A 71,873-nucleotide genomic window follows, 5' to 3' on the forward strand; every position below is an offset into this window, starting at 1 on the left:
CAGCAAACTAGTATGTGTATTTGAACTTAGGTGTGTGAGTTAAACTATTTGCTTCCGCATGTTTACAAGACTTGTTTTGTAATAACAATGACTCTGTGATGATGTAATCTATTTGTGAACGTCTGTGAAATGTTGTAATGTATGATATGTTATGTTGAATTACTGTGATCTTGGTTGTATGCAAGTTGGTTTGAAATCCTTCGAGATTTCGGTTGACTACCGGGTTTATATGGGCTCAAGTTCGAGAATTTGATCGTTTCGGCGATTGTTTTTGTACTTGTGCTCTTATAAATTGGTCGGTTCTGTGACAGAGGTTGTTGTATCCAAGATGGATGATGATCATGTGATATTCAAAGGATTTAGATACAACAACATATATCTAGTGGACTTCACCTCCGAAGATACAAACTTGAAGATGTGCCTATTCACCAAAACAACACTTGGGTGGCTATGGCATAGAAGACTTGCTCATGTTGAGATAAGCTCACTCAAGAAGCTAATGAAGAATGATATGGTGAGAGGGTTGAAGGATGTGAAGTTTGAGAAGGACAAGCTTTGTAGTGCATGTCAAGCCAGCAAGCAAGTTGCAAATACCCATCCAACAAAAGCTTTCATGTCAACCGCAAGAGTGCTAGAACTTCTTTATATGGATTTATTTGGACCAACAACATACAAGAGTTTGGGAGAAAATCTCAATTGTCTTGTGATTATTGATGACTATTCAAGGTATACATGGGTATTCTTCCTTCATGACAAATCCAAAGTTGCATCTTGTTTCAAGAAGTTTGCTAAGAGAGCACAAAATGAATTTGAAGTGAAGCTTAAGAAGATAAGAAGTGACAATGGGAAGGAATTTGACAACACAAACATAGAAGCTTATTGTGATGAAGTTGGGATCAAGCATGAGGTCTTCGCAACATATACTCCTCAACAAAATGGTGTAGTTGAGAGGAAGAACCGGACATTGATCACTCTTGCAAGAACAATGCTTGATGAGTACAACACCCCTAAAGCTCTATGGGCGGAAGCTATCAACACCACATGCTATGCATCAAACCGCCTATTCCTTCAAAAGTTTCTTGGCAAGACACCTTATGAGTTGCTCAATGGGAAGAAGCCGGACGTCTCCTTCTTTAGGGTGTTTGGTTGCAAATGCTACATCTACAAGAAGCGCCAACACCTAGGGAAGTTTCAAAGATGTTGTGATATTGGTTTTCTTGTTGGTTACTCATCAAAGTCCAAAGCATATAGAGTATTTAATCATGCCACCGGCTTGGTTGAAGAAACATATGATGTGGAATTTGATGAATCTAACGGCTCCCAAGGAGCACATGAAAATCTTGATGATGTAGGTGATGAACCATTGAGGGAGGCTATGAAGAACATTCCGGTTGGAGACATCAAGCCTAAAGATGATGAAGATGATGTATAAGTGATTGATCCACCTTCTTCATCAAGTGTGCCACAAGATGGTGATAAAGATAGGAAAGTGGAAAATAAAGACACTCATGTCTCCCATGATCAAATGGTGGTACAAGCATAAGATGTTGATGCTCCACAACCTCCTCCTCAAGTGGTCAATAGAAGAAATACACCTCTACTACAAGATCATCCACAAGATCTCATCATAGGGAGTCCATCAAAGGGTGTAATGACTCGCTCACAAAAACTTGCTTCATTTATTGCTCATCACTCTTTTGTCTCTGGCTTTGAGCCTACTAAGGTAGAAGATGCTCTTCAAAATCCAGATTGGATAAATGCAATGCATGAAGATTTGAACAACTTCACCCATAATGAAGTTTGGACTCTTGAAGAGCGGCCAAAAGGTGCAAGAGTCATTGGAACAAAGTGGGTGTTCTGAAACAAGCAATATAATCAAGGCATTGTTGTGAGGAATAAGGCAAGACTAGTGGCAAATGGGTTCTCTCAAGTTGAAGGTTTGGATTTTGGAGAGACCTTTGCACTGGTTGCAAGATTAGAAGCCATCCATATCCTCCTTGCATATGCATCACATCATGAAATAAAACTTTATCAAATGGATGTAAAAAAGTGCATTTTTAAATGGCTTTATTAATGAACTAGTCTATTTTGATCAAACTCCTAGGTTTGAAGATCCTAGATATCCTAATCATGTTTATAGGTTGTCCAAGGCATTATATGGGCTTAAGCAAGCCCCAAGAGCTTGGTATGAGCGCCTTCGGGACTTCCTCATTGAGAAGGGCTTCACCATTGGGAAGGTCGACACCACACTATTCACCAAGAAGCTTGATGGGCATATCTTCATTTGTCAAGTGTATGTTGATGATATCATCTTTGGATCATCAAATGAAGATTCTTGCAAAGAGTTTGGTGAATTGATGTCGAAGGAGTTCGAGATGTCAATGATTGGAGAGCTTACATTCTTTCTTGGTTTTCAAGTCAAGCAAATGAGAGAAGGGATTTTCATCTCTCAAGAGAAATATACTAATGATCTTCTCAAGAGATTCAAGATGGATGAATGTAAGCCAATCAAGATACCATTGCCAACTAATGGACATCTCGACCTAGATGAGGGAGGTAACCCAGTTGATCAAACTCTCTACCGCTCTATGATTGGTAGCTTGTTATATTTGACTGCATCTAGGCCCGACATCATGTTTAGTGTGTGTATGTGTGCTAGATTTCAAGCTAATCCTAAGGAAACTCATTTGATTGCCGTAAAAAGAATCCTTAGGTATCTTAAGCACACACCAAGCATTGGCCTTTGGTATCTCAAAGGAGCTATATTTAAATTAGTTGGCTATTTCGATTCGGATTATGCCGGTTGCAAAGTTGATAGAAAAAGCACATCCGGAGGGTGCCATTTGCTTGGTAGATCACTTGTGTCTTGGTCCTCCAAGAAACAAAATAGTGTGGCTTTGTCCACCGCCGAAGCGAAATACATTGTCGCGGGTGCTTGTTGTGCACAAATACTTTATATGAAACAAACTTTGCTAGACTATGGAGTAGTTCTAGAAAAGGTACCTCTTTTGTGCGACAATGAAAGTGCGGTAAAACTTGCAAATAATTCGGTTCAACACTCTCGCACCAAGCACATAGATATCCGTCATCACTTTCTTAGAGATCATGTTGCTAAAAATGATATATCACTAGAAGGTGTAAGGACTGAGGATCAATTGGTGGATATCTTCACTAAACCGCTAGATGAGACAACATTTTGTAGATTGCGGAATGAGCTCAATGTGCTTGATTTTAGTAACTTCACTAAAAAATGAGCTTGTGTTGTCCCTTGCATTGCATTGTAATATACAACGTGTTTAATATTTTGTAATGCATATGGGGCTTGTCTAACATGGTTAAGATAACCACCGAAAAGCATGTGAAGAAGCTTAACCTTGGATCAAACTTGACAAGCAACTAGATTTACTTACAAATATTGCATTGCATATGCATGAATGTTGTTTTGTCGTTTCTCTTCAAATTGCCCTCTTATTGCCTATTTTCTTAAAAAGAATTATAGCCTAAGGCAAAATATTTTGAAAAACTTGAGGGTTTAAGAGAGGTCATGTAACACCCTAGGTGTTTATCACCAGTTAAGCAATGGGTTTGAGCTCAAACATGACATGTCAAGTGGTAATCAAGGTGTCAAGATCAAATCTACATGATGGAGCTCCAACTTAAACTTGGGCCACGCACAATTGCTCACATATGGACCCTTGTTAAGATTATGCAAGAGTAATTCTAAACATACTTCTTCCATGTACATTACATCCATATGCATCCATCTAGACCTGTGGAAAAGTTTCATGAAGTTTGGAATAAAAAAGTCACATGAAATGATAAGTCATATCTTTGCATGAATTGCTTTATCAAGTGGATGGAAACCTATGAAGTCAACCAAACCTTGGTACTTTGCTCAAACAACTCTACTTGCACTCATGAACAAAAGTTATGAAGGGTTCATGTTGAGCAGGTGGCCAAAAAATGCCTCAATCGGTAAATAACTCTAATTTAAGCTTTACAGTGACGATACTTTGACCTATGTGGACCAACCACTTACAGTTCTTGCATGGAGTTGTACTTTAAATAAAAGTTGAAGATTGAGTAGAGTAGAACAAACTTTGTTTTTGGAACAAGAGCCAGATCAACTTGGAACTAAGTCAAACAGAGGCTCGAAGATTGAATCATCAGCTGTTTTCAGGTACTTAGAATTTTTCTAAGTCTGGAATTCATCGTCGTCGACGTTGGCATGTCACGTTCTCATGTTTTTGTTAAGCAACTCGACTTGACCCCAAAATAAAGGTTGGAGCTAAGTTCATGGAGAAGAGCATATAAAAAGATGGCACTCGTTGGACTTCGTTTTGAACATCAATTTTGGACTTTTGTTCATCGCTGTTAACGCGCTGACACTATCACTTTGGAGCCTAATTAACTGCTAATCCATTGCTTGAATGACCAGAGTGCCTTAATGAAAAATGTAGAGCATGTCGAGGTGAACAAACTTCGTTTTGGGCCCATGAACCAAATTGGCCCGTAGCTGGCCCAAACCTGCGCTCCACCATGCCCACACCGATACCCGCCACCTGCTCGATGGAATGCCTCAAAGGGGCGACGCGTGCCCTGTGCGTGGCAGCCATGCAAGGGCAGCGCCCCCACCTCCAGGCCGCGTGCCCCCTTGCGCCCGATGCGGATGAGGAGAGCCCCGGCCGAGCTCTCCACTTGCTTCCTCACTCGCATGCACTCCTCTTTCGCCTCTCCCTCGCTCTACAGCGCCCGCGCGTGCGTGCTGGAGCACGGCCGCCATGGCCAGCTGGCCAAGCTTGCCGCCACCGCGTTCCCGTCGCCCTGAGCTCCCTCGAGTCCTACCGTGTGTGCCAACACCTTCCCCGTCGTGCGCTGCCCCTTCGGCTCCCCTTTTCCGGCCACCGCAGCCGCCGTAGCGCCGTCGCCGCCGGAGCAGCCGCCGATGCTCCGCTGCTCGCGCGGCCGGTAGGCCACAAGCCGCCTCGGGCCGAGCTGGGAAGCCCAGAGGGTGCGCACGAGCCCTTGGTCCCTCCCCGCCACTTCTCCCGCCGGCGATGAGGCTCCTCCGACCGGCAAACAGCGAGCTCCTGCGCGGCTCCTTCAAAAATCGCGAGCAGGGACCTTGTCTTAAAATTCGAGAAAAGGGAAGGTCCTAACTGCGAAGTCAGTGACTCATGTGAATAGTGCCATAAGGACTGGTTTGTAATTATTTTGCAGGAACTTTGGAAATTCATAGTAAATCGTAGAAAATTCGTAAAATAGTAAATGTGGACTTTTTGGAATCCTTGTGAAATTATCTATGTACTAGATCTATAATATTACATGTTTTAGTTTAAAGGTTTAGCTGTAAAAATAGATTTATGCAGTTAGGTTTTTAATGCTAGTTGTATTTGTCTTTTTTTCATAACTGTAGTTATTTTGCTCAAATAAATGTGAAATTTTTATGGAGTTCTCATAAGGTTATTGTTGTTGTCTGGTAAAAATTTCAGAAGTGTAGGATTTATATTTTAAGAGTTATAAAAATAACAAATGTACTGTATTGCTTTGCTCCAACCCTGAATAGTCCTGCATGCTTGAATTAATTGGCTTAGTTAAGTTATGAATCATGACTTCATGATAATACATGAGTTGTAGTACTTTTATTAAGCTTTTCAAAAAGCTAAATATCATGATTTTTGGTTAAGTAGATCTTGAGTTATACTTGCTTAAATATCAGTGGCTGTTTCTGCCCAAACTCTGATAGGGTTACCTTGTTGGTATTGTGGGGCCTTCTTAATAGTAGAATTAGCTTTAGGTGTTTACAACAAAGTTGTTTAGAATTTTATAAGCTTTCTAAAAAGTCTAGAACCACATTTATTGGACATGTATAACTCCATTTATAGCTGTTTAAATTGGCATGTCAGTTTCTGTCTATGTTTTGGACAGAGATTCAATTATTGGATTAATTGACCTTTCTAACTATAGAATCATCTTAATATGAGAATAAGAAAGTTGTAGGTAACTTCCTAGGCTTTTCAAAAAGTTATGGTTCATATTTGTTGGAGGTCTAGAACTCCAGTTGTGCTTCTCTGAAGTTCTTATCAGTTTTCTGTACCACTGCTGTTGGGTTGCAATTGCAGTTTTGCTTGTGCAATTATATTCGTGGTGTAAATGATGTTTACTATGGTTGTAGTGAATACAAAAGTTGTAGAAAATTTCATGATCTTGCTTGTGTTCAAATTGTGAGGTCATAGGCCAGATAGTGTAGGAGTTACATGACTTTTAAGTATTTGGTCAGGTTTTAATTGTATTCTGAGCAGATCTGAAAGATGCTAGTGTTTGATCTAGTTATGATTTGAATGAGCTTTTGGTGATAATAACAAAGTTGGAGATAATTCATGTATCTATCTGCTGTTAAAATTTGGTGGCATTTGGTTTTGTGGTTTGTGAGTTATGCCTGTTTAAAGTTGGGTTACAGAATTGATTGCTCTCTGTCAATTGTGGACCAGTTTCTGTAAATGGGTATATTTGACTTAGTTAACTTGAGAATCATGCTAAGATGATTAAAAATGAATTGTAGAAAATTTCATAATCTTTCCAAAATGTCTTCTTGTAAGTCATTTGGATTTGTGTAACTCTAGTTATAGCCAAATCTTGTAGCTGCTGTTTGCATGTCCAGAAATTGGCAGATTCCAATTATAGTGTTTGCTTTATATTGCTAAGTGTGACTTATGCCTTGAATGATGACTGAGTTAGAGCATCTGAGATCTTGGGAAACTTGTGTCATGCTTGGTGTTTTTGTCTTCTTTGCCATCTTAGCATGATAGATTGTGTGATGTTTAAGTTAAGCATCGCAAAGTACTTAAGTGTGTTAGTGTAAACTATGCTTGTCTTGCTTGCTATTTTGTGATGCGTCTCATGGTACTCTTCTTCATATTTATGCACTTGTATATTGTATCTCATCTAGGTACGCTAGATGCACCACGTGAAGGATGCGATGTTGGAGCCAAACCCGAAGATTTGGTTTGGTGGATATATCCCGAAGATGGAAGGACTAAGCAAGTGCTAGGACCGGGGATGTCACCATGACGGTGCAAGCTAACTGAACTGACTTGTGTCGGATCCCAGGCAAGCCCCGGAGCATATTAAGCCTCCTAATTTCTGAAATGCAGTTATAGTATTATTGTTACATATATATATTGTTGCATTAAGTTTAGGTGTTGGATGCAAACACTTGCTGCATTGGTTACCCAATCCTTGTCCAGATATTGTTACCCTGAATCCTATATAGCTCAGGCTCGTGTGTGCTTAGCCCTGCTTAAACACGGTAGAAGTCAGGTGATTTCCTGTCACCTGCGAGATATAGGAAGATACATGTGGCACGGTTGGCTATATTTGCTATCGTGGAAAAGAACCAGTCTTAATTTGAAATGAAGACCGGACGGAGGCTTGCCGGTTTGCAGTGACTCCATCTGTGTCGATTAAGGACTGAATCTTGGAGCCTTTCCTGTTCATGTTGAACGCATGCCTCTCTCTTAGTTGGCCGGGTCTGGAGACCGACCGCGAAGCCGAGTAGCTCAACTCAGGTCGGGAGTCGATAAGTATAAAGTACGCCTCGGAAGGGAGCCGTAGGCGTGAGTCCAGGGGCAGGTGATTTAAAAGTCCTGATCGTCTTGGCAGAAGGGTAATCCCTAAGAGTGCTGGCGCTGATCGAACCCGCGAATTTGGCTCCTGAGTTGTACCAAAGGTGACCCATGGCTACCCTTGCAAAGTATGCCAGGGTGAGAGTTAGGAATACCCCCTCAGCTGAGTTGTAATTCGATTCGAGTCGCCGTCTCTCCCGGTTAGTGAGAACTTGACAGGCTTATCTCCAAAGTAGATACACTAAATAACATAATGGTTCAGAAATGATGATATGATGATGATAGCCTTATTATACCTGCTATGGTTAATATTGATTGCTCCTAATAAGTGAGTGCTCTAGTACAGGTGCTAATCTAGTGAACAGGTAAATGATGATAAACTTGATGCTAAGTTTAAATTGGTCACTATATTCATAAGCTCTTTTATGCAACTGTGTCAAGCTAGCCCACCTCATAAGCCTTGCATGACCCTTGGTGTCCGTTATTTCTGGTTTTGACGGGTAAGTCTAGCTGAGTACCTTCTCGTACTCAGGGTTTATCCCACCATGTTGTAGGTGAAGTTCTCGGCCTGTTGATGATGGTGGCTAACCGCTGGTGGGCTCGATGATTCTATAGTTACTTCTTATCTATATGCTTTTGTCGGATGATGTCACTTATGCTAGCAATGTATTTGGAACATATATTAATGTAATCTTTTGAAAGCTATGTTGTTTTCACTAATCGGTTTTGAAACCCAAACTTGTACTATTATTTGTGAATTCATTTATAATATTATTTTCCGCTGCAACCCTACGTATGTGATGTGTATTTGCTTAATCACGCGATCTTGGTTGTGATGTTGATTTTTACCGAGGTCTTTCGGGACACTCGGCGGACTACCGGGTTTATATGAGTGAAGGTATGTGTGTGTCAACGTGCTAGCGGGGACATCCATACTTGATCTTGTATAAATTGGGCGGTTCTATTACAGGTCACTCACATCAGTCCCAATTGATGTTTATTTGGATCTTATTCAAGTTGGGACTTGATTGGGAATAGGCAGCATGAAGAACTTTAAAGATTTGCTGGAAAAAGAGTGACCGGACGCTGCACCGGACTCTAATGTCCAGCGTCCGGTCAGTTCACAGGAGGTGAACTTGCTACGAAGGAGTGACCGGACTCTGCCTTTCAGCGTTCGGTCAAAAGGCATTCTAGAGTTCGATCGTGTGGAGAAGACTAAGGCTGTATGATCGGACTCTGGCTGTGTCCGGTCGGTGTCCACCGGACTCGTCCGGTCGTGATTCCAAAGGTTTTGGACCTCTCTGGAATCGACCGGACGCTAGGTGGCAGCGTCCGGTCGCTGCCTCCAGAGCGTCTGGTCAATAGGAGTCGTGCGGATTTCAATCTCCTTTTCTTGTTTCCTTATCCAACTCCATCGGGGGGCCCTTATAACCATCGCGCCATCGTGCCTAGCTCTGCATCCGTGCCTAACCCTAGCCGCCAACTTCACCGCACTGCCCCGAGTCGCCGTCTTCAGCATCGAGCATCCACCGCACCACAGCACCCTGCCTGCGCTGTGCTGTTCCTGTACGCCGCCCGTGCCGCCTCCACCACGCCAAGCCGCCACGCCACCGTTCTCGTGCACCACCGCATCGCCGCTCGCCGTCGCGCCCTACCTGCACTGCCGCGCCCACGCCGAGCCACCACGCCACCGTTCTCGTGCACCATCGTAGTGCCGCTGTGCTGCCTCCCTACGCCAGCCGCCACCTAGCGCCAACCCTAGCTGCAGTGCCGACTGATCCATCGCTAGAGAGCCTCCAGTGCCCACTCTGAACCCTTGCCATCAATTCACTGTGCATCGCGTAACCCTAGCCGATCCGGTGGTTCCCCATTCGTACCTCTTCTCGTCGATTCGCCGGTTCGTCAGGTAGCAAGCCCACATTTCTATTTTGTACCTAATTGCTTGCTTTCATAGGTTTTTCGTATCTCTAGATGCATAATTAAAATTATTTGTATTTCTCGATCTATTCCATCGTGCATGAAAGCATCTAGGCCCCTAGTTGGATTTTGGTGATTAATGACAATACAAGATTACTATAACTAACGTGTGTTTTGCAGAGACAAATAAAGTTAGGTCATGGTAATGGAGATCGATTGGGCAATCGAGGTTGTCATGCCCCTACGATGGAAATCGTTTCGGTTTTCAAAGGATTGACGACAAGGTTAAGGATGACTAGTTCTAAGTGTCGATTGGAGTTGGAGAGACACTTAGAATAGTTTAGGACTTTGTTTTTCCTTTGGTCGTACTATTAAGGGGGGTATGAACGGGTAGCTTGACCTAGTTGAGTCTAGTGAGTTAGGTGTGGTGCACACTTGTTAAAACTAGCTCTAGGTAGCTCCTATGAATGCCTAAGATCCTTTGGAGCAAACTTCATTCACATATGATCGAGAGTTGGAAGTGAATGGAGGGTCAAATACTGACCGGACGCTGGCTCCGGTGCGACCGGACGCTGGCCGTAGGGTCCGGTCAGTTTATTTGAACGAGGAGAACAAGTCTGGTGTGACCGGACGCTGGAAGGTCAATGTGACCGGACACTGAGGGCCAGCGTCCGGTCGACTCTAGTAAGGGTCCAAACTTGAGAAAGTGTGACCGGACGCGTCCGGTCAGTGGTGACCGGACCCTGAGTATCCAGCGTCTGGTCGATTACAGTAAGCATCCAAGAGCAACCGGACGCATCCGGTCAGTACTGACCGGACCCTGACAGCGTCCGGTCATCACTTGAAAACTGTTGCGTGGGTTGAACTGACCGGAGCGTCTGGTCAAAACGATCGGAGCGTCCGGTCATCCCGCAGAAGCTCATAACGGTTTGTTTTCCAGGCTGCCTTATAAATAGAAGCTCCACTCGTGTGTGGAGTTACTTTTGCTCATTCCAATAGCTAAGAAACACATTTGTGAGTGCCAAGAAGAGCAAGGTCCTAGTGAGGTGTTTGTGATTTGAGAATCCAAGAGTGAAACCTTATTAGTGAATCAAGAGTAGACAAGTGTGCATCCATCTTCTCATTAGGCTTCGCGTGGTCAAGTGAGAGTTCATGCTTGTTACTCTTGGTGATCGCCATCACCTAGACGGCTTGGTGGTGATTGGGAGCTTGGTGATCACCCGGCGGAGCTTATGGGTGACCCAACTCATGTTGTGAGCGGCTTTGGGTGATTCGCCACGATGGAGTGTCAAAGAATCAACCCATAGAGAGCACTTGATCCTTGCACGGATCAAGGGGGAGCTACACCCTTGCGCGGGTGCTCCAACGAGGACTAGTGGAGAGTGGCGACTCTCCGATACCTCGGCAAAACATCGCCGCGTTCCTCTCTCTATTTACTTTGAGCATTTACTTTGAGCAATTCAATACTTGTCTTTACATTCATAGAATTGCTATGCTAAAGTAAGTTTGGAACATAGGTTGCAAGTCTATTGTGTGTTAATTTGATAGAAACACTTTTCTAGGCACAAGAGGTTAATTGGGCTATCCGTAGGATTTGATTATTGCAAGAAAATTTAGAATTAGCCCAATTCACCCCCCCCTCTTGGGCATCTTGATCCTTTCAATTGGTATTAGAGCCTCGTGCTCACGTTTTTAAGCTTAACTGCTTAGAGCAAGATGTCTCACGGGGATGGACCTCCTCCTATCTTCGAGGGGGATGATTTTCCATATTGGAAAATTTGCATGGAGGCATACCTAGAAGCTCTAGATGTTGGAATTCTTAGAGCCACCTCTCAAGGGTTCCCAACACCTAAGAATGCCGCACAACTTCAAGGCGATGAAGTAAACTATGAAAAATGGAATGCAAAGGCTTGCAACACCATCTTTAGAGGCCTTTGCAAAGATGTGTTCAATCATGTAAGGAACCACAAAGACACCCATGCACTATGGTTGGACGTTTGTGCGCTCCATGAGGGAACCAAGAGTGAGCGTGAGGAACGCTATCATCTTGTGATTAAAAAGCTAAATTCTTTTGAGATGCTTCCCAAAGAAAGTGCTAATGAAATGTATTCTCGTTTAAATGTTCTTGTAGAGGAAGTCAATGGGCTTGGACTTACTCAAATGTCACCATCCGACATTGTGAGAAAGATCTTGAGTGTCCTCCCCATTGACAAATATGGGCACATTGTGACCGTGCTACATCAAGGTGATCTTTCTGCCGCTACACCGACACAAATCTTGGGAAAGATCAATGCTCATGAGATGTATATGCACATCACACCACAAGATGGCTCATCCTCTACAAAGAAGAAAGAGAAAGACTTAGCATTCAAAGCTAGCCAAGATAAGGGCAAGGCAAGACTTGAGTATGAGAGCTCAAGTGATGAAGATGATGAAGAAAGTCTTGCTCTCATGGTGAAGAAGACCGCCAAGATGCTAAAGAAGCTAAACAAGAGTGGCATCAAGTTTGACGGCAAGAAGAAGAAGTTCTTCACTAGCTCAAGAAGAAAGCCAATCTCCAAGATGGATTGCTACAATTGTGGTGAACTTGGCCACCTAGCTCATCAATGCACAAAGCCCAAGAAAGACAAGTTCAAGAACAAGGGCAAGAAAGATGATTCAAGCGATGAAGATGAAAAGAAAAAGAACAAGCCATACAAGAAGAGAGATGGCAAAAAGAGGGACTTCTACAAGAAGAAGAAGAGTGGCAAGGCCTACATTGTCGGTGATTGGCTCACGGACATTGATTCATCAAGTGGATCATCCGATGATGAGAGTGACAATAAGAAGGTGGCCGCCATTGCTATTGATCTTGCATCCTCACCGCCACCATCACCATCATCCTCTACACACCTATGCCTTATGGCCAAGGGTGAACGCAAGGTAACTAAGAGTGATGATAGTAGTGATGATGAGCAAGCTAGTGATGATGATAGCGATAGCGATGATGATTCACCTACATATGATGATCTTGTCAAAATACTAAGAAAATACACTAAGATCATTAGAAAGAGTAGAGCTACAAATGAAAAACTTGATGCTAAAAATGATTCACTCTTAGCTAAGTGTGATACATTGGAAAAGGCTAATGATGAGCTCAAAGAAACAAATGATTCTATATCATCCAAACTCAAGGAGCTCAAATCTTCTAAGAAAGAGCTTAAAGATAAATATGATAAACTTGAGTGGGTGCACAATGAGCTTATCACTAGTCACAACAAGCTAAAAGATGAATACACTACTCTTAAGATTAATCATGATACTCTTGTTATTGCTCAAGAATTTCTACCAAATGAGCCACATGATGCTACTAACCATGTTGTCAAAATTGATATAGCTACATCATGTGATGATTTAATTGATGAGAGCATTGAGCATGGATCTAGTAGCAAAGGCAAGCAAGTGGTTGAGTGCAATGACTATGATGAGTATGTCAAGCTCAAGAGTGACAATGAGAAGCTCATGAAAGATCTTGAAGAGATGAAAAGTCACAACACCATTGTGCTAGAAACTCTTGATCATGACAAAGAGTTGATCCTTGAGAATGAGAAGCTCAAAGAAGAAAACAAGAAACTCAAGGAAGAGAAGAACAATGATATTCTCAAGGAAGAGAACAAGAAGCTCAAGATGGAGAAAGAGCATCTCAAGGTGGGATTGAGCAAGTTTGCTAGAGGCAAGCATCTCCAAAGTGAGCTACTCATGAATACCGTCATGAAGATGGATAGAAGTGGCATTGGATATATGGCAAGTGTAGAGAAGAAGAAGGCTCAAGCTCAACACCAACAATCAAAGCCAAAGCTAAAGCCAAAGGGATGTTTTGAGTGTGGACAAGAAGGCCATTTTGCTCATGAGTGTCAAACTCCACCTTCATAACCCTTTCCCAAGCATGCTAGACCCTTTGCTTTCAATGCTCACTACATGCTTAGAAAAGATTCTAGTGAAAAGATGAAAGTCATGTTCTTAGGACCCCCCAACAAGAGTAGGCCTAAGAAGATTTGGGTGGCTAAGTCACTTGTTGAGAAGGTGAAGGGCCCTCAACAAGTTTGGATCCCTAAAGCTTGAATCTCTTATGTGTAGGTGAACTACAAGACCAGTGGAAGTCATTGGGTTATTGATAGTGGTTGCACTCAACATATGACCGGTGATCCTCGTATGTTCACCTCACTAGATGAAGAGGTAGATGGACAAGAGAAAATAACATTTGGAGATAATTCAAAGGGCAAGGTTAAAGGATTGGGCAAAGTGGCAATATCAAATGATCATTCCATCTCCAATGTACTCTATGTTGCTTCATTGAGCTTCAACTTGCTATCCGTTGGGCAATTGTGTGATCTTGGCTTTCAATGCTTATTCATCGAGAAGGAGGTTGTTGTATCCAAGGTAGATGACAATCAAGTGATATTCAATGGATTTAGATACAACTTATATCTAGTTGACTTCACCTCCGAAGATGCAAACTTGAAGACTTGCCTATTCACCAAAACAACACTTGGGTGGCTATGGCATAGAAGACTTGCTCATGTTGGGATGAGCTCACTCAAGAAGCTTATGAAGAATGATTTGGTGAGAGGGTTGAAGGATGTGAAGTTTGAGAAGGACAAGCTTTGTAGTGCATGTCAAGCCGGCAAGCAAGTTGCAAACACTCATCCAACCAAAGCTTTCATGTCAACCACAAGAGTGCTAGAACTCCTACACATGGATTTATTTGGACCAACAACATACAAGAGTTTGGGAGGAAATCTCTATTGTCTTGTGATTGTGGATGACTATTCAAGGTATACATGGGTGTTCTTCCTTCATGACAAATCCGAAGTTGCATCTTGTTTCAAGAAGTTTGCCAAGAGAGCTCAAAATGAATTTGAAGTGAAGCTCAAGAAGATAAGAAGTGACAATGGTAAAGAGTTTGACAACACAAACATAGAAGCTTATTGTGATGAAGTTGGAATCAAACATGAAGTCTCCGCAACCTATACTCCTCAACAAAATGGTGTAGTTGAGAGGAAGAACCAGACTTTGATCACTCTTGCAAGGACAATGCTAGATGAGTACAACACCCCCGAAGTTCTATGGGCGGAAGCAATCAACACCGCATGTTATGCATCCAACCGTCTATTTCTTCAAAAGTTCCTTGTCAAGACACCATATGAGTTGCTCAATGGGAAGAAGCCGGGCGTCTCCTTCTTTAGGGTGTTTGGTTGCAAGTGCTACATCTACAAGAAGCGGCAACACCTAGGGAAGTTTCAAAGATGTTGTGATATAGGTTTTCTTGTTGGTTACTCATTGAAGTCCAAAGCATATAGAGTATTTAATTATGCCACTGGCTTGGTTGAAGAAACATATGATGTGGAATTTGATGAATCTAACGGCTCCCAAGGAGCACATGAGAATCTTGATGATGTAGGTGATGAACCATTGAGGGAGGCTATGAAGAATGTTTCGGTGGGAGACATCAAGCCAAAAGATGATGAAGATGATATACAAGTCATTAACCAACCCTCTTCATCAAATGTACCACAAGATGGTGAAAAAGATGGGAGAGTAGAAAATGAAGATACTCATATCTCCCATGAGCAAATGGTGGTACAAGCACAAGATGTTGATGCTCCACAACCTCCTCCTCAAGTGGTCAATAGAAGAAATACACCTCTCCTACAAGATCATCCACAAGATCTCATCATAGGGAGTCCATCAAAGGGTGTAATGACTCGATCTCAAAAACTTACGTCATTTATTGCTCATCACTCTTTTGTCTCTTGCTATGAGCCTACCAAGATAGAAGAAGCTCTTAAAGATCTGGATTGGATTAATGCCATGCATGAAGAGTTGAACAACTTCACTCGCAATGAAGTTTGGACTCTTGAAGAGCGACCAAAAGGTGCAAGAGTCATTGGAACGAAGTGGGTGTTCCGCAACAAGCAAGATGATCAAGGTGTTGTTGTGAGGAACAAGGCAAGACTAGTTGCAAAGGGGTTCTCTCAAGTTGAAGGTTTGGATTTTGGAGAGACCTTTGCACCGGTTGCAAGATTAGAAGCCATCCGTATCCTTCTTGCATATGCATCACATCATGAAATGAAACTATATCAAATGGATGTGAAAAGTGCATTTTTAAATGGCTTTATTAATGAACTAGTCTATGTTGATCAACCTCCCCGGTTTGAAGACCCTAGATATCCTAATCATGTTTATAGGTTGTCCAAGGCACTATATGGGCTTAAGCAAGCCCCAAGAGCTTGGTATGAGCGCCTTCGGGACTTCCTCATTGAGAAGGGCTTCACCATTGGGAAGGTCGACACCACACTATTCACCAAGAAGATTGATGGGCATATCTTCATTTGTCAAGTATATGTTGATGATATCATCTTTGGATCATCAAATGAAGACTCATGCAAAGAATTTGGTGAATTGATGTCGAAGGAGTTCGAGATGTCAATGATTGGTGAGCTTATATTCTTTCTTGGTTTTCAAGTCAAGCAAATGAAAGAAGGCATCTTCATCTCTCAAGAGAAATATACAAAAGATCTTTTCAAGAGATTCAAGATGGATGAATGTAAGCCAATCAAGACACCAATGCCTACAAATGGACATCTCGACCTAGATGAGGGAGGTAACCCGGTTGATCAAACTCTCTACCGTTCTATGATTGGTAGCTTGTTATATTTAACCGCATCTAGGCCCGACATCATGTTTAGTGTATGTATGTGTGCTAGATTTCAAGCTAGTCCTAAGGAAACTCATTTAATTGCCGTAAAAAGAATCCTTAGGTATCTTAAGCACTCACCAAGCATTGGCCTTTGGTATCCTAAAGGAGCTTTATTTGAATTAATTGGCTATTCCGATTTGGATTACGCCGGATGCAAAGTTGATAGAAAGAGCACATCTGGAGGGTGCCATTTGCTTGGTTGATCACTTGTGTCTTGGTCCTCCAAGAAACAAAATAGTGTGGCTTTGTCCACCGCCGAAGCGGAATACATTGCCGCGGGTGCTTGTTGTGCACAAATATTATACATGAAACAAACTTTGCTGGACTATGGAGTAGTTCTAGAGAAAGTACCTCTTTTGTGCGACAATGAAAGTGCGGTAAAACTTGCAAATAATCCGGTTCAACACTCTCGCACCAAGCATATAGATATCCGCCATCACTTTCTAAGAGATCATGTGGCTAAAAATGATATATCACTAGAAGGTGTTAGATCCGAAGATCAATTAGCGGATATCTTCACTAAACCGCTAGATGAGGCTACATTTTGTAGATTGCGGAATGAGCTCAATGTACTTGATTTTAGTAACTTCACTAAAAATTGAGCTTGTGTTGTCCCTTGCATTCATTGTAATTTACAACATGCTTAATTTGTAGCAATGCATATAGGGCTTGTCTAACATGGTTAAGATAACCGCCGAAAAGCATGTGAAGAAGCTTAACCTTGGATCAAACTTGACAAGCAACTAGATTTACTTACAAGTATTGCATATGCATAAATGTTGTTTTGTCATTTTGTTTCATTTGCCCTCTTGTTGCCTATTTTCTTAAAAAGAATTATAGCCTAAGGCAAAATATTTTAAAAAATATGAGGGTTTGAGAGAGGTCACTCACATCAGTCCCAATTGGTGTTTATTTGGATCTTATTCAAGTTGGGACTTGATTGGGAACAGGCAGCGCGAAGGAAGTTTGAAGGTTTGCTGAAAAAGGTGCACCGGACTCTGCACCGGACGCTGTTGTCCAGCGTTCGGTCAGTTCACAGGAGGTGAACTGCTGGTGAAGGAGTGACCGGACGCTGCGTCTGTGCGTCCGGTCAGGAAGGGTTCAGCGTCCGGTCGATCGAAGGAAGACCAAGTTGTACTGACCGGACCCTGCCTGCGTCCGGTCATGGACCACCGGACGCGTCCGGTCCCGATTCCAGAGGAACTGGACCTCTCTGGAATGGACCGGACGCTGGGTCGTAGCGTCCGGTCAGTGGATCTCGCGTGTTTTTAGGACTCTTTTCGGTTTCCTTCTCTGTCGCATCGGGGGATCTATTTAATTCAGCCGTTCCTTCTTTTTGATTCCCCGTGACCTAGCCCTAGTCCTTGCCGCCACCTCCACAGCTCGCCAGCCGCGCGCCACCGTGCTCCTGCCTCGCCACACCACCACTGCTCACCCGCGCTAGCACAGCCCGTGCCTCCCTTGCCCATGCTCGCCTAGCCCCCTCGCCAGCCGCGCGCCACCATAGCTCGCCGCGCCGCCATGCTTCCTCGCGCGCCACCATGCCACTACATTCGACCGGCCCTCTCGTCACTGTGAAGCGCCGTGTGCCCTAGCCCCATCTCCTCTCGGTAAGGCTAGCTCCTTGTTTCAATTTCAATTTGCTTAGATCAAATTGCAATACAATGTGCTGATTTCAAAAAATTCTAGGGCCACCAGTTCATCACTGCTCCTTGTAACCCTAGCCCCTATCGGTTCCGAGGATTCCCCCACGTGTCGCATCTTATCTTTTCTCGGATCACTGATCGTCAGGTAGAAAGCCATTCGATTCAAGTTCGCATCTACATTGCTTTCTCTATTAGGGTTTCGCATCTATTAGACATATTGTATTTATTTGTATATCCATCTATTCTATCGTGCAGCGAGTCAGTTCCGTTGTGGTTCTTGTGGCACTTGGCAGTCAACTCGGAGCCAAGCTCGTGAGTAAGGATCGAGGCCAAGCCTCGAAAGTGGCAGTTTGACAGTTGATCTTCATCAGCGGTAGTTCATCATCTTGTCAGTTCAGATGGCTCGCACCAAGAACATTGGTGGCGGCCCAGGTGATGATGATCGGAGGCCCCCGCCTCGCTAGCCAGCCAGATCGAAGGGCAAGTCAACCAAGCAGGTGACATCCAAGAAGCGGAGGTACCCCGACACAGAGACAGCGAGAGCAATAGCTGTTGCAGAGGCCACAGAGCGTGCCGAGAGAGGTGGTGCCCGTAGCGGAGTTGTCATTGCAGATCAGCCGGTTTCACCAGCAGTTAGAGTTGTGATTGAGGAGGTTGAGCGTCGTCATGGTAGTCCAGCTGGGACTACCACGTTTGCAGGACGACGGGTTGCCATTGAGGAAGGCCCATTAGCAGAGCAGGAGCCAGTTCAGCAGACTTAGGAGGGCGAGCAGGCACAGCAGACCCAAGAGGCCGAGGAGACAGAGCTGGCACCCCAGCTTCGCCGCTCTGGACGGACCCGTGTACCAGTCTCGCCGAGGCCGCCGACACAGCGGAGGGGATCACGTCCTCCACCTAGACCACAGGGTCCACCTCCAGTGGTACACCTCGACTTGAGGGCCGCTACAGTCAGGCAGGTTCAGCAGCTACGTTTTGTTGAGTTTGAGGTTTGGTTTCCTCCAAGGAGGGATGAGAGAGCAGCTGAGGGTTTCTACACGCCACTACAGGAAGATTTCTACAATGCTTATCTCAACAGTGGGGTAGTGTTCAGATCTCAGAGAGTCTGTCGGATAGAGTCTATTGTGGCAGCAGCCAAAGAGCACATTCGGCCTTACTTATCATATCTACCAGGACTAACAGATTTGATTGGATGGACGGGGATATATGTACCATCTTGGGTTCATCAGTTTTATGCTTCACTCTTCATCGATCCACATCACAGATTCATTCACTTTACTTTCAGAGGCAAAGACTATAGAGTGACGAGTGGCAGGTCCAGAGAGATACTACGGCTACAAGAGTAGCCTATCAAGATGCATGAGGTTTGTTATGGACAACAGGAGCCTCCCAGGCGTCCTCATGGAGGGTTGGTGCCTCCTATAGATTTAGTGCGACATTGCTTCAAGGAGCCTTTTGGAGAGGGGTCGAGCAGGAACCCCAGTGACTTGACTCCTACAGCGAGAGTGCTAGAGGCCATTATCAGGAGGACACTGCTTCCCAGGTTAGGATATAGAGAGGGCCTGACTCGCTTACAGCTCTGGCTACTTAATGCCCTAATGCAGCAGACAGTATTTAATATCTAGGACCTCCTTCTTTCAGAGATGGAGGATACTATAGCTGAGGGATTCAAGGGTCGCAGGCAGCTTCCCTATGCTCACTGGATCACGTTCCTCATCCGCAAAGTAGTGCTTGATAAGCCCCCTAGTATGATGGATGAGTATACAGGTGCCACCACAGAGTTCCTAGCTTACAACCTGTCATAGAGGATCAGACACACCACTCCTCAGGCACCCAAACAGCGTAGCCGTCATCCTGACGTGCCAGAGTCCGTAGCTCAGCAGGATGAGATCATCAGAGGGATTGCAGCCACTGAGGAGGAGGAGCTAGAGGCACAACAAGAGGTGAGCGAGTATAGTGACAGCTCTGATGATGACTATCTACCTATTCCTCAGATGCCTCCACGCAGACACGATGTAGAGGCCGGTAGCTCCAGTTCTGCTCCACCTGCTCCACAGACAGACCCTGCTCTCATTGCTATTCTTGAGCAGATGCAGCAGACATAGGATAGACAGGCATAGGAGACAGCTGCTACTTTTGCCCAGTTTCAGACTCGACAGGATGAGTTCTAGAGGCAGCAGCAGGCCATGCAGCAGCAGCAGCAGTAGATGCATCAGCAGTAGATACTCTTGCAGCAGCAGCTTATGGGTTTCATGCAGCACGTAGTGACAGCTCTTGGGGCCCCACAGCCACAGACTTCGCCCTAGCTTGCTCAGCCTGCTTCCACCACGACGACTCCAGCTATACAGCCCAGCGAGCTTCAGGGTTAGGGACAACCTCCAGCTCAGTTTGCTTCACCTCTTGTACAGGTGTCCCAGTGGTTAGCCTCACCCGTGGTAGCCCCGCAGTTCACTCCACTTTAGACGGGCTTCACACCAGAGCAGTCTTCCTCGCTATTTGTGCCTAACATGTCAGTCTCTAGGAGTCTTGGAGCATCCTTCAGCGAGTTGACCGGCATGCCTACTCCACCTCATATGCATACTGCCGGTCCGTCTACAGCAGCCCTAGTCACTATGACTACTCAGAGGCTCCCCTCGTCTGTCGCCTCGTCAGATCCTACGATAGACATACTAGCAGCTTCACAGGCAGCACCAGTCCCAGCTCAGACCCAGATCGCTTCAGCGACACTTCCTACCATAGAGGGTCAGTCAGTTCAGAGCTTAGGGTCAGATGATGATGGTGCCCAGTTCCAGCTTGCCCCACGTTCTTCAGCGCCCGGCTCGTCCGCTGCAGCCCCGCCGACCGACCCCTAGGTTTTGGTGTTTGTCGCCAAAGGGGGAGAGGGAGTTCGAGTATGTAGTCTCAGGGGGAGCTACATTTAGGGGGAGCTAGTTATCTAGTATTAGCTTATTATATACATTTGGAGTTTTATTTGTGTGATACACTATTACTTATGCATTCGTGTGTTTACTTTCATGCATACTATTATATATATGTGGTAGTGCTATCTACGTGATTGTGAAATATGACATGTGTGCTTTCTACTTTGCATTATTTAAATGTCATATCACTTGTGTTATGCTCATTTGCTTTTGCTTCCGCATTTAAACTTCAAAGCAAATGAGCTTTGTTATTTGTACTCATGCTTAATTAATATCCTTTGAGTACATTGAGTTGGCTTGGGTCATATAAGCTTGCTTAACTTTTTTGTTCTTATCGACAAAAGCTTATATGAACCAAGTCCGTCAAAAACCTCACTCTTTCACATACTCGAGGTGGTATTGTCATCAATCACCAAAAAGGGGGAGATTGAAAGCATCTAAGCCCCTAGTTGGATTTCAGTGATTAATGACAATACAAGATTACTATGACTAACGTGTGTTTTGCAGAGACAAATAAAGTTAGGTCATGGTAATGGAGATCGATTGGGCAATCAAGGTTGTCATGCCCCTACGATGGAAATCGTTTCGGTTTTCAAAGGATTGACGACAAGGTTAAGGATGACTAGTTCTAAGTGTCGATTGGTGTTGGAGAGACACTTAGAATAGTTTAGGACTTTGTTTTTCCTTTGGCCGTACTATTAAGGGGGGTATGAACAGGTAGCTTGACCTAGTTGAGTCTAGTGAGTTAGGTGTGGTGCACACTTGTTAAAACTAGCTCTAGGTAGCTCCTATGAATGCCTAAGATCCTTTGGAGCAAACTTCATTCACATATGATCGAGAGTTGGAAGTGAATGGAGGGTCAAATACTGACCGGACGCTGGCTCTGGTGCGACCGGACGCTGGTCGCAGGGTCTGGTCAGTTCATTTGACCGAGGAGAACAAGTCTGGTGTGACCGGACGCTGGAAGGTCAATATGACTGGACACTAAGGGCCAGCGTCCGGTCGACTCCAGTAAGGGTCCAGACTTGAGAAAGTGTGACTGGACACGTCCGGTTAGTGGTGACCGGACCCTGAGTATCCAGCGCCCGGTCGATTACAGTAAGCATCTAAGAGCGACCGGACACGTCCGGTCAGTACTGACCGGACCCTGACAGCGTCCGGTCATCACTTGAAAACTGTTGCGCGGGTTGAACTGACCGGAGCGTCCGGTCAAAACGATCGGAGCGTCCGGTCATCCCGCAGAAGCTCATAACGGTTCGTTTTTCAGGCTGCCTTATAAATAGAAGCTCCACTCGTGTGTGGAGTTACTTTTGCTCATTCCAACAGCTGAGAAACAAGTTTGTGAGTGCCAAGAAGAGCAAGGTCCTAGTGAGGTGTTTGTGATTTGAGAATCCAAGAGTGAAACCTCATTAGTGAATCAAGAGTAGACAAGTGTGCATCCATCTTCTCATTAGGCTTCGCGTGGTCAAGTGAGAGTTTGTGCTTGTTACTCTTGGTGATCGCCATCACCTAGATGGCTTGGTGGTGATTGGGAGCTTAGTGATGACCCGGCAGAGCTTGTGGGTGACCCAACTCATGTTGTGAGCGGCTTTGGGTGATTCACCACGATGGAGTGTCGAAGAATCAACCCATAGAGAGCGCTTAATCCTTGCGCAGATCAAGGGGGAGCTACACCCTTGCGTGGGTGCTCCAACAAGGACTAGGGGAGAGTGGTGACTCTCTGATACCTTGGCAAAACATCGCCGTGTTCCTCTCTCCATTTACTTTGAGCATTTACTTTGAGTATTTACTTTGAGCAATTCAATACTTGTCTTTACATTCGTAGAATTGCTATGCTAAAGTAAGTTTGGAACATAGGTTGCAAGTCTATTGTGCGTTAATTTGATAGAAACACTTTTCTAGGCACAAGAGGTTAATTGGGTTATCCGTAGGATTTGATTATTGCAAGAAAATTTAGAATTAGCCCAATTCACCCCCCTCTTGGGCATCTTGATCCTTTCAGTGCAGCAAGTCGGTGTTATTGAGGTCTCAGTGGTAGTTGTCAATTAACTCAGGGCCAAGCTCGTGAGTACGGATCAAGGCCAAGCCTCAGAAGTGACAGTCGGCAGTTGTCTCTTGTCAGCAGTAGTTGTTCTCTTCAGATCCAACCAATGGTTCACGTCAAGAATGTTGGGGGTGGTCCGGGTGATGAGGATCTAAGGCGTCCACCTCGCTTGCCTACAGATCCTAATGGCAAGGCAATGAAGAAGACTACAACAAAGAAGCACAAGTACCTAGATGCAGAGATAGCTAGAGCAGCCGCAGTTGCAGAGGCTATAGAGCGTGCCAAGAGAGGAGGTGCTCGCAGTGGAGTTCGGATTGTAGATCGGCTTTCACCAGAAGCAAAGGCTACACTTGAGCGGGTTGAGCGCCTTCATGGTGGTCCACCTGGGACTCTCATGATTGGAGGACGGTGTGTTGCCATCGATGAGGATCAGTCTTAGGGGGAGTCACAGCAGCAGGCACCATCAGCAGAGCAGACTCAGGAGGGACAGTAGGCTAGGGAGACAGAGCAGGCACCTTAGCCACAGCTTCGCCGCTCTAGTCGTACCCATGCTCTAGTCACACCGAGGGCGGATACACAGTGGAGGGGTTCTCGTCCACCGCCCAGACTACAGGGTCTGCCTCCTGTGACACACTTGGACTTGAGGGCCACCATGGCCAAGCAGGTGCAATAGCTCAGGTTTGTGGAGTTTGAGTAGTGGTTCCCGCCGAGGAGGGATGACAGAGCAAAAGAGGACTTCTACACACCACTCCAGGAGGATTTCTACAATGCATATCTTAATAGTGGAGCTGTATTCAGACCTCAGAGGGTGTGCCACATTGAGTCTATAGTTGCAGCAGCTGGAGAGCACATTTGCCCCTACCTTATATATCTACCAGGGCTAACAGACTTGATTAGACGGACAGGATTATATGTTCCATCTTGTGTCCATCAATTCTATGCTACTCTATGGATTGACCCACAGCATAGATACATTCACTTTGCATTCAGAGGCAGGGATTACAGGTTGATGAGCACTAGAGTCAGGGAGATACTCAGGCTTTAGGAGCAGCTTGTCAAGTTACATGATGTTTGCTATGGACAGACAGCGCCTCCTAGACGCCCTCATGGCGGTATGGTGCCTCCCACAGATTTGGTTCGCCACTACTTCAAGGAGCCTTTTGGCGAGGGATCGAGTAGGACTCCCAGTGATCTCACTCCTATAGCTAGAGTGCTGGATGCCATTACGAGGAGGACCTTGATTTTGAGGATAGGGTATCGTGAGGGCTTGACTCGCTTACAGCTATGGCTTCTCAACTCCCTAATGCAGCAGACTGTATTTAACATTTGGGATCTCCTTCTTTCAGAGATGGAGGATACTATTGCTGAGGGGTTCAGAGGTCATCGATAGTTGCCCTATACCCATTGGATCACATTTCTTATTCACAGGGCAGTTATAGTGAGGTCGCTTGAGATGTTAGCTGAGTACAGTGGTGCTACTATAGAGTTTCCTACATACAACCTGACTCAGATGATCCGCCATAGTACACCACATGCACCTAGTCAGCCGCGCTGTCGTCCAGATATACTAGAGACTGTAGCCCAGCTGGATGCTATTATCAGGGGTATTGTAGCTATTGAGGAGGAGGAGCTTGCTCAGCAGGAGGGGATGGTCGAGAGCGACCCCAGTGACAGCTCAGACGAGGACTACTGGGACATTCCTTAGATGCCTACATGTCAACATGATCATGAGGCTGGCAGCTCTAGTTTAGCTCCACCTGCACCATAGACAGACCCTGCTCTCCTTGCCATACTTGAGCGGATGCGGTAGGATCAGGCTGCTAGGCTCAGGAGACCGCTGCCACTTTTGCATGGTTCTAGACTCGGCAGGATGAGTTTCAGCGACAATAGCTAGCTATTTAGCAGCAGACGCAAGCTCTACAGCAGCAGCAGATCCTCATGCAGCAGCAGCTTCTCGGATTTATGCAGCATGTAGTGACAGCGATTGGGGCTCCATAGCCACAACTTTTGCCCTAGCTTGGTTAGCCTACCACCACTTCGATGACTCCAGCATTATAGCCTAGTGGGCTTCAGAGTCAGGGACAGCCACCAGCATAGTATGCTTCACCTACAGAGCAGGTGTCCTAGTATTTTGCTTCACCAGTGATAGCCTCGAAGTTTACACCTCTTCAGATGGGCTTCACACCAGCTGAGATGCCCTCGCTGCTAGTGCCAGAGACTACAGTGTCTAGGAGTCTTGGTGCTTCCTTCAGTGAGTTGACAGGGAAGCCTACTCCTCCCTACTTGCATGTCCTAGGTCCTTCTACAGCTGCACCTATCACAGTGACTACAGAGACGCTCCCTTCCTCAGTGGCATCATCAGAGCCGACTGCTTCAGTCATACCAGCATAGCCTCCAGCAGCTTTAGTTCCTGATCTGACCCAGACTGCTTCAGCATCGCTTCTAGCTACAGAGGGTCAGACAGCTTAGAGCTCAGGGTCAGATGATGATGGCACCCAGTTCTAGCTCGCTCCTCATACCTCAGCGCCCGGCTCATCCGTTGTAGCCTCGCCGACCGACCCTTAGGTTTTGGTGTTTGACGCCAAAGGGGGAGAGGGTTCAAGTATGTTAGCCTTAGGGGGAGCGACATATCTAGGGGGAGCTTAGTTATTATATTAGCTTATCTATTACATTTGGAGTTTTTATGTGTGAGATACATTATGTATTCATGTTTACTACTATATTTATGTGATAGTGATATCTATGTGGTCGTGATATGTGATATGTGTGCTCTCTACTTTGAATCATTTATATGTCATATCACTTGTGCTATGCTCTTTTGCTTTGCTTCCACGTTTTACTCCGATGCAAATGAGCTTTATTACTTGTACTCATGCTTATTTCATATCTTTTGAGTACATCATGTTGGCTTGGGTCATATAAGCTTGCCTAACACTTTTGTTCTTATTGCCAAAAGCTTATATGAACCAAGCATGTTAAAAACCTCATCTCTTTCACATACTCGAGGTAGTATTGTCATCAATCACCAAAAAGGGGGGAGATTGAAAGCATCTAGGCCCCTAGTTGGGTTTCGGTGATTAATGACAATATGTGATCACTATGACTAATGTGTGTTTTGCAGAGGCAATTAAGTTAGGTCATGGTAATGGAGATCGATTGGGCAATCATGGTGGTCATGCCCCTACGATGGAAATTGTTTTGGTTTTCAAAGGATGGATGACAAGGTTAAGGATGGAGCAAACTTCATTCACATATGATCGAGAGTTGGAAGTGAATGGAGGGTCAAATACTGACTGGACGCTGGCTTTGGTGTGATCGAACGCTGGATCAAAGTCCGGTCAGTTCATTTGATCAAGGTGAAGTCGTCTAGAATTGACCGAACGCTGAGAGGTCAAGTGACCGGACGCTGAGGGCCAGCGTTCGGTCGACTCCAGTAAGGTCCCAGAGAGGGAGAATCCTGATCGGACGTGTTTGGTCAATGCTGACCGGACGCTGATCAGGTTCCGGCTACTGACCAGACGCTGCTCAGCAAGTGATCGGACGCTAGGGGTCCAGTGTCCGGTCGACATCAGTAAGGTTCCAGTGAGGGGAAAACGTGACCGGACACATCCGGTCAACACTTAACCACTAGAGTTCGGGGTGTACTGACCGAAGCATCCGGTCAACATGACCAGAGCGTCCGGTCACCCCGCAGAGGCACATAACGGTTCGTTTTTCAGCCTGTGTTATAGATACCACCTCCATTCGTGTGTGGGGGTACTTTTGCTCATTTCAACAGCTGAGAAATACGTTTGAGAGTGCCAAGAAGAGCAAGGTCCTAGTGAGGTGATTGAGATTTGAGAATCCCAAAGAGAGCCCTCATTAGTGAAGCAAGAGTAGCAAAGTGTGCATCCACCCTTCTCATTAGGCTTGTCATGGTCAAGTGAGAGTTCATGCTTGTTACTCTTGGTGATCGCCATCACCTAGATGGCTTGGTGGTGATTGGGAGTTTGGTGATCATCCGGTGGAGCTTGTGGGTGACCCAACTCAAGTTGTGAGCGGTTGTGGGTGATTTACCGTGATGGAGCGTCAAAGAATCAACCCTTAGAGAGCACTTGATCCTTGCGTGGATCAAGGGGGAGCCACACCCTTGCACGGGTGCTCCAACGAGGACTAGTGAAGAGTGGCGACTCTCCGATACCTCAGCAAAACATCATCGTGTTCCTTCTCCTCTCTTTACTTTAAGCATTTACTTTGAGCAATTCAATACTTGTCTTTTACATTCCTAGAATTGCCATGCTAGAGTAGGATTGGAACTTAGGGTGCTAAACTTTTGTGCGTTAGATCAATAGAAACACTTTCTAGGCACAAAGGGTTAATTGGGCTGACCATAGGATTTGTTTATTGCAAAGAAATTTGTAATTAGCCCAATTCACCCCCCTTTTAGGCATCTTGATCCTTTCAATGGAGTTTGGAAAGAATGAGAACCACAATTCAAGAGGAGATGTTTGCTATGGTAAGCATCTCAAAACTAAAAAGGGCAAAGGCAATTGTCATGCAGAAGTACTAGATGCAACCAAAGGCCAGTACCAACTTCTATACATATATTAGCTTGAATTGTTGAGAAGTAATCCTGGCAGCACAATCATTGTAAAAAAAGAACTTCAGTTGGAACCACCAGTATTCTAGAGAATGTATATTTGCCTGGATGCATGTAAAAAAGGATTCATGATAGGGTGTAGAAAAGTGTTTGGCCTAGATGGCTGCTTCTTTAAGGGTGCAATGAATGGGGAGCTTCTGTGTGCAATAGGAAGGGATGCCAACAGCTAGATGTATCACATAGCATGGGCAGTAGTAGAGAAGGAAAACAATGAATCATGGGACTGGTTTTGTGACATTTTGTTCAGAGATGTTGGAGTGGGAGATGGGGAGGGGTGGGTTATCATATCTGATCAACAGAAGGGTATCCTCGATGCAGTACAGAAATGGGCTCCTAGTGCTGAACACAGAAACTATGCCAGGCATATATACACCAACTGGAGAAAGAAATTCAAGAACAAGGAGTGGCAAAAGAAATTTTGGCATTGTGCAAAGGCACCCTATCCATCATTGTTCAATCTTGCAAGGGCTAGACTAGCAAAGTATACACTAGATGGTGCACAAGCCTTGATGAACACTAATCTAGCTCATTGGAGCAGGGCCTGGTTTAAGATAGGATCAAATTGTGATTCTGTTGACAACAACATGTGTGAAATATTTAACAAATGGATTGTGGAAGCTAGGTTCTTTCCTATTGTAACTATGCTAGAGACAATTAGAAGGAAGGTGATGGTGAGGATCCAACAGAATAGGGCTAATTCACAAACATGGACAGGAACAGTGTGTCCCAACATCCTTAAAAAAGCTAAATTCAAGTATCACCCTTTCAGGGGTATGCCATGCTATTAGCAACGGAGCTGACATATTTGAAGTCAATCATTGGGACAACAGGTTCATAGTTGACCTATAGGCTAGAGAGTGTTCTTGTAGGTATTGGCAGTTGTCTGGGTTGCCATGCTGCCATGCTATTTCATGCATCTTTTACAACACAAATGTGCTAGATGATTACATTGTAGCTTGTTATCATATTACTGAGTTCAACAATACTTACTCTCACTACCCAAACCCATTGGAGGGTATGCAGAATTGGCCAGAGTCTGATCTCCCACCCTTGAAGGCACCTGGATATGTGAGAATGCCAGGCAGACCTAAAAAAGAAAGGAAGAGGGAGCCACAAGAACAACCAAAGGCAAAGATACTTTCTAAGGTAGGGACAATCATCATATGCAGGAAATGTAAGAGAATAGGCCACAATAGGTCCACTTGTGACAAGAGATGTGGGGTTCCATCTAGCAGTGAAACTCTAGGAGGCATAGGTCATGCTGCTCCACAACCAAGTAATGTATTAGTTGATACTTCTACACATGGCAGCTTTGTACCCACTGCTACCTCTAATGAAAGCAGTAGAGGAAGAGGGAAAAGAAGAGCATCTCAGTGAAGCCAAGTAACTATATGTGCTACTTCATATGTTGTTTCCTTTTTTTTAATTTTGCCTCCAATTGCTTATATTTTAACTCACATGCAGAAAAATATCAAGTACACTGCCATAGCTAGAGTGCAAACGCCTAGGCAAGCTACCATGCATTTACAAGTCAATGTTCCATTGTCATAGGCAAGTTCTTTTATCAACTTGAGTTTTAATGGTGGAAAAGCATGTGTTATAGTCACTACCGAGGAACCACCAAGGAAGATGCAAGCAGTGAAGAAGCGCACACAACCACGCCAACTGCTGCTTCTCAAAGACCGTGCTGATCCCTAAGAGAATGTATTGCCATATTGTGATGTTAACTTGTAATGTAATGCCAGACTTTTAAGGTATTTGTAATGTAATGTTCAGTCGTTTCTATCACTCCTTGGTTGAACTTGTAATGTAATGCCAGACTTTTAAGGCTATAAGTGCTCAAAGCTGTGCTGGTGTGCAAATTATAATGCCAGACTTTAATGTCTTGTAATGTAATGCCAAACTTTTAAGTTCTCGAAGCTGTGCAAATACATGGTTATTAAGTCCTGAGTGCTGACAGCTTTTCAAGTTTAGAGCCTAGTTCTTGTCCTGACAAATGTAGCTCGGCATGTTCTATTACCCAATCAAGCTATAAACTGTAGTGTAGTCAATCATTTTACTTGTAGTCAATCATTTTACTTGCACCTTGCAGTTAGTAGGATGTACTAATTTATGAAGATTTCCAGGTTCCAACCAAAGCTCACGAAAATGAATACCGGCTGATGCTGCCCCCAAATCTAGTGCAGCACACTTGTAGGTTTTGTAGCAGTTTTGGTGGTCAGGTAACTGCTGACATGTGTGACGATCTGCCAACTTTTTGCAAGGTGAATGATGTACTTTTGCCAACTTAAACCTAGTTCTTACGAAATAATCTCACTTATGCCGTCAGACACCAGGTCATGGGATAGTGGGTGCTGGCCTCCTGACTATAGCCTATAGGTAAAGAAGCTGTTATTGCCTTTGGATCACAGAATCACAGAACCCAAGTAAAGGCAAAATAGAAGAAAAGGGTATTTCTCCATCAAAGAGCAAGTCATCCTAGAAAAAGAATGACATCAAATTTGGTAAAAGCAAGAAAAGCAATAAGACTTCATGTCACTAGATACCTGAAAGCCTTATCTTGGAATTCATAATCGATTCAAAGATAGTAAAATACATCTTCAATTCAATACATCTTCCATACTTCTACACCATAGACTAACAAGCATCCAACTACTACCATTCACAACTAAAAAGTACAGCAAGCACTAGAATCACACAGGCCGCCAATACAAACTTCAACAAACCTAGTTCCTTCTCTACCATCCTGCATTTCAACTGAATATCATCTGTTCTAGCTGTTTGCACCATTGGTGCCACAACATCTGTGCCTGCAAATCCTATTTCTACCATGCCTCTTTCTTGCTGTCCTGATGCTTCTGCATCAACTAATGCCAGATCCATGTGGCCATTTCCCTATCTGTTAGCCGTCCTCATTGCTCGCACTTGGTCACGGAGCTCAATAAGAATGGGTACAAGGTGCTCCGGGGTTGGTGGATCAATCCAGCGATAAAATTGGCATGGCCCCATATTGCTCTGCAACCGTGATTACAACCAAAACCAAGACAACTTCAATCATCACATCCAACAAAGAACCAAGGACAAGAACCAAACCCTAAACAAGTCATCGATCGAACTCACCTAAGATCTGAAGCAATTGTAGAACCTGCGGCCCGGATTATCATTGGTCCACGACGTCCACTTTGCCGCCTTCGCTCCGCAATCGCAAAGCACGAGCGGCCAATAATCAAGAGGGTTTCGATAACACAGCAAGGGGGACGACCGAAAGCCACCACGGTCGGACCTTCCTCCTCCCCTCCACCTACTCAAGCTGCTCGAGCTCGCCATGCTGTCGCCGCCATCGGGAGTTAGGGTTTAGGGTTGGGGAAGGAATGGAAGAGAGTGAGCAAGTCAGCGACTGGAGCTGTCGATCCGCACCTGCACCAGCACCCTCCGCCGTCGCCGCCATCGAGAGTTAGGGTTCAGGGTTGGGGAACGAACGGAAGAGAGTGAGAGGAGAGTACGGGAGTAAGTGGGCCGCGAGAAAATGAAAAAGGCCCAATACCACGGTCGTCGCGGGTTGACCGGGTGGAAACCGCCGTCGCGCCGGCGCGAGGGCCATTTCTATCTGGTTTACAGAGTTGATAGACTACGGGTGTCTGGTTTTTGAGTTGGAGGGCTAACACCAAACTGTTGCCATAGTTGGAGGGCAAAAAACGGACTTGGCGTGCCTCCGTTCAATGTTCATCCTCCATTTGAATTTCCTTGTACTACTATATTTTGGCGTGGCTCTGTTCCATATTCATCCTCCATTTACATTCCTCAAAACATCAACGTAGGCTTTGCATTACTTTTGTGCACCGTACGCGGACCAATGAAATTTAGGTCAGTCTCAATACGAGTTTTAGGATATTAAAGGGTTGTTTGGCTCTTTAGTACTAAAAAGTAGTACTATGTTTAAATGCTATTTAGAAGGATCAATCGTGAACTAATTTCAAAACCAATTGCATAAACGGTGACTAATTAGCGAGACGAATCTATTAGTTCTAATTTAGCCATGATTAGCCTAGATGCTACAGTAAATATGGACTAACTAAGAGCTAATCAAGATGCTACCGTAATATATGGACTAACTAAGAGCTAATCAAGATTAATATAGATTCATCTCGTCAATTAGCCACAGCTTATAAAATTACTTCTGGAATTAGTTTACGTTTAGACCTTCTAATTAGCTTCTAAACATAGTGCTAATTTTTAGCAGCTGGAATCACCCTAAATAGGCTGACATGGCATGTAATAGATTAGAAAAGGAGATGATGAAAGTTTAATGGGATAAAATGAGTTTTATAGGAATAAAACTCATCTACACTGTTTTTAACCCATAGAGCTTTGAAAACTGAGCTATGAAACTTTTTGCTGAGAATGGATGCCACAACCATTGGTCTTCTTCGCTTCGTTGAAAAACTATGGCTAAATGTATCGTTCGCTGATTTGTTGTTAGAGAAAATACTATTCCTTTACTGAAACAGCATGACTCGTAAAACAGGCAAACATGGCCATTGCGTTTGGAGTCCGAAATGTTCACATCGACTTGGTATTTGGGAACGCTCCTCATCCGTGTGCTCAGCGGAGCATCACGCACCAATGACCGATCCATCAACAGCATCATACTAGCCGCAGTGGTGGCGTTGCTTTCTTATTTCTCAGCTGCTACACAACTACACAGGCACACAGCCTACAGGCTCCCTTGCGGCGAGGCCGGCTGCGCGGCATAGAGCGACCTCAGCTGGCGGTCGATGAGTTTGCTGTGGTTGAGCGCCACCTGCAGCTCCACATCGTCGGCCCACCACTGCTGCAGCCCGTGCGCATCAAGGAAATTGGTCGGGCCCTTGGACACCGTCACCATCCTCGCCAGCCCCGGCTTGCCCATGCCACCGTCCCCTCCAGCAGCCTTACTGCTCCCGCTCCCTCCTCCTCCTCCTCCTCTCACCGTCACGGTCGCCGTCCCGGCCGCCGCGTCGGTGTAGTAGCAGCAGATGTAGTCGTTGGTGTTGATGTACAGGTGCGGCAGCCACTTGGCCGTCCCCGCGCGCTCCAGCGACACTTCCTTGGCCTCCCCGCTCGCGTCCGCCGCGGCCGGGGCCGCAGCCGCAGCCGCTGAGCCCACGTAGGGCAGCCACGCGCGCACGCGGCCCCACACCTCGCCGGCCGTCTCCGCGAAGCCCCTGAGGCTGGTGGCCAGCGACACGGACGGCGGGTTGAACACGTGGCACTCCACGAACACGCCTTCCTTGGCCAGCGCCTTGCCCACCTGGAGCGCGAACCCGGCGCCCAGCGAGTGCCCGCCCAAGCACACGCTCCCCGCGCCGTGCCTGCGCGCCGCGGACCGCAGCGCGGCCAGCGCGCCGGCGAACCGCACCGAGCCCTTGAGGCTGTCCCAGGCCAGGAACCGGAGGTCGTCCACGACGTCGCGCCGGAACGTGGCCCCGCTCAACAGCGTGCCGCGCAGCGCGACGACGGCGGCCGGCGCGCCGGCGGGGCGGAACGGCGCGTAGCCAGCTAGCAGGGCCGGGCGATCCCACTCGAGCACCGCGCCGTAGATGGAACCATCGCGCTCGTCGACCAGTGTCTGGGAGAGCCTGTACATGAAGTGGCGCCACCACTGCGGCGCGAGGCCGGTGCGCTCGTCGCGCTTGTCCTGCCGGTCCAGCTCAAGCAGGTACACCCCCTGGATGAAGCACGCGATCACCATCCGCCGGTAGTTGGGATCCTTCCTGAGAAAACCCGAGGCCAAGAGTGACACGGAACTTCTGTTGTGCGCTCGCAGAAACGAAGGTGAGTGAGAGTGAGAGCAACTAACCAGCTCGAACGGAGGAGATCCCACCAGCTGGGGGACGACAGGTGTCGCGGGCCGTACACATGGAACTCGAACGGATCCGGCGTCGCTGTGACCTCGCCGGCTTTCTGGCCTGGCAGTGCATTGTCCATTGTTTTCCGGTGAGGTCGCGGACCGCGGTTTTTGCTTCTCGGCTTTAATAGCGAACAGGAATAGTTTGGAGGCGGCATGACATGCAGTCCAGCAAGAATTGCTTGGAGCAAGTTGGAGAAGAATCACAGAAAGGGCGAACGAACTTTTTATCCAATCAAGGGAATCAGAACCTGCTTCTTTCTCCACTCGTCTGAGTTATTTTCAACTTTCAGACGACTAGAACCAAAACAACTATGCGAGCCTACAACATCCGAGACACACCAAACGCAATGGGAATAGAGCTGAAGAAATATGGATTGATGGTCTAGCGAATGTCTTGGAAAATCATGAAGTCATTGCCTAGATTTGTGTACAACAATATTCTGCAACACCAACTGTACTTGCAAACGCTATTTCCTGAATTTGACTGTACTACATCAAAAAGAGACACGGTAACCATTCCATGATTGCATTAAGCCATGGACTAAACAGCCGTCCGTACTTGGGAAGAACATGCAAGGACATATACTAGCTAGCTGGGTAGGTCATCACTGGCTGAAGAGACCTGTTTTTCAGCAATCAACTTCTCCAGCCGTTTCTTCAGGTAAGCTTGCCTGAGTTTCTCTCTACGAGCAGCATCCTGCTCTTGACGTCGAGATCCTACTGTTGAGGTCTTCTGCCTTGCCTCAGTTACTTCCTCATGAACTTCCCTGCAGATGTACCATCGTGCAAGTCAATCAAAAGGTCGCAACACGTCATTGTGACATTAGCCCCGTTCGCTTCGCTGAAAAAACAAGCCGAAACACTGTTCCGGTTGATTTGTTGCGAGAGAAAAACACTATTCCAGCTGAAAAAACAAGCTGAAAAGTACGGATTATAAGACAAGCTAAAAAGTACGGATTATAAAACAAGCTGAAAAGTACGGATTATAAAACAAGCTGAAAAACACTATTTCAGCTTGTTTTTTCAGCCGGAATAGTGATATGAAGTACGGACTATCCTATTGGAGTTGACAAGGTAACAAGCATCTAATACTGATATGAAGAAATACTTATTTTCTTAGTTTTCTACAAATGCTACATCAAAAGGCGTTGGTAAGCAAAAACTGCAAAATACAACCAAGTATTGATTTTTTTGCTGTTCTAAAGTCCTCGCAGATATAAATTAGGGCTATGTTTTTATTGTTAAAGGAGCTATTTGTTCCCCAACTTTTACCGAAGCCCTCGTAATAATAACCATTAGGGCATCGAATTCCTATATCAAGGTATCAAGACAGGTTAATCAATTCAACCCAAAACTAGAATCAAATAGTCATGCTACATCTGCACCAACTGACTGCAAATCTATACAAAGAGCTGACGAAACATACTTGTGGGCCCGGGATTCAACGCCGGAGTTCTTGGCCCCGAGGGGGTTGGTGGGTGCGGAGCGTATCTTTGCGCGGCGGAACTCCCCGCCGGAAGCAGCGGCTGCTACGGCGCCGGGGGCGGTGGGGTTTCGGGACTCCTCCTGGGTGCGGTAGAGCTGGGCCTTGAGGTCGAGGATGGAGGCGGCGCCGACGCCCTAGATGGCCTTGTGCTTCTTCGGCATCACCACCGACTCCGTCAGCCACCCCAGCGACTCCATCCGCCGCTCCCTCGAGCCTCCCTGCTGCTCCGTGGGCTGGGGCAGGGGCTGTGGCTGCGTAGCGCCCGAGGAGGACGGCGCGGTCGCTGCCGGCGACGACATCGCGGCGGTGCCGTACGTGCCACAGGGGTGGGTTCGTCGGCCGGCACGGGAGAGGAACGAGCCGGTGGGGAAAGGGGGAGAAAGGTCGGTATGGACTGGGCTGGTGGCTTCTGACGTCCGAGAGCGAGCGAGCGAGCGACCAAATATTAGTTGGGCCGCACTCTCTTCGGCCGATTGTAGGCCCACGAGGCATCCAATCGAGAAGGCCGGTGGTCGTTCCAGAGAAATATTTTGTGGCCCCGCCGTCCGCTAGATCCAAAGGGAGCTCGAACATGTGGTGCGCCGCGGCCGTGCCAACTCTCGGCTCGCCGGCCACGGCATATTTCTGTGGCGGAGACAGGCGGCGCCACCGGTGACGCTAAAAATTGGGAATTTGATTTTGATATATGGAGCAATACTCTTTTTACTCCCTTCAGCGTTCTTCGGTCGTTGCTCTGTAGTCTCTGTCTACCTTCGCGGCAACCTGCGCCAGCGGCCAGAGCGCGTTATCAATTCCATTTCCATGGCGTGCAGCTTCTCCCCTTCCTCCGCCACGAGGCTCCAGGCCGTGGACGCCGCGGCGGCGGCAGCGGGGGTGAAGAGTGGCAGGGTCCCCCTCAAGGCCTCCGTCGCCCCCGCCCAACAGAGGTCACTCGGTTGCTGCAGGGCGGCCGCGCGACAGGAAGGCGCTACACAGGAACCCAATGTTGCAGGTACTTCTTGCACTCAACTTGTCGTTTGATTGTAGTAATCCGTGCTTACTGCTTAGCATGATCTGCACAAAAGATGGTAATTTACACTTGATAAAAGTGTTTCCATGCTCGACGTGTACTTTTATATGAGTACATCACTGCCTCAGTATGAATTCTGTTTCCTTTGGAGAGAGCAAGTGAAACCCTGAAAGCCTGCAAGTACAGTTTTGTTTGTATCACATGCTGATATATGTTTTCTTTCAATTGTAAGGAATCATAGCTTCTATTATATTAATAATTTAATAATACAACAGAATCAAAAGAAGTTCTGACGTTCCTCAAGAGGGTCCTGAAATTACGAGATTAATCGGAAAAGACACCATTGGATTATGAAGATCTAACAGTCTATATTTAACCAAAAAGTTCATAAAAAATTATGCATGTTTTCCCTTTTTCCCTTTTCGTAACCGTTTCACCTTTTCCCCCTTTTTCCCTTTCCGTGACTTTTTTCCAGTTTTCTTTCCTTTTCTGTTCTTCCTTTTCTTTCTACAGACCCGTCCGTTTTTTTCGTTCCCATTCCATGTCTATTTTTTCGTTTCTTTAGTATCTTCCAATTTTTTAATAAACATTAAAAATTATGAGAGTAATTAAAAACAGAAAAGAATATGTTCTCCTTTTTCTACGAACTATCTCCCATCTGTTTTTTTTTTCCGTGCCTGTTCTGTGACTATTTTGCATGTTATTTTCGTTTCGTGAGTATCTTTCCATTTTTCTTATAAACATAGAAAATAAATAATAAATGTAATATTATGGTCTTTGAATCCTTCCTGCTTCCTTGCTGTTTGGGCAACTACAAATATGTGAGCTAGGTACATCAAAATTTAAATTTATAAGAGGGCCAAAGAATATTAAATATCGTTAGATTTAGGCAACAATTTTATTGAGCTAACCAAATAACCGAAGGATAATGGCACCATGCCATAGCGAAAATTGCATTTGGGCACTAGATATGAGTGAAATAAAAAGGAACATGGGAAATCTTTGAGCAAAAGATTTGGTTGATGATGTATGGAGTTCATACGTATAGATGTATTTGGGAAGCATCAAGAGAGAAAAATACGGTCAAATAAATAAGCAATTTTTTTCAAAAAAAATTATGTAAAAAATCTAATGTCTACTATTTGCGCGGGTCACCTTGCTAGTTTCTTTTATGTTTGTTTCAAGCATATGAGATTTTGCTATTGACAATGTACTGAAAATTTTGCTATTGACAATGTACTGAAAAAATAATGTGAATCCAAGAGTAGAGATTGTGCTACTCATCGAATATGAATTCATTTCCTTGGTCATTCAAAGCTATATTTGAGACGAAACAAAAACACATCAGCGAAGTGACAGATGTTTGAAGTGCGGTTATTGCTGCAGACTTACTAATGTCAGATGTTTCAAGTATGACAATTGCTGTTTTTATTTACTGAATGAAGTGGCTAATGATGTTGCCATGTTGTGTTCTGAAGTTTCTTCGGCCCGTGCACAGCTGGACCTCCTGGAACAACTGACGTCCCCTACACCTGATGGCATTGCTGGTAAGCTTATATTGCACACAAGATTATACAGTAATATTTGTTGTCATACCTGGTCCAAATCAACTCTCTTACGACAACTGCTCATCAGGCCTAGAGAATGGCATGCCTACAGAACCGTTTCGGCGTTCTACTATCCGTGAGCAACTGTCAGCACTAGCCAATGGTAAGGTGGTCGACGAGTTCACCCTCCCACTGGGCAAGAAGCTGAAGGAAGGCCTGAAGAGCCTCAACAAACTCACCGTGTCACAGAGGAGGAACATCAAGAGGCAGGCCCTGCTTACCCAGGTCAGTGGGCGGAATGACTCGGTGTTCTTCGCGACTGTTGGGGCGTTTGTGCTCGTCCCGCCTTTCGCCATTCTAGCTATTGCTGTCATAACTGGTTATGTCCAGCTCTTTCCATGATCACGAAGATGCATGTTCTTTAACTAGTTATTATCTCCAGACTGGCATATAGGAACATGCTTTTGCTTTGTAATAGGACTGTATATATATATAATCATATATACATAGCAATATTTTGTATGTGGGGTCAGTACGAAATGCAGAATACTGAATACCAATACAGATAAGGAATTACGGATAGAGTTACATAGAGGTGCAACTGTATCGATAAAAGATGCCATGTGTTACAATTTTTTAAGGTGTTATCTAATTATCTTCCTCTCTTTAGCACAGTGAAATTTCACATATCCTACACTTCTGATGTGTGGCAAACCTGCGGAAAAAATGTATGTGCCCATGGAACATATACTTAGAACATGGACACTAAGCACAGTTCTGATCATTTCGTCCTGAAAACATGGTAGTATCATGCAAACTAAATGAAAAGTCGATTTGCATGTTTCAACACCAGAGGCTCCGATCCTCTGCATTGAATTCAACTGTAAAAAGCTGTACAATATATATTCTGGAATGCACACTCTCACATGTTCTAAAGAACGCCACACCTCTTAAAGCAAACAAGTCACCAAACCATTAGCAGTATTTACCATCTTCTTCAGCAAATCTGAAAGCACCTCGCCTTCCTGCATTGCCTTTCCATTTGGAGAGATTCACTCCTGCACCAGAGCCAGCTCCTTCCGAAGAGTGGTCGGATAGGTTCTGCGATTATCAGTTGGCCTTAGCTGCTCAACAGTGGCGTGGCCTTGCTTCATCATGTAGCTCCATCTGTCTATCATGAGGTAGAAGAAAGCCAGGAAGGTGATCTCAACGGTGAGTAGGCCGGTCCAGAGCCTCACGCTCTTGGTGGTCCTCTCATGGTAGGTGCGGAGGCCAATGTAGACATTCACGATCCCCGTGACGCAGATTGCGATTCCGAGGAGCCAGTGGAGGAAATACCATAGGCTTCTCACCTTAACGCCTCTGCAGAAATATGAGAAAGGAAATGGTTTAGATGGTGTAGATAATTAGGTATAAGCTTTGTTGGAAATAGAAAAGGTAGCTGTGGTACAAATGCAAAGTTATTTTCTTCTACCTTTCTGGCCTGAAGAAACCGATAATTGGCTGAAGCCACATGACTCCATATAGTGCCAGCCCCACTCTTTGGTGACTGTTACTGAAGGAGTTTTCGAAGTTCATCAACGACAGAACAGCGCCGCCGGTAGCAAGGAGGACAGCCACAGTCTGCAAATTCAGTTGAGTACATAATGTTTATCCTCTGATGCTCTATAAGAAACAGTAAAACAGAAACATTTCTAAGTATACGGAAACCTGCGAAATGGCATGACAGTAGAAGAGGGCTCTGATGCATCTGCCATTATGACATTTGCTTGACATTCTGACTAGTATTATTCCTAGAGGCATCAAGAAACCAAACGAAGACCAGTGGAACAATGCGTGTAGCTTGAGCTGAAATGATACTTTTGGTGTCATCTGGAAGAAAAGCAACTTGTGCATTCAGTAACGAAGGTTTGTGCTTGCCAACATGACTCAACCAGAAATGCTGGAGTCTAACTGGAAGACCTAAAGACGAACGCTGGAAATTAACTCTGGTTACCTCCAAAGTATGACTGGTCTTGTTGCGGCTCTCACTGAGATTCTCCGTGGAATTCGATGCGCCATTGGATGGTCCAAGAAGTGAAAGAAGCACAAAGCTTGCGCACAGAAGGAGAAGCCTTCGTCTACCAGACTCTAGCATTTGTGCTAACCAATTTGACCACCCCTCAGAAGGCACAAATACAAACCCCGGTTGCATGTACTAAGTAATGGCACGAGAAGAGCAGCAGCAAGCTGAACCTGTATCTCTGTCTTCCACTCTCCACTCATGCCACCTCAAACTTCAGATGCATCCTTTTCTTCCAAAATTCTGAAATGCTCCGGCCTTTACCTCGCAAACGCTCTAGAACTAACCCCAGTATCAATCAGGGAAACAAAACACACCAATCTGAAAATGAACAAAAGCAACAGCAAGCTGGATGAAGCACAGGCTTCTAGCGGGTTGCCCTGTGTCTTATGGAAGGTTTTGGTATGATGATCATGGAAGAAGCCTTTTGCTCGGTGTCCTGCAATATATTATGGTGCGCTCCGGTAGCTCTGCGTGGGGGGACCGACCGGGCTGGGGACGGTGCGAGAAATGGGAGGAGGGACGAGGCCTTTTGAGCGCATTTGGCCGAGCCTTTTACAGCCCCAGCCGAGGTGTGATGATGGTGTGGTAGGGCGACGAGGAGGAGAGGCTGGCTTTTCCTGTGTGGTAGTCCGGCGCGGCGCGGTGCGGTGCGGTGGTGCGGAGGGACGCGGCAAGGAACTGATTGCTCCGATCCGTTGTGTGCGTCTCCAGCTGAAACGCATGGTTTGGTTGGGTGCTCTGTGCTCACAGCTCAAGTGCCACCCAGCTATTCCCGGCGTCCGTCCGTCGGTCGGTGCCAGTGGAATCCGGCGGCCGGTTATGTTCTGTCCCCGTTCGGAGCCGGTGGTTTCGGCTGGCGGCACGTACGCGACGTATGGGATACTGAACCTGCCCCTATGTGCCATTGCTCCCCTCTCACCAACTCCATGTCCCATCTTTTGATGCTCAATTGCTCATGCATGGGCTTATCCAACCAAGATACCTCATGGCTAGCTACAACTCAGATTTGGAGTTGCTGTCACTTTGATTCATGTGATTCTCCCTGACTCATTGAGCACACAAGATTAGACAAAGGTGAAAGGAACAGACTGACAGGGGTCGGCAGATTTGTTGCATGGCGTAAGAGTCCGCAAAGCTAGTAGTCGTTACTAACGGGAAGTTCTGTTAACGAGTCCTTGTCATCTCAACCTGGAGAATTTCCTTTTTCTGAATCTACCTATCGATTGCTTTTGCTTCCATTGTTCGGGCGCTATTAAGGTTTCAGTATACTAGCAAGACTGCAGAAATACTATGATGGTCGTGAAACACAGAAACAGTACAGAGCAATGTGCCGTTTACAAAGTTATATAGGTTTCTTGATGCAGCAAGCTATGACTTATATGTCCAACATGTGGTAACCGTATTACCAAGATGATGTAACAGGTCTTTTTCACTTCTGAATCTTAGATCCATTACCGTTAATGGGACTAACTGATTGTTCTTAACGCTTAGTCGTCCTAGGCGAAATCTAGACTGTTCTAGATCGCATCACTCTGCACCATCTGCTGAATACACAAGAACTTTTGGAGGTTTGGAAAACTGGAACATATTGTGCATTTAGCTCAGTGAGTTACATTGACGCAAATTGTACGTACCCTTTAAGCATTGAAACTTGCAAGGTTGTAGCTTGTAGGTCTAACTCTACGAGTGAAAAATGTGTTATGCTTTTGCCTTTTGGATAACCACCTTGCAATGGAGCGAACAGTCCTTTTTTCAGTTTAAAAATGTGTAACCAAACCGGGCCATGCCACCCTTTCCCTCTGAATATTTAGCCCCGAGATTGCCAATGATGAGCTTTTCGAGGGAGATAATTAAAGCGCTAATAGTAAGAACGACAGCAATTAGCCAACACGCTCATAATGATCAGCCATTTTATACTACTTTTATACTCCAAAACAAAATATTTTTTCCAACCTTTGCCCATGCCAATTCGTAATCCGACAGGTGGTACCGATAAACAATGAGATAATGTTTGTCAAATCCTGTCACACGGTGTCCAAATTATACACTCACGAGGAGACCAGAAAACCAAATGGCAGGCATTGAGGCATGCTATGAGTTGCTACTTGGGAGACTGTGTCACTCATTAGATCCTGCAGTCCTGGACCAGTGCTCTGTTTGTCCCCGCGACGAGACCAGCGGAAAAGGTTAGAGTTATGCATGGAACTATGGCAGCCTTTGGTCTCCTTACCACCATCATGTATTCATGTTGCCGTGGCTGTTCGTTTCTTCTCCTCAGCTCCAACACTGATCAGCACCAGCACCACAGAGTTCTATCAGTTGCTCCTGCTTCTGAAGAATAAACTATTCTGAAAACGTGCAATCTTGCAGTATGGTGTACACAAACAGAGGCAGTTGATACCAGCATGTGGTTGCAGAACTAGAAACTGATACAGTTGAGCCCAACAAGTCGTTGCAAGCACTGATGCATCCTCCACAGACGATTGATCACCTACTTACTTTCTTCGAATATAAGCCAGTAAGTAGCTAGTAGTAGGCAGCGAGCTAAGTAGCTTATGGATTTGGAAATGCAGTTCATTTGAAGCATAATGATGGCTGCGATCTCCTTTCCAACAACCGCAATTCACCAATGATCTGATGAGCTGCACCGGAATTCCATCGGTTCGTGCTGGGGTCCTTGGCTCAAAATAAACTGGACTGTAAGTGCTTCAGTGCCCAAACCGGATGCAGGATCGCATCAGTGGCCCCTGATTAGCATGTGGATTAGTTTTCCCGCGGCTATGTGTATGTGATGTGCCTGGAAAGATTAAGTGGAACCCATGGAAAGATACACAGATTGGAAGGCATCATCCCAGTGAAGCATTGAGGCTGCCAGGTGGTGCCTGTGACCTGTGAGTCTGTAACCATTTGTCGGCAAGAATCAGTGCTATTTCCCCATTTTTTGTATGATCCTGTATAAGCAATTTGTAGCAGTACAATCACAACTCTACATGCTAGTAATCATGCACATCAAAAACTCACAAGCCATCCCTTCGTCTAATAATCAAATCGATCTGCTTCAGTTGACAGTAGCATGCAAAAACTTAAGCAATGAAGTCAGAATGTTCTTTCTTTCATTGTCCCAATTTCTCTAATTACTTGTGAGCATGTAATTAGATGCGCTGATGGCATATCCTTGTATGGTGCACCTAATTATTTCCCACCGGAAATGTGCCTTTATTCCCCAACCTTTTTCACTACATTTTCTTTCTTTTTGTCCAATAGGATAAACATACAATGCAATGTTTAGTATATCTTTTGCATGAAGTGACACGAGATCTGTTAATTAAGAGAACGAGATGTTTCCTTTTGCTTTATCCCTACACAAAGAAAAAAAAACAGGGAAAAAAAGGAACGTTACAAAGCATTTGTTAATTAAGAGAACGAGATGTTTCCTATTATAAATCTACTTGTCCACTGCTTTGCAGTACAAACCTACCAACCATGTTTTCTAGAAACTGTATTATCTTATGAAGACATGGTAATTTGTCGCTGTAAATTACGCGGTCTATTACAATCTCTCTGCTCTCGAATCTCGATACTAAATCGTCAAAAAAAAAAGTTCACTTATACTGAGGCTCCTCTAGATCTGCTGCTTGTGTGCGGTCACATTTCCTTCTTTTCTTCATGAAATACGAGTTCAAGGGCGTTCGCAAAAACTTGCACTGAGCCTGAGCTGTAAACTGCGAATGCTGCATGCCTGCATGCACTGAATCAGAAACTTGAGGTCTCGGGTTAGCTGAGACTCTTGCTTGCAAGTCCCATCGATTCAGTTGCTGATGAGTATAGCCCTTTTGTCATTGCGTCAGTTGACCTTTTGCTCTGCATATCCCAAAGACGTTGAGGCGATTTGATATGCCAACCACCGTTGCTGAATTTCCTCTATGTGAAGGGAAAGCAAAAGGCACTCAAAAGCTTAACCATCCATGCTGTACTGGATGATTCGTGGACTCACACACCAATACGACCTAAACACCACTGGCCTACGGAGCAATGCAGCAGGACCTAACAAAGGTATTGAAAAACACAACCTACCTCCTTTCAAACAAAAAAACTACCAATGGAGTGTACCATCTTCTCTGCGGTTATTGAAACTGACTACAATTTCCTCAACAAAAATCTCAAGCTCTACACAATTGTAATAGTCCAATGAATGAAAAACTATCACATGCACCGTCATATTCAATTGATTTCATATCCATACATAGCATTACAACTCATTTTATTACATAAATCAAAGTACATTTGGATATAACCTACTACAAACTATGAGATTGAATCCATATCCATATAAACCGATTAAAAACAGAAAACAACGTCCACCAAAACGTGGCAGTAGAGATGCTTGGCGATGTCTCCACATCCACAAGCATCCTTGAGTGCCGAGTGCGTATGATCCTTTACCATTCCCAACAATCATACAAGTCCATAGCACGCCGTCAGTGTAGGTCATGGTCAACACCTATGAGCTTTAAGTAACCTATGGGATGTTTGGCACAACTCTAGCTCTGGGATTTGTGCTGAATCTATAGTTTGATGACAGAATTAAAATGGTTGTTAAAATATTTTTGTTTAATCTAAAATATAAATGAAATGAGTCATGTAAATGAACTTAACATGTCTGCAGCTCCAGATCCAGGATTTCCTAGAGCTAGACCTATGCCAAACATGACCTATATCTAAGGGATCTAGCGATCATAATATTCGAGACGGTGGGTTGCATCCTAATATGCAAATAAATAGTAACAAAAATAGTGAGGTTCCATCCATGAATCATCTCCAAACACTAAATCCATCCGAGGATCTAGGTTCTCACTCTCATTCTCACACCTCTTCTAAACACCTACTCACACGAACATCACCATACTTCTATACTCACACGTTCGTCTCACTCTCTAATTGACGAGAAGAGCTCCCTCCTCTTCTCATCTTAGCGGCCTCGAGCTGGACCTTAATTCACTAGGTGCGAGAGAAGAAAGCAACAATTCACACTATTCTGAGTATAGCACACAGGGTTGTCCATGACCAAGAACGTGGCTATATGTATAGTTTTAACTCTATCTCCTAGAGTCCACCATATCTTACTTGAGCTCTTTTACTTATCATGTTTGTTACTCCCGTTTGTGCTTTGTTGTGTGGCTTTTACCTTCCTAGATTAGCTATAGACTAGTTAATTGGATTGGCTCTAGGTTGTAAAACTTTTCTGGTTTGAGGTTAAGTTAGAGCACCTAGAAACCTTAAGTGCACATCATACTAGAGTAGTTTATGATTTTTTCCAGTGAGTTTTAGGTTTTAAATTTACATTCGACATTAGTTTTAAGTTTACATTAGACATGCAATTCACCCCACTCTTGATGCCTGGGACCTTACAAGGATACGATTTTGGTCATAAAGGAGGGAACGGATAAGGATAAAGAAGAGTACATCGATAGTTTTGATTTTTTACACGAACCCAACCTACCATGTGGGACCAAAGTGAATGGAAGTGGGCAAAAGTGGCAAGTACAACAAGAAAGTTAAGGTGGATGGAAAATAGGTGACTCAAATTTTTTTTTGTGGTATATGGGATACAAAAAAAATCAATAGTAGATAAGAAAATTTCTCAAACAATAGTGGTTGGTGGAACTAGACGAGTAAAGATAAAGTCAATGATGAGTCTTATAACCATCAAGGTCAACGGTGGAGCCTTATAGTACCGACATTGACAAAGATGATAGGACCATTAATCGCAGAGCATGACACACATAAGTGAATTGTACATCAACATGTAAGATGATATACAAAGTTTGGACCATATAGCTCGAGGTCAGGTTGTAAGAGAAGTAGTAGAGCAAGACATAGCTCACATACTGTTGATGATAGAACAAATACTTTTTTACGAATCACAGTACAAATGTAAATACTTACATGCATGCACACTCACTCACATGAACATGCACACACATCCTACTCTTATGAGTCTATCTAAAGTACTAAACTGATAAATCATGCTATTGATGAAGTCACCACATATATCTCACTGTCTAACAAAACTAAATGATGATCATTACCTAAAAAACAAAACAAAAGTCGACAAAGTCGTTGATTATAGATTATGACACATAAGTGAAGCACGTGCGGAGAGTATAAACTAAGTTGTACTAGAAATTGTATGCGTATTTTGATCAATAATGTACAACAATATTTAGGATCGAAGGATGTAAATGTGGCGCACAACTAACCATATATGTTTTATCTTACTATTTGTGTATCATAGTTTATATTATCAAAAGTGAAATCTTTGATGTATATAGATCCTGTTTGGTAGCATTCTTAGAGCCACTTCACGCACAACTCATGAATTCTGCCTACCAAACAGGGTCAACGGCTCCACACCGTGGGCCTCCGCCAATGATTCATGCTCTTTGAAGGAGGAAGCTTCTATGGGAGCCAAGAAAAAGTGGCTTCCCCGCTCTTTTATTCGAGTGTGTGGGTCCTACCCAAAATGCCCCAGCTCCACACGAGCGAGGTGCAAAGCAGATGGAGACACCAGGGCGGAGGCGGATGGAGGTGGATAGGTGTCGGGGATCAATACTAGGGTACCCGAAGAGGAGGAGCTAATGGTCATCAACATTGATTCATCCGAGCAGTCAAGAGCGCGACTACAGCTCCAACTGACACCTAGGCGTGCGGGCTCCGCTTTGCCCGACCTCTGAGGAAGGGCTCCGCCTCGCCCGACCTCTGAGGGAGGGCTCTGCCTCGCCCGACCCCGAGGCCACGGGCTCCACCTCGCCCAACCTCTAGGGGCGGGCTCCGCCTCGCCCGACCTCGAGGTCACGATCTCTGCCTCACCCGACCCCGAGGCCACGATCTCCGCCTCACCCAACCTCTAGGGCGGGCTCTGCCCTGCTCGACCCCGTGGGTGCGGGCTCCGTCTCGTTCGACCCCTTGGGTTCGCACTCTGTCTCACCCGACGGAGACCCATACCACCACCAACAACTCTAGGTCTAGACATATGGGCCTGGTCAAGACTATGACATCAGGGAAGAGACTGGCATGCCTCAATGTAACCCGTGGCCATGACGGGCCATACAAGAGGGTTCACATCAGTTGAGTACATAATGTTTATCCTCTGATGCTCTATAAGAAACAGTAAAACAGAAACATTTCTAAGTATACGGAAACCTGCGAAATGGCATGACAGTAGAAGAGGGCTCTGATGCATCTGCCATTATGACATTTGCTTGACATTCTGACTAGTATTATTCCTAGAGGCATCAAGAAACCAAACGAAGACCAGTGGAACAATGCGTGTAGCTTGAGCTGAAATGATACTTTTGGTGTCATCTGGAAGAAAAGCAACTTGTGCATTCAGTAACGAAGGTTTGTGCTTGCCAACATGACTCAACCAGAAATGCTGGAGTCTAACTGGAAGACCTAAAGACGAACGCTGGAAATTAACTCTGGTTACCTCCAAAGTATGACTGGTCTTGTTGCGGCTCTCACTGAGATTCTCCGTGGAATTCGATGCGCCATTGGATGGTCCAAGAAGTGAAAGAAGCACAAAGCTTGCGCACAGAAGGAGAAGCCTTCGTCTACCAGACTCTAGCATTTGTGCTAACCAATTTGACCACCCCTCAGAAGGCACAAATACAAACCCCGGTTGCATGTACTAAGTAATGGCAGGAGAAGAGCAGCAGCAAGCTGAACCTCTATCTCTGTCTTCCACTCTCCACTCATGCCACCTCAAACTTCAGATGCATCCTTTTCTTCCAAAATTCTGAAATGCTCCGGCCTTTACCTCGCAAACGCTCTAGAACTAACCCCAGTATCAATCAGGGAAACAAAACACACCAATCTGAAAATGAACAAAAGCAACAGCAAGCTGGATGAAGCACAGGCTTCTAGCGGGTTGCCCTGTGTCTTATGGAAGGTTTTGGTATGATGATCATGGAAGAAGTCCTTTTGCTCGGTGTCCTGCAATATATTATGGTGCGCTCCGGTAGCTCTGCGTGGGGGGGACCGACCGGGCCGGGGACGGTGCGAGAAATGGGAGGAGGGACGAGGCCTTTTGAGCGCATTTGGCCGAGCCTTTTACAGCCCCAGCCGAGGTGTGATGATGGTGTGGTAGGGCGACGAGGAGGAGAGGCTGGCTTTTCCTGTGTGGTAGTCCGGCGCGGCGCGGTGCGGTGCGGTGGTGCGGAGGGACGCGGCAAGGAACTGATTGCTCCGATCCGTTGTGTGCGTCTCCAGCTGAAACGCATGGTTTGGTTGGGTGCTCTGTGCTCACAGCTCAAGTGCCACCCAGCTGTTCCCGGCGTCCGTCCGTCCGAATTTTTTATAATTTGACCTATTTTTTTTTAAAGTTTCTCACAAATAGACAAATGACGGAAAGAATTCAGAAAATTGATCCTTACCTCGGCGTCACTGATGCTGGCGCCGAGCTCCGAGGCACGGTCTATGACCTGCCAGGGAGACTGGCGCCGAGCTCCCTGCATTTAACCCCGGCCCAACTTTTCTGCTCAAGTGTTCTTTCTCTTCTTTCTGCTCCCTCTCGGGTTTTTCTCTCCCCACTTCACCCTACCTCACGAATCGATATATTGGACCTTAAAAACCTTGATTTGATCCGTAGATCTTCGAGAGCAAGGTATCCTCGCTCCCTCCTTGTTTTTTTCGCATCGATTCGGTATATATTAGTCGGATTTTTGAACCTAAGAATCGTCATCACTTAGAGTTTCATCGTATCCCTCAATATATGTATTATACAACCGTAGGTTAATTCCATGGCGTGAAAAAAGCTAGCAAACTTAGGCGCATGTAGTTATGTTATGGATTCATTGTTGTGGATCAAATGAGAAACCCTAGGTTTAGGATTTAATGTTAACTGCTTTCGGTTCTTAGAACGAAATTGGTTGTATTGTAGTTATGGTTCTCTTCACGTAGCCAGGAGATGGGAACTCCAGAAGTGCGAGCCCCTTGCTCGCCAAGCTCACGCCCAACGAAGGCATCCACTCGTGCTCTCCAGCCCTCTGACCTGCACTGCTCGGTGACTGGATTGCCGTGAATCCTTAGGCCTAGCATCTTCTGACAGTCCTGGAGCGAGACTGTCATCTCCCCGAAAGGTAGGCGGAAGCTGTGAGTCTCCGGCCGCCATCTATATTTAAGACAAAGCAAGATTACTTGTCAAAAAGTCAATCGCATGAACAAATGACCATGAATGGAGGCAATGATTCACTTTAATACCTGTCTACCAACGCAGTTATGGCCGCTGAGTTGAACTTGGGCAACCCACGACGAACCTAAAAAGAGATGACATACAGACCAGCTCTTTGCAGGAAAGGAGTGTACTTGTCGTCGTACCGTATGTCCAAGAACCCACTGTGGGTTCTAGGACGAAGGTGCAGAAGGTCCTGCATCGAATAAAACATAGTCTCCTGTTACTTCACGAACACATGTACGCTCACCAAATTTTGAACAAAACTTATAAATTATTACCTACCCCAGCACTATGAGACGTCCTCGGTGGGCCGCCTCGTATGTCGGGGCGGAATTGCTCAATCCTAAAAAAAAAAAGTGAATGAATTACAATTCCAATATACAATGAAACATAGACTTAGAAATTTATAAGTAATTGACACAAATACAAGCATAAATTGAGACATGCATAATTAAATATATGAATACGACAAATATAAAATAATAATATAAACCAATAGTCCCATCTCACTAATCTGCCAACGGCAACTTCGTGAGTTGTGGACAAGTCTACCGCACTTGCCGCACTCATACTGCTCGGGATCGGTAACAAATGGAGTTCATCTCCCACGCCTAGTTCTTCCGGGTATCTGATCCATTTAGATATTTCCGAGCTCGGCGCCAGAGTGACTGGCGTCGAGCTCGGCGCCAAGATCTACGGCGCCGAGCTCCCTGGCAGGTCATAGACCGTGTCCCAAAGCTCGGCGCCAGAGTGACTGGCGCCGAGCTCGGCGCCATCATCAGTGGCTCCGAGCTAAGGGTCAATTTCCTGAATTCGGCCTTGTTTAGATGCCATCCAAATTCCAAGTTTTTTCACTCTCTCTCCATCACATCAATTTTTAACCGCTTGCATGGAGTATTAAATGTAGGTAAAAAAATAACTAATTACACAGTTTAGTTGGAAATCACGAGATGAATCTTTTGAGCCTAGTTGGTCCACGATTGGACAATATTTGTTAAATAAGACGAAAGTGGTACTATTCATCGGGTTCACTTTTTTTTGCAAAGTGAACGAGGAGTGAGAAACTTAAAAAAAAAAGTGACAAATCCTAAAAAATTCGGTCCGTCCGTCGGTCGGTGCCAGTGGAATCCGGCGGCCGGTTATGCTCTGTCCCCGTTCGGAGCCGGTGGTTTCGGCTGGCGGCACGTACGCGACGTATGGGATACTGAACCTGCCCCTATGTGCCATTGCTCCCCTCTCACCAACTCCATGTCCCATCTTTTGATGCTCAATTGCTCATGCATGGGCTTATCCAACCAAGATACCTCATGGCTAGCTACAACTCAGATTTGGAGTTGCTGTCACTTTGATTCATGTGATTCTCCCTGACTCATTGAGCACACAAGATTAGACAAAGGTGAAAGGAACAGACTGACAGGGGTCGGCAGATTTGTTGCATGGCGTAAGAGTCCGCAAAGCTAGTAGTCGTTACTAACGGGAAGTTCTGTTAAACGAGTCCTTGTCATCTCAACCTGGAGAATTTTCTTTTTCTGAATCTACCTATCGATTGCTTTTGCTTCCATTTGTTTCAGTATACTAGCAAGACTGCAGAAATACTATGATGGTCGTGAAACACAGAAACAGTACAGAGCAATGTGCCGTTTACAAAGTTATATAGGTTTCTTGATGCAGCAAGCTATGACTTATATGTCCAACATGTGGTAACCGTATTACCAAGATGATGTAACAGGTCTTTTTCACTTCTGAATCTTAGATCCATTACCGTTAATGGGACTAACTGATTGTTCTTAACGCTTAGTCGTCCTAGGCGAAACCTAGACTGTTCTAGATCGCATCACTCTGCACCATCTGCTGAATATACAAGAACTTTTGGAGGTTTGGAAAACTGGAACATATTGTGCATTTAGCTCAGTGAGTTACATTAACGCAAATTGTACGTACCCTTTAAGCATTGAAACTTACAAGGTTGTAGCTTGTAGGTCTAACTCTACGAGTGAAAAATGTGTTATGCTTTTGCCTTTTGGATAACCACCTTGCAATGGAGCGAACAGTCCTTTTTTCAGTTTAAAAATGTGTAACCAAACCGGGCCATGCCACCCTTTCCCTCTGAATATTTAGCCCCGAGATTGCCAATGATGAGCTTTTCGAGGGAGATAATTAAAGCGCTAATAGTAATAACGACAGCAATTAGCCAACACGCTCATAATGATCAGCCATTTTATACTACTTTTATACTCCCAAACAAAATATTGTTTCCAACCTTTGCCCATGCCAATTCGTAATCCGGCAGGTGGTACCGATAAACAATGAGATAATGTTTGTCAAATCCTGTCACACGGTGTCCAAATTATACACTCACGAGGAGACCAGAAAACCAAATGGCAGGCATTGAGGCATGCTATGAGTTGCTACTTGGGCAGACTGTGTCACTCATTAGATCCTGCAGTCCTGGACCAGTGCTCTGTTTGTCCCCGCGACGAGACCAGCGGAAAAGGTTAGAGTTATGCATGGAACTATGGCAGCCTTTGGTCTCCTTACCACCATCATGTATTCATGTTGCCGTGGCTGTTCGTTTCTTCTCCTCAGCTCCAACACTGATCAGCACCAGCACCACAGAGTTCTATCAGTTGCTCCTGCTTCTGAAGAATAAACTATTCTGAAAACGTGCAATCTTGCAGTATGGTGTACACAAACAGAGGCAGTTGATACCAGCATGTGGTTGCAGAACTAGAAACTGATACAGTTGAGCCCAACAAGTCGTTGCAAGCACTGATGCATCCTCGACAGACGATTGATCACCTAATTACTTTCTTCGAATATAAGCCAGTAAGTAGCTAGTAGTAGGCAGCGAGCTAAGTAGCTAATGGATTTGGAAATGCAGTTCATTTGAAGCATAATGATGGCTGCGATCTCCTTTCCAACAACCGCAATTCACCAATGATCTGATGAGCTGCACCGGAATTCCATCGGTTTGTGCTGGGGTCCTTGGCTCAAAATAAACTGGACTGTAAGTGCTTCAGTGCCCAAACCGGATGCAGGATCGCATCAGTGGCCCCTGATTAGCATGTGGATTAGTTTTCCCGCGGCTGTGTATGTGATATGCCTGGAAAGATTAAGTGGAACCCATGGAAAGATACACAGATTGGAAGGCATCATCCCAGTGAAGCATTGAGGCTGCCAGGTGGTGCCTGTGACCTGTGAGTCTGTAACCATTTGTCGGCAAGAATCAGTGCTATTTCCCCATTTTTTGTATGATCCTGTATAAGCAATTTGTAGCAGTACAATCACAACTCTACATGCTAGTAATCATGCACATCAAAAACTCACAAGCCATCCCTTCATCTAATAATCAAATCGATCTGCTTCAGTTGACAGTAGCATGCAAAAACTCAAGCAATGAAGTCAGAATGTTCTTTCTTTCATTGTCCCAATTTCTCTAATTACTTGTGAGCATGTAATTAGATGCGCTGATGGCATATCCTTGTATGGTGCACCTAATTATTTCCCACCGGAAATGTGCCTTTATTCCCCAACCTTTTTCACTACATTTTATTTCTTTTTGTCCAATAGGATAAACATACAATGCAATGTTTAGTATATCTTTTGCATGAAGTGACACGAGATCTGTTAATTAAGAGAACGAGATGTTTCCTTTTGCTTTATCCCTACACAAAGAAAAAAAAAAACAGGGAAAAAAAGGAACGTTACAAAGCATTTGTTAATTAAGAGAACGAGATGTTTCCTATTATAAATCTACTTGTCCACTGCTTTGCAGTACAAACCTACCAACCATGTTTTCTAGAAACTGTATTATCTTATGAAGACATGGTAATTTGTCGCTGTAAATTACGCGGTCTATTACAATCTCTCTGCTCTCGAATCTCGATACTAAATCGTCAAAAAAAAAAGTTCACTTATACTGAGGCTCCTCTAGATCTGCTGCTTGTGTGCGGTCACATTTCCTTCTTTTCTTAATGAAATACGAGTTCAAGGGCGTTCGCAAAAACTTGCACTGAGCCTGAGCTGTAAACTGCGAATGCTGCATGCCTGCATGCACTGAATCAGAAACTTGAGGTCTCGGGTTAGCTGAGACTCTTGCTTGCAAGTCCCATCGATTCAGTTGCTGATGAGTATAGCCCTTTTGTCATTGCGTCAGTTGACCTTTTGCTCTGCATATCCCAAAGACGTTGAGGCGATTTGATATGCCAACCACCGTTGCTGAATTTCATCTATGTGAAGGGAAAGCAAAAGGCACTCAAAAGCTTAACCATCCATGCTGTACTGGATGATTCGTGGACTCACACACCAATACCATGACCTAAACACCACTGGCCTACGGAGCAATGCAGCAGGACCTAACAAAGGTATTGAAAAACACAACCTACCTCCTTTCAAACAAAAAAAACTACCAATGGAGTGTACCATCTTCTCTGTGGTTATTGAAACTGACTACAATTTCCTCAACAAAAAATCTCAAGCTCTACACAATTGTAATAGTCCAATGAATGAAAAAATATCACATGCACCGTCATACTCAATTGATTTCATATCCATACATAGCATTACAACTCATTTTATTACATAAATCAAAGTACATTTGGATATAACCTACTACAAACTATGAGATGGAATCCATATCCATATAAACCGATTAAAAATAGAAAACAACGTCCACCAAAACGTGGTAGTAGAGATGCTTGGCGATGTCTCCACATCCACAAGCATCCTTGAGTGCTGAGTGCGTATGATCCTTTACCATTCCCAACAATCATACAAGTCCATAGCACGCCGTCAGTGTAGGTCATGGTCAGCACCTATGAGCTTTAAGTAACCTATGGGATGTTTGGCACAACTCTAGCTCTTGGAGTTGTGCTGAATCTATAGTTTGATGACATAATTAAAATGGTTGTTAAAATATTTTTGTTTAATCTAAAATATAAATGAAATGAGTCATGTAAATGAACTTAACATGTCTGCAGCTCCAGATCTAGGATTTCCTAGAGCTAGACCTATGCCAAACATGACCTATATCTAAGGGATCTAGCGATCATAATATTCGAGACAGTGGGTTGCATCCTAATATGCAAATAAATAGTAATAAAAATAGTGAGGTTCCATCCATGAATCATCTCCAAACACTAAATCCATCCGAGGATCTAGGTTCTCACTCTCATTCTCACACCTCTTCTAAACACCTACTCACACGAACATCACCATACTTCTATACTCACACGTTCGTCTCACTCTCTAAGTGACGAGAAGAGCTCCCTCCTCTTCTCATCTTAGCGGCCTCGAGCTGGACCTTAATTCACTAGGTGCGAGAGAAGAAAGCAACAATTCACACTATTCTGAGTATAGCACACAGGGTTGTCCATGACCAAGAACGTGGCTATATGTATAGTTTTAACTCTATCTCCTAGAGTCCACCATATCTTACTTGAGCTCTTTTACTTATCATGTTTGTTACTTCCGTTTGTGCTTTGTTGTGTGGCCTTTACCTTCCTAGATTAGCTATAGACTAGTTAATTGGATTGGCTCTAGGTTGCAAAACTTTTCTGGTTTGAGGTTAAGTTAGAGCACCTAGAAACCTTAAGTGCACATCATACTAGAGTAGTTTATGATTTTTTCCAGTGAGTTTTAGGTTTTAAATTTACATTCGACATTAGTTTTAAGTTTACATTAGACATGCAATTCACTCCACTCTTGGTGCCTGGGACCTTACAAGGATACGATTTTGGTCATAAAGGAGGGAACGAATAAGGATAAAGAAGAGTACATCGATAGTTTTGACTTTTTACACGAACCCAACCTACCATGTGGGACCAAAGTGAATGGAAGTGGGCAAAAGTGGCAAGTACAACAAGAAAGTTAAGGTGGATGGAAAATAGGGGACTCAAAAAAAATTTTGTGGTATATGGGATACAAAAAAATCAATAGTAGATAAGAAATTTTCTCAAACAATAGTGGTTGATGGAACTAGACAAGTAAAGATAAAGTCAATGATGAGTCTTATAACCATCAAGGTCAACGGTGGAGCCTTATAGTACCGACATTGACAAAGATGATAGGACCATTAATCGCAGAGCATGACACACATAAGTGAATGGTACATCAACATGTAAGATGATATACAAAGTTTGGACCATATAGCTCGAGGTCAGGTTGTAAGAGAAGCAGTAGAGCAAGACATAGCTCACATACTGTTGATGGTAGAACAAATACTTTTTTACGAATCACAGTACAAATGTAAATACTTACATGCATGCACACTCACTCACATGAACACGCACACACATCCTACTCTTATGAGTCTATCTAAAGTACTAAGCTGATAAACCATGCTATTGATGAAGTCACCACATATATCTCACTGTCTAACAAAACTAAATGATGATCATTACCTAAAAAACAAAACAAAAGTCGACAAAGTCGTTGATTATAGATTATGACACATAAGTGAAGCACGTGCGGAGAGTATAAACTAAGTTGTACTAGAAATTGTATGTGTATTTTGATCAATAATGTACAACAATATTTAGGATCGAAGGATGTAAATGTGGCGCCCAACTAACCATATATGTTTTATCTTACTGTTTGTGTATCATAGTTTATATTATCAAAAGTGAAATCTTTGATGTATATAGATCCTGTTTGGTAGCATTCTTAGAGCCACTTCACGCACAACTCATGAATTCTGCCTACCAAACGGGGTCAACGGCTCCACACCGTGGGCCTCCATCAACGATTCATGCTCTTTGAAGGAGGAAGCTTCTGTGGGAGCCAAGAAAAAGTGGCTTCCTCGCTCTTTTATTCGAGTGTGTGGGTCCTACCCAAAATGCCCCAGCTCCACATGAGCGAGGTGCAAAGCAGATGGAGACACCAGGGCGGAGGCGCATGGAGGTGGATAGGTGTCGAGGACCAATACTAGGGTACCCGAAGAGGAGGAGCTAATGGTCATCAACATTGATTCATCCGAGTAGTCAAGAGCGTGACTACAGCTCCAACTGACACCTAGGCGCGCGGGCTCCACTTCGCCCAACCTCTGAGGAAGGGCTCCGCTTCGCCCGACCTCTGAGGGAGGGCTCCACCTCGCCCGACCCCGAGGCCACGGGCTCCACCTCGCCTGACCTCTAGGGGTGGGCTCCGCCTTGCCCGACCTCGAGGCCGCGATCTCTGCCTCACCCTACCCCGAGGCCACGATCTCCGCCTTGCCCGACGTCTAGGGTGGGCTCTGCCCCGCTCGACCCCGTGGGTGTAGGGTCCGTCCCGTCCGACCCCTTGGGTTCTCACTCTGTCTCGCCCGACGGAGACCCATACCGCCGCCAACAACTCTAGGTCCAGACGTATGGGCCTGGGTCAAGACTATGACATCAGGGAAGAGACTGGCACGCCTCGATATAACCCATGGCCATGACAGGCCATACCAGAGGGTTCACATCAAGAACAGCATCGGGCGTGTCGATGTTGTTCCGCCTAACCCTCGTATAAACGGTGACAGGCGCGTCAGTTCTCCACGACGTCCGCTAGGACGGGATGGAATGCCATGATCGGTAGACGATGCCTACATGTGGCGCCAGTGATGGACAGGGCCATGATGTGGAGCTATCCCTATTAACATCTATAGGGTCGGTGAGACCCGCATGAAGGAGAAGAAGGACCCAGCGATCCTGAAAAGCTTTCCTCTCTCTCTCTCTAGTTCTTCTCCTTTTCCTCCATCATAACTCGTGCTTTCCCTTGGCCTATAAAAGGAAAAGCAGGGCGTCCCCTGAAGGAAGGTCGATCGGATCACCCCAAACCGATCAGAACACGAGATAAACACACAAGAACACGACACAAACACACGGCCGAGCAGCGATTGAGCTCTCAGCACCCGTTCACTCTTTCCACCAGAGACTTGAGATCATTTCCCTCTCCTGCCTGTTTGTAACCTCTACTAAAAACTTTCAGTGCTAGTAACACGAGCAGCAGCGACGAACTGGACGTAGGGACTTTTAGCCCGAACCAGTATAAACCTCGTGTCCCCTAAGCACACCATCCAAGCTAGATACGCAATATTAGAAATTTACTCATCGGTGATAACTCGAAACACTGACAGTTGGCGTGCTAGATAGGGGCCTTTTGCGTGTCTCGACATCCACAACAGGCCTCGGATGGTTAGTCACGGCGTCAGCTAGGTCCCGGGCGCGCACGTGCACTTTGCGAACCTGGACTTCATCGTCACGACAGAAGGAGGGTTGGTCTAGGCTCCCATCTCCATCCAACCTCTCCACTTCACCGGCCTCGACGCGATCACCCAGGCGCTTGAGGAGCTACAATTGCACACACCAGAGGCCTACACCCCTAGGAGCAACTAGCTCCTCGCTTTGATTATGGGAGGTTAGAGTGCTAGCTCGGTGCCTTCCTAGGACCCCAACCATCCCGGAAGGGCCTGCGCTGCCTCACCTTCTTGTTCGCCAACGTCGTGACGTAGCTCGCCGGAGGAGAGCCGCTCTCCCTAGAATACCTCATCTAGAGCGCCCCGACAGCGCTCCCATCTGATCTTCGCAACGCCGTAGAGACCGTTGGCCACCTTGTGGCGCAACGCATGCTTCCATCCCCCACGAACGATGGGTTCGTGGAAATGACCGAATTTGTCACAAAATCTGTCCACGACCTCCTCGTAGGAGAGTTAGGGTCACCCTCCAACTCTGACTCTAGTAGGGGGAGCCATCCCCTTCTCATGAATGTTTAATGGCAGGTACCCCCAAGGGACACGTTGAAAGCATCCATGAGGGAGAGGCTACCCCAATGAATGACCTCAATGATGAGGTCGAAGGGGATGCAGGGGGGCCACCTCACCTACGGGAGGAGCAGCTAAAGGCCCGGCAACAAGAGCTCAAGGAAGCACGACTCCCGCTCGAGCAGGAACGCGCGGAGCTTGAGCAAGAGATCGAACGCCATGGAGACGGTGGGCGTGCATGTGCCATGGCTCGTGACGTGAACCAGAGGATCATCGAGCACGATGAGGCCCTCCCACACTTCACCTAGCAAGCCACAACATCACCGCCGCAACAGCCTTGCTCTGTGGGCTTCTAGGACACACGACGCCCGAGGATCGTCGGGCCCATCATGAGATTCGCACTCTACTCGAGCGTGCGGCGGCGCAGCAGGCCGAGAGCTCGTTGTCCCAATGACGCGAGCTCGACACCAGCCAGTGCACGCCCTCAGAGCGACCCAACATGGACGTGTCAGTCCACTAGGCGTGGCAAGGCGGCAAGCCGCGCACCATGGTCCCGGTGGATGAGCGTCTCGGCCGCAACCGTGACACGCGCGACACCCTCGATGCCCGCAAGCATGCCCATGGCAACGCGAGGGAGGGGGCTAGCCGTGGCTACCACCCTCATTGTGGCGGACGCTATGATAGTGGCAAGGACCAAATCCCGAGCCCTGACTTGTTGGGACCTCAGGCCTTTGGCCGACACATCCTCAATGCCACCTTTCCACCACGGTATCGACCGTCGACCAATATCCCAAAATACTCTGGGGAAATGAAACCCGGACTATGGCTCGAGGATTATCGGCTTGCTTACCAAGCTGGTGGAGTGGATAATGATGATTTCATTATCTGCAACCTTCCATTATTCCTGGCCAATTCGGCGCGAACGTGGCTAGAACACCTTCCGCCCAACAGAATCCAAAGTTGGACGGACCTGAAAGAGATCTTCATGGGAAACTTCCAGGGCACATACACGTGTCCTAGGAATACATGGGATCTCAAAAACTACCGACAGAAGGCCAAGGAAACTCTTCATGGGTACATCCAGCATTTCTCCTGGTAGTGCAATGAGCTGCCTAACATCGCCGATGCCGACGTCATAGGAGCCATCCTATCTGGGACCACCTGTGAGTCCCTGGTTCACAAGCTAGGACATAAGGGCCCATGAACCACCAAGGAGCTCCTCGACATCACCACCAGCCATGTCTTGGGCGAGGAGGTGGTCGGGGTGATTTTCGACTACCTCAAAAGCAAGGCGAAGCGGGACAAGGACGCCGGTGAAGGCGCCTCCAACCGTCCTAGCAAGAAGAAGAACAAGCAACAATGCGAGAGCTCGCTCTTGGCCACCACCAACCACAAGGGGGGTTAGAAGTCCACCGAGGGCACCCCAGACCACTTTGAGAAGCTACTCGAAGGGCTATGCCTGAACCATGCTTTCCTCATTAAGCATCTATACAAAGACTGCGGCCTCATGAAGCAGTTCTTGTCCAGAGGCTCCAACAAGGGGAAGCATAGGAAGGACCCCAAGCCATCCACAGACGACGCTGAGGGAAAGGGCGGCGGCTTTTCGATGCTAGATGGCTGCCTCATGATCTTTGGAGGGTCGGCGGCCTATGACTCCAAGCACCGCAAGAAGCTCGCTCATCGTGAGGTCTATACGGTCGAGCCGACCACGCCTACCTTCCTCCGATGGTCGGAGTCCGCCATAACCTTTGATCGAACTGACCACCCAAAGAGCATCCCACAACCCAAAGCATCTCACCAAGGTGCTGATGGATGGAGGCAGCGACCTCAACATCATGTACGCCGAAACGCTCAACGCCATGGGCATCGATCGATCGCGCATCCGATTGACCGAAGCGCCTTTCCATGGCATCGTGCCTAGAAAGTAGGCTATGCCACTTGGGTAGATCGATCTACTTGTCACCTTTGGGGATCCAACCAATTACAGGACGAAGACCCTTACCTTCAAGGTGGTCGGGTTCCACGGAACCTACCACGCCATCCTAGGACGTCCATGCTACGTGAAGTTCATGACCATCCCCAACTACACCTATCTAAAGCTGAAGATGCTAGGACCATACGGGGTCATCACCATCAGCACCTCCTTCTAGTGCGCCTACGAGTGGAGGTCGAGTGTTGTGAACACCCCACAACAATCATCGCCTCCAAGGAGCTTGTGGCCATCAGGAAGGAGGTCGCCAAAAAAGCACCCGACCCCAAGCCTTTTGAGCCTGTAGATGGCACCAAGGTTATCTTCATAGACCCCAGTAGTTCCAAGGGCAAAGTAGTACACATTGGCACCACTCTTTCCTCTGAATAGGAAAGCATGCTCGTCGATTTCCTCCACGCCAACAGAGACATCTTTGCGTGGAGACCCTCGGATATGCCAGGCATTTCAAGAGAAGTCACCGAGCATGCCTTGAAGATTAGGCTAGGCTCCACGCCGGTGAAGTAGTGCCTGCGTCGCTTCAACAAGGAAAAGTGCAGGGCCATCGGCTTTTGGTGGCCGGGTTTGTCAAGGAAGTATATCACCTCGAGTGGTTAGCCAATCCCGTTCTGGTACAAAAAAGAGTGAGAAATGGAGAATGTGTGTTGACTACACAGGTCTCAACAAAACGTGTCCAAAAGATCTGTTTCCTTTGCCACACATAGACCAAGTAGTCGACTCGACCTCAGGGTGCGAAACCCTTTGCTTCCTTAATGCGTACTCCGGGTACCATCAAATCATGATGAAAGAGTCCGACTAGCTCGCGATATCTTTCATCACCCTATTCGGATAGTTCTGCTATGTTACGATGGGCTACGTACCAACGTTGTATGCTCAAGTATTTCGGGGACCTCATCAGGTGAACCATTGAGGCCTACATAGATGACACCATGGTCAAGTCCAAACAGGCTGACCAGGTCATAGCCGACCTAGAGCAGACCTTCGCAAAAACTTTGAGCAAATGGCATTAAGCTCAACCCCAAGAAGTGCGTTTTCGGGGTCCCAAGGGGTATGTTGCTAGGTTTTATCATCTCCGAGCGTGGCATCGAAGCCAACCCAGAGAAGATCTCGGCCATCATGAGGATGGCCCCGATTCAGAACGTAAAGGGGGTACATCGAGTTATAGGGTGCCTCACCGCACTTAGCTGCTTTATCTCGCGCCTCGATGAATGAGGACTCCCCCTTTACCAGCTCCTAAAGAAGGCCAAATGTTTTGAATGGACGCCCGAGGCCTAGGAGGCACTAGACAAGGTCAAGTAGCTCCTAACAAAGGCCCCGATCCTGGTCCCTCCGACCAATAGGAAACCGCTTCTGCTCTACATTGCAGCCACCATGCAAGTGGTCAGTGCTGCCCTGGTGGTAGAGTAGGAAGAAGAGGGACACACTCTCAAAGTGTAGCATCCCACATACTTCATTAGCGAGGTCTTGTCCAATTCCAAGACCCGCTACCCCCAAATCTAGAAGCTCCTGTACGCCTTCCTTATCACCAAGAGGAAGTTGCGCCACTACTTCGAGTCACATCCAGTGACAGTCATGACATCCTTCCCCCTCGGATGGCCATCAAGTCCCAAGTGGTGGCTAATTTTGTTGTAGAGTGGACCGAGGTCCAAATGCCGCCAGTAGTCATCGACCAAGAGTACTGGATGATGTACTTCGATGGATCGCTGATGAAGAAAGGCACCGGTGTAGGACTAGTCTTTGTTTCACCCCTTAGGGTATGCATGAGGTACATGGTTTGCATCCATTTCCCCTCCTCCAACAATGTGGCCAAGTATGAGGCACTCATTAATAGCTTGCACATCGCCATCGAGTTGGGTATCCGACGGCTTGACGTCCGGGGTGACTCCCAGCTGGTCATCGACCAAGTCATGAAGGAATCAAGCTACCATAATGCCAAGATGGCTACGTATTGCTGAGAAGTCCACCAGCTAGAGGACGAGCTTGATGGTCTCGAGCTCAATCACATCCTGAGGCGTCTCAATGAGGTGGCCGACGCACTAGCGAAAATGGCATCCGGCCGAGAGCCGGTGCTAATGGGTGTCTTCACTAGCAATCAGTACAAGCCCTCGGTCCACTACAAGGAGCCAGAACAAGCTGGTGATGGGCCGCTTGCCCTAGGCTCGGGGGCTAACTAGCCGACAGCTCCATCTGACCCTAAAGTCATGGAGCTTGAGGAGGATCCAGTGACAGAGCTCGATCCTCTGGCTGATTGGAGGACTCCTTACCTCGACTACCTCCTCTGTCAGGCGCTGCCAATAGACAAAACAGAGGCTCGATGGCTCACACATCATACCAAGTCCTTTGTCCTTATTGAGGGCAAGCTCTATAGGCGAAGCCATGCTAGGATCCTGCAGCGCTGCATCCCCATCGAACGAGGGGAGCAGTTGCTGAGTGATATCCACGGTAGGGTCTATGAGCACCATGCCACGCCTAGGACCCTAGTCAGAAATGCATTCCAACAGGGCTTCTACTGGCCGACCACAGTAGTCGATGCTGAACAGATTGTGCCCACCTACGAAGGGTGTCAATACTACACTCGGTAGACCCACCTGTCGGCCCAAGCACTCCAAACGATCCCCATCACATGGCCATTCATGGTCTGAGGGCTCAATCTGGTAGGACCTCTCAAGAGGGTGCCCAGGGGCTATATGCACTTGCTTATCGCTGTAGACAAGTTTACAAAGTGGATAGAGGCTCAACCGATCTCCACGATCAAGTCTGAACCAGCCATGCTGTTCTTCCTTGACATTGTCCACCACTTTGGGGTCCCAAACTCCATCATCACGGACAACGGCATGCAGTTCACTGGAAAGAAGTTCATTCGATTCTACGATGAATGCCACATCTGTGTCGATTAGGCTACTATGGCACACCCCCGCACGAACGAGCAGGTCGAACACGCAAATGGCATGGTCCTACATGACCTCAAGCCTAAGATCTTCAACCGGTTGAACAAGTTTGGCGGACGATGGGTCGTGGAGCTTCCTGTGGTGCTCTGGAGCCTTAGGATGACCCCAGCAGGGCCACCGGCTACACACCAATCTTCATGGTCTATGGTTTCGAGGCTATCCTCCTGACTGACCTCGATTATGGAGCACCAAGGGTCAGGGTGTACGACAAACAAGGAGCTGAGGCGTCCCTTGAGGATGCCATGGACCAGCTAGATGAAGCACGCAATGTTGCCCTCCTTCGTTCGGCCAAGTACCAGCAAGCGTTGCGCCGGTACCACAGTCGACGAGTGTGGGGATGGGCCTTCAACGTCGAGGACCTAGTGCTTTGCCTCGTCCAGAGCAACAAGAACCGCCATAAGCTCTCTCCGCTGTGGGAGGGACCGTACAGCGTCACAGAGGTGCTCTGACCAGGCACCTACAAGCTCAAGACCATCAACAACAAAGTCTTTGTCAACGCCTAGAACATCGAATAGCTACATCATTTTACCCTTAATATACGCACACTTTCTCTTATAAGTTTCACTACCAATCCTCGATCTTTAGTGACACCCGACCCCAGCAACGGTAGGGGGTCGGGCCTCACTCGGGGGCTGATAAGAGCATATCTATCTGGTAGACATTCTCTATGACCGACCCTTCTCACATTAGGACCCAGAAGCGAGGATTGCAGAAACAAACGTTGAGTAAAGCTGGTCGGACCGCAAGAAACCTACGCCCCAATGGCTATGATGTTTTTGCTCACCAGTGTGATCAGAGTTTTTTCGGCACCCCGAGCTTTTCTAGCCTTAACTGCGGAAAGAGTCGGTACGCATCTAAGAGTATATCCACCTGGCAAACATCCTCTATGCCCAACCCTCTCTCATGATAAGATCTAGAAGCAAGGGTTACGGAAACAAACGCTGAGTAAAACTGGTCGGACTGTAAGAAACCTATGCCCTAGTGGCTATGGCATTTTTTTGCTCACCAACATGATCAGAGTTTGTTCACCCACACCCTGGGCTTTACAGCCTTAACAACAGAAAGGGTTGGCACGCATTAACCTTTTGTACAAAAAGGGGAGAAGGGCTAAAAATCTGTTTGGCCATAACAAAATTTAAGAGCTTATCTATTTATTACAAGTTCGCTGCCTGACTTATCTGTCTAACTAATTTCTTAGGTGGGATGATCTCATCCTCTGTCTCCGTAGTTAAGTCTTGTGCCAATAGGTCACCACAGTCGATCGGACGGCTCGGGTTGCTACTGAGAGATGGGTCATCTCTAAGTGACACCTGACCCTAGCAATGGTAAGGAGTCGGGCCTCACTCGAGGTCTGGCAAGAGTGTCTATTCGATAGACATTCTCTATGCCTGACCCCTTTCTCATGCTAAAACCTAGAGGCAAGGTGTACAGAAACAAACGCTGAGTAAAACTGGTCAGACCGCAAGAAACATATGCCCCAGCGGCTACGGTGTTTTTGCTCACCAGCGTGATCAGAGTTTTTGTCTCCGCACCCCGAGCTTTAGCCTTCGCCTTCCTAGGAAGGGTTTGGATGGGCCCACTGATGGAATCTCCAATGAGGAGAGGCTAGTAGGTCACCTAAGTCGATCGAACGGCTTAGGCCGCTACCAAGAGATGGGTCATCTCTAAGTGACACCCAACCCTAGCAACAATAATGGGTCGGGCCTCACTCGGGGGCTAGCAAGAGTGTCTATTTGGTATACATTCTTTATGCCCGACCCCTTTCTCACACTAAAACCTAAAGGCAAGGTGTGCGGAAACAAACGCTGAGTAAAACTGGTCGGACTGCAAGAAACCTACGCCCCAGTGGCTACAGTATTTTTGCTCACCAGCGTGATCAGAGTTTGTTGCCCGCACCCCGAGCTTTAGCCTCTGCCTTCCTAGGAAGGGTTTGGAGGGGCCCACCCATGGAATCTCCATCGAGGGGAGGCCAGCAGGTCACCTAAGTCAATCGAACGGCTCGAGCCACGGCCGAGAGATGGGTAAGGAGCAACAGGGTACCCCATGTGGGTTAGGTAGACTCCGTCATGAATGATGGACCTAGATTTCACTTGAACAAATCTGGTAGGAGCTCCACGAACCCGTCACTCGAGCCATCGATGTCGCAGAACCGACCAATTTATAAGAATACAAGTATAATGGCAATCCGCAAGCGGTCGCACTGTCATACTTGAACCCATATAAACCCGGTAGTCCGTCGAGTACCACGACGGGTCTCGATAAACGATTTACAACAACCAAGATCGTACAGGATTCAACATACATGCCACATATTACATAAAGTTCACAAATACTTCTCATCATCAGAGTACGAATAAAAAGTTATTACAAACCGAGTTTGATAAATAAAGCGGAAGCAAATAAGTTCAAAGATAGGTTTCCAACATAGTTTGATACAGTGCCAAACCCGATCACGGTCCACAAAAGCAAAGATAGGAATTACTAAGGAAGCCTGCCCAAGGCTTACTCCTCATCCACAGCGGGATAGAAGCAACTCTTGCAATACCCATGATACACAGTGCCATCTGCAACAATGGGAAAATAAACCCTGAGTACGAGAAGGTACTCAGCTAGACTTACCCATCATGAACCAGAAATAAAATGACTCCAAGGATTATGCAAGGCTGTATAAGTGGACGTAACTTGGCAACATTTTGCGAAAAAGGCAACTTACCCGTTGAACAATTATAATTCCTTTATCAAGTTAATTATAACTATTCCCCTCTAGATTAGCAACTATCCTGTGCCAAACATGTGGTATGTCATTTAGAAGCATACAATAGTAACCATAGCCGGTATTGAAATTCCAATTTTTATCCGAACCATCATGTTTCATAACACAGTTACTACGATGTTGGAGCTAGCCAAGTTTCTCACTATCCGGGAGAGACGGCGATTCGAATCGATTTCAACCAGCTGGGAGTTTATTCCTAACACAAACCCAGGTCTACCAGCCACGATAGCCTTAGGTCACCTTTGATACAACTCAGGTACACATTTCGCAGGTCCGTACCGCGCCGCCCAATCTGGAACACCAGATGCCAGGATGCTCAGGCCAAGCCTGCCCTTGGGCTCAGTCTGATCGTTCCCCGGAAGGAGCGCACAACAGAACGGTTCTCGGCCTGAGTTGAATTACTCGGCTTCGCGGTCGGAACGAATTATCCAGCCAGCTAAGTGAGAGGCATGCGTTCAATCTTGTCAGAAGTTCCAACAATGGTACGGTCCTTGATTGACACAGACGGGGATAGATCCACACCCAAGACCTCCATGCCTTGTTGCTTTTCTATCGATATCCCGCCCGGTCTCCATTTACATTAACCATGGTTCTTTTCCACGATAACAATTATAACCAACCGTGCTCCGGTATCCACCTATATCTCGCAGGTGACAGGAAATCACCCGACTTCTACTGGTCTAAGCATGGCTAAGCATATATTCGATCCTGGACCTATACCGGTTAAAGGTGTAATTTCTGGACAAGGAATGTACATGCATCAAGTGGTTTCATTCAACTCTTATAACCTAATGCATCAATCATAAATACGTAAGTAAACAGTGGTAAATTACTGAGAGACTTATAATGCTCCGGGGCTTGCCTCGTAGAAAGGAAGTAGGGCGATGGTCAGGACACTCCGGAAGCTCTTCAGGGTTTTGCTCCACGCCTTCGGGAGCTGCGGCTTGCGGATCCTCCTGCGGGTTCCCTTCCTCTGCTTCTTCGAATTCCAGCAATGTGATCTCTTCCTCCGATCCTAAATGCATGAGTATGGCATAAGTATTACGAATGCATAATGTTAACAAGTGCATCGCGTTGTTTGAGTAGGTGCATATCTCTTCTCGATTACTACGTAACTATTTCTATAATGCATCGACTATGCCACAACCAGTAGCTACTTGTTTTACTCATAACTGGAGTTCTACAAATCCAAAAACAGTGATCCTGGACTTTCTGGAAATATTATCAAATTCTCTACAACTTTGTTATTAACCATTTTTACAGTACACATCAGTTTCAACATGCAACTCATCACACCCTAGAATTAGTCCAGAAACTATTTAACATGCAATATAAAGTAATAACACCTCTACTTCATGTAATCATTCACAATTTGACAACCTAGAACCTACCAACAGTTTAAGCATACCAAATATAGTTAAGATAATATAATGGCAAAGCCCAAACTATTTATTAAATTGCCTTTATTATTTTATTTAGGTATCTAGGTTAAATAATAAATATATATCAGATGTGCTTAATAAATTCTCAAAAATTTATAGAGCCTTACTAATGCTATCAAAAGACTACTGTAAAAGTTTCATGCCATTTTATTCAATAAAACATCCTATACAAAAATGACAAGGCATAATGGCTTAAAATAGCATAAATAGAAAACTATATTGAAAAGTGTCAAGCAATAGATTTCCTATTTTTCTTAACATCCATATGGTACTAGTATTACCTCCAATAAATTTCATGAATTTTGGACTCATAATTAATTTATAAAAATTCATGCAAGGATTGACTATTTATAAAAGGAAATCTTTAACTATGGATCTACCCATGCACTGGTCCTCAAATTTTTATCCAAGCTCATGTATGACAATAATAGCCTACCACAAAAATTTCATAATTTTTGGAGCATAGGAACTCTAGATATAAAATAAACAAATTTGAATGCATTCAAAAGCACATTTGAAATCCCTATTTAAATCTCCATAAATTTCTACTGTTGAAGCCAAGAACATATTTTTCCTAAATACTACACTTCCTAAGGAACACAACCATATTTATTTCACAATTTTAGGAGCTACCAAACTAAAGATACAAAAATAACAAAACACATGAAATTAGGGTTTAAATCTGAAAAGAATGAACTAGCTTTCTAATACCAGTCACTGGCAACCGGGGCCCACCGGTCAGCCGGGCCCGCTTGTTAGCGACTGAAAACAGGGGAGGCGGTTCCGTTCGACGCGGCACGGCCCTAGCTCGTCGCCGGTGGTATCGACTACGCCTACGTGGTCTACTCATCCACCCGCACCCGATGGTGGCCTTCGTACGGCTAGAAGGAGCACCGAAGCTCATCACCGGTGACCATGGCGGGCAGCTATGACGGCACGGCGGGCGGAACGACGGCAAGGTGCCGGAGTTGGCCGTGAAGGCTCGAAAGGAGGTCCGGCCAAGTATAAACGAGCTACGGCGAAACCATTTTACCAACTAACTCAGCGAATGGAGGTCGGAGTCGGTGCGGCTACGACGACGGTTGCGGCGGCAGAGCACCGGCGAGGACCGCACGTGGCACGGGAGCTTACCGTGCTTCTTCGACTGGCAATGTAGGCACGGTGGGACTGAGGGGGCACTACGTGGCTTCAGTGGTGACAGAGGGGTGACAAGGGCGAGCTGGCGCCGGCAATGGCGTCGGCGGCGCTCCTGAGCTACGGTGGCGGCTGTGGGTGAGCGAAGGAGGCCGCGAAAATGAAAAATGGGGCTCTGGGTGGGAGCGAGCGAGCGCTGCGAGTGATAAAGACGACCTGGGCCTGGCTCTGCCGCGCGAGGCAGGACGCCGGCGACGCGCGGCCAGCCGCTGGCTCCACGCGGCGGCTCTGTCCTAGCAACGGTCGGCCACCGAAGACAGCCGATCAGCCGATTCAGACACCGCGATGGACACCTGACAGCCAGTTTTGACGGTGTTCGTTCACTTAAACCGTGCTACGAAATCAAAAACCGTAATTAACAAACTTGTAGCTCTATGTACCATCTACAATATCCCTTAAGAAACCTTCTTCTAATTCGCAACAGATAGGGAGAAAAATCAGTCCAAAGTTGAGCCTGTCAACTGCCATTGTAAAAAGGACTTAGAAAAATTTGTTAAGTAATGAAAGCTTGGTTTTGCTGGTTTTTGTGGGACCCATTCAAGCATGTTAGAAGCTGAATCAGTCCATGACCCAAAAATAAAAGTTGTTCCTTATGTCAAACACTCCAACTTTGCTTTAGTGAACTCCTCCATGCAAGGTCTCTAACACCTAGTTCAACTTTAGTCAAACATGTCACTTTGAAAACATGATACATACTCAAACCCTGACTAAATGACCAATTTAGCCCTAGCCCTAAATACCAAAGTTGTTCATGATGATACTCTAAGCATGTTAAAACAATTTGCAAGGTCATTTAAGCATTTCATGTAGTAGTCACTCATATAGCTATTCAGGTCAACACATGAAATATCACTTAAGTGCTTGATCATGAAATGTGGCCTTCATGAACAAGGTTCCTTTTGTTAACCTAAGTGTAGCTAAGGTGTTTTAGTGACTAGCACTACCCACTTGCATTCATTTGTACAAGATCATATGCATATGTTCTAAGAAACATGAGATAACAAGCAATGTTTCATATGTTTCGATCAAATGTTTCAATTGTAAATGATGATTTATGAATGCTTGATGCTCATGCTCATGTTATGCAAGTCAAGTTATGCAAGGCTAACACCCGAGGTGTTACAGCCCCTCCCCCTTATAAAAATCTCGTCCCGAGATTTGCAAGGCCTACCATTCTTGGAAAAAGGCAGGATAAACTTCTTGCAGATAATCTTCTCTTTCCCACGTAGCATCTTGTTCACTATGATTGTTCCACACCACCTTATAAAACTTAATGATCTTACTCCTTGTTACTCTCTCCATCACTTCTAATACTCGAATTGGCTTTTCTTCATAAGTCAAATCCGATTGAAGTTGCACGTTGGTGGGTGTAATAGCTTCTTCCGGTACTCGAAGACATTTCTTTAGCTGAGAAACATGGAACACATCAAAGATTGCACTCATCTCTGGTGGTAGTTGTAGCTTATACGCAACATTTCCTTTTCGTTCCAAAATTTTGTATGGCCCTACATATCTTGGTGAAAGCTTCTTTTTCATCCCAAATCTCTTCACACCTTTCATGGGTGATACTCTCAAGTACACATAGTCACCTACTTCAAAAGTTAGTGGTCTTCTTCTTCTATCGGCATAACTCTTCTGTCTTGATTGAGCTGCCTTCATGTGTTGTTGGATGATACGTACTTGTTCTTCGGCTTCATTGACAAAATCAATACCAAAATATCTCCTTTCACCGGGCTCAATCCAATTCAATGGAGTTCTGCACTTTCTGCCATACAAGGCTTCAAATGGAGCCATTTTGATACTCGCTTGATAACTGTTGTTATAGGAGAATTCAGCTAAAGGTAACCATTTCTCCCAGGAACCTTTTGAAGATATAACACAAGCCCTAAGTAAATCTTCTAGGATTTGGTTCACTCGCTCTGTCTGTCCTAAAGTTTGCGGATGATAAGCTAAACTTCTGATTAGCTTAGTTCCCAAAGCTTGGTGTAAGTGCTCCCAGAAACGAGCTATGAACTATGGTCCTCTATCTGAGATTATGGTCCTGGGTACTCCATGCAATTTCACGATCTAGGAAACATATAACTCAGAGTATTTACCCGCGTGATATGTTGTGTGAACTGGTACAAAATGTGCTGACTTGGTGAGACGATCAACAATGACCCAGATTGAATCGTGACCTTGGGGCGTTGTTGGAAGGCCTGTGATAAAGTCCATACTGATCTTCTCCCATTTCCATCCTGGAATAGGCAGTGGCTGAAGTAATCCAGCGGTTTTCATATGGACGGCTTTCACTCTACTGCAGTTATCACACCTAGCAACATAGGCTGCTATCTCTTTCTTCATCTTAGTCCACCAAAAACGGTTTCTTAGATCTTGATACATTTTACTACTACCCGGGTGGATAGACAATTTGGACGAGTGAGCTTCTTCTAAAATTTGATTCCTTAGCTCACGGTCTTTTGGCACCACTAGTCGGTCCTCAAACCATAATACACCTCTTTCGTCCAATCTAAAATGTTTGGTTTCTTGCTCTTGCATTTTTCTCTTGATGTGACTTATTCCTACATCAGTCTGCTGTAGCTCTATGATTTTGCCCTCAAGCGAACAACTGATTGTGATATTGTGTAGTACAGCAGGATGTAGCAAGTTGAATCCATCTTCCAATAGCGCGTCCACAGGGTTGCAATGGGACTTTCGACTAAGTGCATCGGCTACTACATTAGCTTTACTCGGATGGTAATGCACTTCCAAATTGTAGTCCTTAATCAATTCCAACCATCTACGTTGTCTCATGTTCAGTTCTGGCTGGGTAAAGATATACTTGAGGCTTTTGTGGTCAGTATAGATATGACATACATTGCCCAACAAGTAATGTCTCCATATCTTTAATGCATGGACAACGGCTGCAAGTTCCAAATCATGTGTAGGGTAGTTGACTTCATGTTTTCTCAGTTGCCGAGAGGCATATGCAATTACTCTCCCTTCTTGCATAAGTACACATCCCAAACCTATTCCTGATGCATCACAAAATACATCAAAAGGCTTTTCAATGTCTGGTTGTGCTAGCACTGGTGCTGTAGTCAACAAAGTTCTGAGGGTGTGAAAAGCTATTTCACATTCTGGTGTCCACTTGTATTTCTCATCTTTCTGAAGTAGTCTGGTCATAGGCTTAGCTATCTTTGAGAAATCTGGAATAAACCGACGATAGTATCCTGCTAACCCTAGAAAACTCTGAACTTCATGCACCGAAGTTGGGGCTTTCCAATCCATGACCTCTTGTACTTTTGATGGGTCTACTGAGATTCCATCTCTGGATAAAATGTGACCTAAGAAAGGCACTTTGCTCATCCAAAATTCACATTTGCTAAACTTGGCATATAGCTTATGCTCCCTCAGTCTGGATAGGACAATCCTCAGATGCTCTTCATGATCTGACTCATTTTCTGAATAAATCAATATGTCATCGATAAACACAACCACGAACTTATCAAGTTCGGGCATGAATACCGAGTTCATTAGGTACATAAAGTAGGCTGGAGCATTTGTTAGTCCGAAAGACATAACCAAATACTCATATAAGCCATACCTAGTAGAGAAAGCAGTCTTAGGTATATCCTCCGGTCTGATCTTTATCTGATGGTAACCTGATCTTAAGTCAATTTTGGAGAATACCTTTGCCTTTGCTAGCTGATCGAACAAGATGTCGATGCGGGGTAACGGATATTTGTTCTTGATGGTCACAGCATTGAGTGGTCTATAATCTACACACATCCTCAGTGACTTATCCTTCTTTTTCACAAATAGTGCTGGACATCCCCATGGAGATGAGCTAGGTTGGATAAGACCTTTGTCCAATAGATCTTGCAATTGAACCTTGAGTTCTGCTAACTCATTGGGTGGCATTCTATAGGGCCTTCTGGATATGGGTGCGGTACCTGGCACTAATTCGATCTTAAATTCCACGTCCCTATCCGGTGGTAGACCTGGTAATTCCTCTGGAAATACATCCGGAAACTCACAAACCACTGGAATATCACATATGGTGGTGGC

General features: G+C 45.7%; 3 protein-coding genes and 1 long non-coding RNA gene across 4 annotated transcripts; 1 reads left to right on the forward strand and 3 right to left on the reverse strand.

Annotated features, from left to right (window-relative positions):
• Positions 1-32,042: 32,042 nt before the first annotated feature.
• LOC136450258 (GDSL esterase/lipase At4g10955-like) lies at positions 32,043-33,497 on the reverse strand. Its single transcript, XM_066450642.1, has 2 exons — positions 33,368-33,497; positions 32,043-33,281 (listed from the first exon to the last, which is right to left on the reverse strand). Exons 1-2 carry the CDS (start codon positions 33,493-33,495, stop codon positions 32,243-32,245), a joined length of 1,167 nt encoding a protein of 388 aa, XP_066306739.1. The 5' UTR covers positions 33,496-33,497; the 3' UTR covers positions 32,043-32,242.
• A 128-nt stretch (positions 33,498-33,625) lies between these two features.
• On the reverse strand, positions 33,626-35,436 carry LOC136450261 (uncharacterized). The gene is made up of 2 exons (XR_010758287.1): positions 34,845-35,436; positions 33,626-34,185 (listed from the first exon to the last, which is right to left on the reverse strand). It is a non-coding gene; the product is annotated as an uncharacterized lncRNA (long non-coding RNA).
• A 131-nt stretch (positions 35,437-35,567) lies between these two features.
• LOC136450260 (uncharacterized) lies at positions 35,568-38,095 on the forward strand. Its single transcript, XM_066450644.1, has 3 exons — positions 35,568-35,895; positions 37,392-37,460; positions 37,549-38,095. Exons 1-3 carry the CDS (start codon positions 35,706-35,708, stop codon positions 37,860-37,862), a joined length of 573 nt encoding a protein of 190 aa, XP_066306741.1. The 5' UTR covers positions 35,568-35,705; the 3' UTR covers positions 37,863-38,095.
• Positions 38,096-38,293: 198 nt separating this feature from the next.
• Positions 38,294-41,073, reverse strand: LOC136450259 (cytochrome b561 domain-containing protein At2g30890-like). Its single transcript, XM_066450643.1, has 4 exons — positions 39,457-41,073; positions 39,171-39,332; positions 38,935-39,083; positions 38,294-38,822 (listed from the first exon to the last, which is right to left on the reverse strand). The coding sequence occupies exons 1-4, from the start codon at positions 39,652-39,654 to the stop codon at positions 38,513-38,515; spliced, it is 819 nt and encodes a 272-aa protein (XP_066306740.1). The 5' UTR covers positions 39,655-41,073; the 3' UTR covers positions 38,294-38,512.
• Positions 41,074-71,873: the final 30,800 nt, after the last annotated feature.

This window comes from Miscanthus floridulus, chromosome 5, assembly GCF_019320115.1.
Source record: "Miscanthus floridulus cultivar M001 chromosome 5, ASM1932011v1, whole genome shotgun sequence".
Lineage (NCBI taxonomy): Eukaryota > Viridiplantae > Streptophyta > Magnoliopsida > Poales > Poaceae > Miscanthus > Miscanthus floridulus.

Excerpts from the sequence above, each read along its gene's own strand:
- LOC136450258 (XM_066450642.1), bottom strand. The coding sequence starts at position 33,495 with ATGGACAATGCACTGCCAGGCCAGAAAGCCGGCGAGGTCACAGCGACG. Across the intron at positions 33,282-33,367 it reads GATCTCCTCCGTTCGAGCTG|GAAGGATCCCAACTACCGGC; the intron begins GTTAGTTGCTCT and ends GGGTTTTCTCAG.
- LOC136450260 (XM_066450644.1), top strand. The coding sequence starts at position 35,706 with ATGGCGTGCAGCTTCTCCCCTTCCTCCGCCACGAGGCTCCAGGCCGTG. Across the intron at positions 35,896-37,391 it reads ACAGGAACCCAATGTTGCAG|TTTCTTCGGCCCGTGCACAG; the intron begins GTACTTCTTGCA and ends TGTGTTCTGAAG. Across the intron at positions 37,461-37,548 it reads TACACCTGATGGCATTGCTG|GCCTAGAGAATGGCATGCCT; the intron begins GTAAGCTTATAT and ends ACTGCTCATCAG.
- LOC136450259 (XM_066450643.1), bottom strand. The coding sequence starts at position 39,654 with ATGCAACCGGGGTTTGTATTTGTGCCTTCTGAGGGGTGGTCAAATTGG. Across the intron at positions 39,333-39,456 it reads AGACCAGTCATACTTTGGAG|ATGACACCAAAAGTATCATT; the intron begins GTAACCAGAGTT and ends CTTTTCTTCCAG. Across the intron at positions 38,823-38,934 it reads GGTTTCTTCAGGCCAGAAAG|AGGCGTTAAGGTGAGAAGCC; the intron begins GTAGAAGAAAAT and ends ATATTTCTGCAG.